The 72,089-nt window shown below is 37.7% G+C and overlaps 2 protein-coding genes, 1 long non-coding RNA gene and 3 pseudogenes across 3 annotated transcripts in view; all 6 read right to left on the bottom strand.

The window, feature by feature from the left end:
• The window catches only part of LOC121268862, a 29,544-nt gene extending 2,995 nt beyond the window's left edge, over positions 1-26,549 (bottom strand). The window contains exons 1-3 of the long non-coding RNA XR_005941270.1: positions 26,361-26,549; positions 17,427-17,432; positions 4,019-4,023 (exon numbers count right to left, since the gene is read on the bottom strand). This is a non-coding gene — a long non-coding RNA (uncharacterized LOC121268862). The remainder of the gene's footprint in view (positions 1-4,018; positions 4,024-17,426; positions 17,433-26,360) is intronic.
• On the bottom strand, positions 7,952-10,616 carry LOC121268821 (annotated as a pseudogene).
• Positions 26,550-27,495: 946 nt separating the features above from the next.
• On the bottom strand, positions 27,496-35,300 carry LOC121268801 (annotated as a pseudogene).
• A 17,430-nt stretch (positions 35,301-52,730) lies between these two features.
• LOC121268699 lies at positions 52,731-53,948 on the bottom strand. The gene is given in 5 exon segments (XM_041173029.1): positions 52,731-52,855; positions 53,033-53,086; positions 53,276-53,385; positions 53,606-53,645; positions 53,648-53,948. Coding segments are annotated over 5 exon segments (630 nt in total).
• Positions 53,949-54,772: 824 nt separating this feature from the next.
• On the bottom strand, positions 54,773-58,122 carry LOC121268831 (probable receptor-like protein kinase At2g23200). Its single transcript, XM_041173100.1, has one exon. It carries the CDS (start codon positions 57,496-57,498, stop codon positions 55,027-55,029), a length of 2,472 nt encoding a protein of 823 aa, XP_041029034.1. The 5' UTR covers positions 57,499-58,122; the 3' UTR covers positions 54,773-55,026.
• A 1,626-nt stretch (positions 58,123-59,748) lies between these two features.
• On the bottom strand, positions 59,749-62,044 carry LOC121268637 (annotated as a pseudogene).
• Between the last annotated feature and the right edge of the window lie 10,045 nt (positions 62,045-72,089).

Genomic DNA, 72,089 nt, shown 5'->3' with positions numbered 1-72,089 from the left:
ATAAATTAAATCACCAATTTCATACCACAATTTTAAAGTTCTATTTATACAACTAGATTCACATACTCATTTTGATGTTTGAGATTCACAATAAAAATTTTATTTTTTTTTTTATCATAGACTCCATTTTTTTCCTACCTTAAAACTATATCTAACATTACTCATTTAAAATTTCTCTTTTACAAAATTGCATTTTTGTTAACTAATTAAGAGTTTCACTCCTTATTTTTCATACTTAATTCATATGTGAGCTTTTTTCTTTTAGGAGATAACATGATCTTGTAGCTTTCAGATTAGTCTTAGGTCTAGTTTGAATAATGAGTTGAAATGAGATGAATTGAAATTATTTGTAAATAATAGTGAAATGATTTGAATTAAAATATTTTATGAAATTTTGAAAAATCATAGAAAAAAGTTAAACAAAATATTATAAAGTTAAAACATTATTAGAATATAATTTCTTAATATTATTTTTATTTTGAAATTTGAAAAAGTTGAATTTTTTTGTGTTTTATTTGAAAGTTTGAGAAAGTTGTAATAATTAAGTAAGTTATATATTTATTTTATAGGTGACGATTAATAATTGTTCAGCATGGTTGAAGAAAATTTCTGAAAGACTAAGAAGTCTAGATAAGTAAGGTACCTACACTAGATTTTGCATAAAAGAAAATGTCTGATGTTGAGTTTGAAAATATGCATGTTTGTTTTTAAAATAAACATGAAAACAACCTCAGATATGTGTTCTGCATGCACATGAAATCTGTATAAGAATGAAGTATTTTCTGTCATGACTGATATAGACATGAGCAATATTTTGACATACTGTTTTCTGAAATATGTAAAAAGAACGAATATAAAATTTTTGAAAATTTGTGCATGTAATGCGAGAATGTTCTCAATCGGTTTTTGAATATGTGAAATGATCTGAATCTGTTTAGTACTCTATTTTGATATGATGTAGCATCTGAAAATCTTAGCATAAATTTCTGATTCTTTATCTGAATATGATTTGTTTCCAATGTTACCTCTGTTCTGTCTCCGTTAAGGCTTCACCATGGGTATAATAGTGGCATACGACCCCGCCACGAGTATAATGGTGGTTTATAACCCTACCACGGAGGTTAAATATAATATCTGTCTCGATGCGATGCTATGTTATATATGATACGAAGATGATGTCTTAGATTTTGATATGCCAAAAGATTTTTAAATAAGAATGTCTTCTAAAAGTTTCGTTATGATATTTTTGAAAACATGTTTTGATTTTACATTTTGAAAACAAATGTTTTGTTTTGCATTTTAAATTCTAAAAATGCTCATGTTTACATATTAGTATATATTCTTTGCTTATTGAGTTGTTGATAACTCACCTCTTATTTTCATAATATTTTTTTAATAATTTAAAAAGTTTAGTTGAGAATCAAGATTATGGAGTATGAGTGAAGTAATTTAATCATAGTTGATTAATTATAGAAGGTTTCTATGAGTATTGATGATTTTTGTTAAGAAATATTGTCGTGTTCTAATGACTTGATATTTTGGAAAGTTCATTATATTGAGGTACGTAATTGGTTGGAAACAATAATTTTTATATGATATTGAGAATTTGGCATCTATATATATATATATGTACTATGAGATATAATTTTAAGTGAAAGGAATTAACTCTCCGTCCCATCCGAAACCGGGGGGTTACAACTTTGCTTTCTTGTATTTTATACAAATAATACAGCATTATTACAATGAAGAGAGAGGCCGCACCACATACGGTACCAACTATAACATAAACCTGACTCCTATTTTCATTACCAGGAACATCGACCTAACTAGACTCCTACATAAACTCCATAATCTCCACCCCATTCAGATAGGCAGTTTTATTTTTAGAATCCTTCCTAGGCCCTACACTAATATCCATGGACCCCGAGTCATCTGATTCAACCACCAAATCGTAGTAAAGTGGAGCAGCCAACAGATTACTAATGTTATTTGTAGAGATCATGTGAGTGAATTTACCATAAAAATAGAGATTGAAGAACACATCACTAGCATTTTTACTGATAATATCGCAAAAGTGCAGCCGAACCAAATGCGTGGCACCCCTACTCACGTCAAAACCCCATGTTATTTTCGAATAATTTGATGACCCTTCGCTGCTATCTAAGTTCAGTTCTCGACATGTCTTGTAGACAAGATCCGATGCAGAATAATTATTTGCTCCATTAACACCATAGTTAAGCGTACCTTCATAAGGAACACAGGTTTTCCCAGATTCTCCTGGGAGTAGATATTCATCATCCGGTATCCAATTCCTCCAGAGTGAGTCGTTATTCTGTGGACCTCCAACATCGACCCTGTGGATTGTAAGTAAAACCTGAGATCGTACACCAGAGTATCTATAATTGCTCAGGCCACTGGGAGTAATTAGATCCAAGTCATCACTGACGAATTCTTGATCTGGCAGAAGAAAGACTTCAATGGCGCTTACAAAAGCAAAAGATTTTCCCCGAGGAGTAAATTGGATGCTGAATTTGGTTGCATTGATAGTGAGTAAGTATTCTTTAATCAAAGGTGAGCTGCTATTGTCTTTAATACGAAAGTCTGACAACAGCGAGACATTAAAGGCTGAAACATCGAAGTGGGCATCGGCCAGATTAGTCCTCCCGGAAGAAAACGGAAAGAAATGGACACGAACATAATAAAACCCAAAATCAGTGATATCAAAATCAAATGAAGATTGGCTTTTGAAAATTCTGGCAGTCTGATAAAGAGATGTATCTGTTGATGAGTTGGTGGTGACAATACTGATAGCAGAACTTCGTCCAACAGAGAAGGAGCCAAAATGCAGGTCACCCACGAATTCCCGACCACTCAAAGATATGTTGGATACTGATCCGCAATTGATAAAGTACTTGGTGGGAAGAGTAGAAGCTGATGAGAGAAGTAGAAGAGAAGGAAATTGGAGAATCAGGAGAGTGAAGAGAACCATGAGAAAATGAAGGTTTTCCATGGAAAAGGGGTAGGAGTTGCTACCCTTTTCTTTTGATCCTCTTTTCAGTGGGTGACGAAAGTTAACCATAGCTTACATACGAGGAGGAAGAAACAATGGCTGACAATAATCAAAATTTAGGACATGGGATTTAGTTGAAAGTTTTGTTAGAAACAAAAAAGATTGAAGCTTTTACACAATAACAGTAGAGAAGATAGATGATGTACGTTTCTGCATCACTTCATTGATCAGCCTATATAAAGGCTATTACATAACTGAAAATAGGCACTACCCAACGTTTAAAAACAGACTCCTATTGAATAGGTAAACAGACTCCTAACTAGGTAAACACAAATAAACTCATTGACAATCCTAAAGACTAGGGCAACCCAAACGTCCAAAACTAATTTCCTCAACAAGTTTATTGTTGAGTTAGATGTCTGAAGGGCATATGTTCCGTACAGGTTAGTGTCTAGCATATAACGCCAAATGTGATGGCTGGCAGCTTAAGAAAAAATAAGATGTTAGAAATCTCTGCATCAACAGTCGTGGGATTGGGGTCAGAGACATTTCAGCGTAAGAAAAGTCTTGCTTGTTTTTTTCTCTGCTTTTGCATCCATCAATCAAAAGGAGAAGGGTAGGAACTTGCGAATAGGAAGGAGTTCAAGGAAATTTGCCTATTCTTGGAGTTCAAGCCCATGCGTGTCGCCCAAAAGCAATCAGGCCGTTGTCTCTTTTCACATCCTGACATAATATTTAGACCTTAGATGTTGAGATCTTCTCTCATTTTTTTTTTCTAACCATCACTTACATATAAATATTTTTTAATTTTTAATTTTTCTAAACTTTTTAAAAAAAATTAACCCTTTCAAATTTTAAAATAAAAATATTATATTCTAAAAATATTTTAAACTTATAATATTTTTATTTAATTTTTTTTATCTTTTTTCAAAATCTAATAAAAAATATTTTAACTCAAAACATTTTATCACTATTTATAAATTTTTCATCTTATTTCAACATCTAAACGAGGCCTTAGTAAAATGTTTCAAATTTATCTAAACAATATACTGTTATATTCTCACTTTCCAATGACCAATGAGAAATTATAGTTATAGTCATAAAATATGTAAGTGTCGCATATTTTTTTTTTAAAATAGATAAATATAAAATCTATATAAATAAATTAATTTTTAATAATAAATTTAACTTTTTTTAAAATATAATTATATCAAACATTACTCGTCGTTAACGAACATACGCGATGACACCTTGTGTCTCTGCACTTTGCTAGACCTCGATACTTAAGACGCTCAAAGAAGAAGACTGATAAAAGTAGAACAATTTTTCCAACTTTGACGGTATCTTGTACAGATGCATCAAAACAAAAATATATTTTGGCAGCTTGACTGCTCTGCAGTGAAGAATCAGTCAAAATTCAGGTGGACCCGCTGAAACTAATAATGTTAAGCTGGTTTGTCATTTTGACAAGAGCTTCATTTTATTTAAACAAACTGGTTTGTCATTTCTGTGAAGTTTTGTTGAGGGGTATGATACCACAATTGGGTTATCTACTTTGGTTGATTCTAGGTGCCAAATAAGATATTTTGCATTTCTAAACCGGTTTACCACAATTAAAGAATCCATCTCTATTTCTATCTTATCCAAACCTTTTTGACAGATTATTCTCACTCCAAGGAGGAGTGCCATGAACTCTGTATAATTGTTTGTACCATGATCTAGTGGAGAAGAGAAGGTAAAAACCATGTTACCTGCAACATCCTGTATGATTTCCCTTGCACCTGCCTTTCTCGGGTTACCTCTACTACTTCCATTCGCATTTAGTTTAAACCAGCCAAGTTGGGGCTGAAGCCAACGAATAATCTGGATCTTCTTCCTGCTTTTAATTTTTGATTCAATGTGCGGTTCTTTTAGTATCTTCTCATCTTGTATTGATAGTGGCTTGATTGCACGAAGCTTCTCATTTAGTTTTACAATCCAGAATTTAATGCATCTCCACGTCGTATACGGGTTTGTTCTCCTAAAATTCTTTGGATGAAATGAGTGTGGCACCCATCTTTGTCGGATAAAATGTCGATTATTATGTGGAAAGCCTGGTATAGTTGTCTTCCAGTTGATGACCCGCGTATAAGGAGAGCTCTTATTTACATGAGATTTTTAAATAGAGGATTCCTAGTGCAGCTGGGATTTTTAAATAGATTAAGGCCGAGATCCAATCATAATTAGTTAAAAAAATATTCTGACCCGAAGGTCGATGAAGTGCTTTTGGGGGTACGTACTGAGCTAAAGAGTAAGGCATAATTGAAGAGAATGGGAGAGAAGAGTAGTAAAGCATGCATTTCCATGGATGTTTGGTGGTAGTTTATATTACTTCCTGATCACTCTAAATGAGAGTCACGTGTAGCTGAGGATTGGAATCTTCAAAGTTGATGACCACCCAAAAGCAACATATAAAGGGATTACGTGAATCTTGAATCACGTATACGCAAATCAAAATGGAAAGAATAATACTACTCTTACCAATGATTTTTACCAATAATTTTTACCGCTATACTTTTTTTATTTTTTTATTATTATTTTTTTAATTTAATGATTAAGTAAGTATTTTTTAATAATATTATGAATTTTTTTTAAAAAAATATTTAAATATGTTAAAAAAATACATAAAAGAAAATACAAAAAAAATAAAAAGTTAAAAACCATTAACGGATGCTGGGAGCGGCGGCTCTAGTGCCACTCGAATGGAAAAAAGATCAATGCTAATGACGGGATAAAGTTGAAGTCGGACAGTAATCTCCACGATTATAATCTCCACTAATCGAGCAATATTCGTACGTTGCGCGCGGAATGCAACTTTCAGCATATCATCCATACAAAACAATAGAAAAATGTAGAAACTCTTATTCCGTACTCCAATATTCTTCATAGTTATAATAGCAGTTTCAGTGTTTTCATTAAAGAATGAAAGAAGATGAGGAGTTTTCTACTTTTAAAATTTTATGAACTTTAAAATTATGGTCATTATGAAAAGACTGAATGGCATGGCTTAATTTATATGAGCAAAATTGTTGATCCATAAATTATACCTAGAGAAAAGAAAATGAGAAAACATGTTAATTTGTTAATAAGTTATATATAGATGACTTACATATATATATATATATATATATATATATATATATAATAGGAAACGGTCCCGGGTGCGTTAGCTCCGGAGTGCACTTGACATAATAATTTAAATAAAAAAAGAAATGAAAAAGTTAGTAATTTATTTGTCTAGAAAAAGAAAATACAAAGATAAAGAAAGACAAAAAAATAAGATTAAAAAAAATATAAATTTCAGCAAAGTATGAGTATTGGTCTGCATCCATATTGGATTGTCTATTTACTCGCTATATAATAATAAAATATTATTAATTTTTTATTTATAAAAATTGAAACAAAAAGAAAGGAAAATGAGTATACTGTCAGAACAAAAATGACATGAAAAATAGATGTCAATTAATGTGCGTCGTAGGGCTATTAAGAACATTTTGGTAAAACATGATTATTCATTAAATTCTACAAGAGAGCTACACGTCAAATGGTTATGGGTCTTAAGGATCTTGGTAAAACAAGATCCTTAATTAAATTCTATAAGAGAGCTATATGTCAAATGGTCAATAATTTTAAGGGACTTTTGGTAAAACAAAACTTAACGGAAAGACAACAAAAATTAATAGAAAAACAACAAAAATTACTATTCACAATTAGATAGTCATTTATTATAATAGAGTATATATACCGGGAGTTACGCTTGGAGGGGCTACTACCTCCCCCCTTTAGATGACACATTGGCATCACAAAGCAGTTCTCTCTTTCAAATGGTTCTCTCTAGTCCCAGCATCTAAACTGTAGAATATATAGGTGTTGTTCTGGTATATTGTCACGTAGCACACTCCACCATCGCTAGAAAGATTTCGGATGAACAACAACGACAACGGAGAATTTGTGGAACAACTACACTAGATCCAAGATATTTCCTATGAGGTAATATCGTTTTCGTTGTATACTTTGATATAATATTTCTAACAATATATATACACTTCGAGTTAATTGGCATAAAAAGTAAAAGATCTAATCATTTTAGCATCATAAGGGGATGTCTCATGTCTAGAGAGGTCAGATCTGTTTGATAATTAATTAGAGGCTAATTTCCACTTATAAAAATAAAATTGAGACTAATTTTCCTGTAAATTTGATTGTCAAAAAATTTTAAATGACAGACAGAAGTCCTAGTATCCATCCTATATATAATTATATAATCATCATAGTTTAGTGGCAATTTCTCCTCCTTTAGAAAATGCAACCTTCAAGTCGTGCCCAAACAATACGGGAAACATTTGATAGTTATTTATTTTTAGAATAAATAAATAAATATATCCAAAGTGATTGAAAATTAACTTGTATCAAGCTAGGTTTGATTTTAACGGTTGTTGCGGTATATGAAATCACGAACAACATGCTCTCTAATTTCCCCGTCAATAATTGATTTCAAATGGAGGGCCACACCATTGCTGAAATATTGGACGGGTTCCAGCTTTATGCAAAAGTAATATGCAAAAAGAAGAGGAAAAAGAAAAAAAAAAAAAAAATCTCTAGCTGTGCTCACTTAGCTTAAAAGAGTCATGTCAATCTTCTCATTTTATTACGTGTAAAGAAATACCTTTCAATAAACATGTCAAATGAGATCGATAGAGATATCAAGCAAACTTTAAAATATTGATTGTTCCTCCACATCAATATATTTGGTGTCCCAATGAAGACATAGGTGGTCGAAAATCTAAGACGGAACCAAAAATACGCTTAGAGAGGAATGAAACTTACTCAAGTGATCAAGGGTCTCGCTGGCTAGTTTTTTTTTTTCAATCAAAATTTCAACCGGAGTTTATCCAGTTTTAAAAAGATTATTAAATATTGCTATGAATTCAGGTGCTAATGCAAACCTGACAATATTTACCCAAACCAGTGAACTTAGACTTCACTAACCTCTATATCAGAACTATCATCCCCTCCAATGGGTGCATCATCATCTTCATGAACAGGAAAGTTCAACACAACTGGAAACTGCAATTCCAATGATGTTATGGTAGTCGTTGTGCTGTCCTCAAATGGCTCTCTGGGCATCCCGGTTTCTTGAAGTCGCAGTGCATAATTTAGGTAATATAACACTTCCTGCATAGTCGGCCTCTCAATACTAAATGCCTTCAAACACTTTTCTGCAGTATCACCAAATATTCTCAATGAACTTGGCTTAATGTTACCAACAAGCACCGGATCAATAATATTCTCGAGTTGGCCTTTCTTTTGCCACAACATCCCCCATTCTGCTAAGTTCCTCTCATCCAACTGAGATGACTGTATGATAGCTGGTCTAGCACAGAGAACTTCAAGAAGTACAACTCCAAAGGAGAATACGTCAGATTTCGCTGTCAACTGTAGGGTTGTAAGGTATTCTGGATCAAGATAACCAAAGCTACCCTTTACACCCATGGTGAAGTTTTCCGGATCGGGAAGGCCAGATTTTGAAAGGCCAAAGTCGGCAACTTTAGCCACATAACGTTCATCGAGAAGAATGTTTGTTGATTTAACGTCACGGTGAATGATTCCTCCAGCTGGACCAGTGTGTAGATAGTGCAGGCCCTTTGCCGCACCAATGCATATTTCTACTCTTTGCTCCCAAGACAATTCAGACCGTGAAGTTGATTTCTCAGATTTGTCATCTGAATGATAGAGGTGATCTCTCAGAGTCCCATTTTCCATGAACTCGTAAACCAGTATCATCTCACGCCGTTCATCGCAATATCCAATCAGAGAAACAAGATGGCGGTGACGAATTTGAGACAACACCATGATCTCCGTTTGGAATTCCTCCAGACCCTGCCCATGTCGTGGATCACTTCGTTTCACAGCGACTTTCCTGCCATCTTTAAGTGTTCCTTTGTAGACTTTCCCGAATCCACCCTCACCAATCAATAACTTTTCATTGAAGTTCTTCGTTGCACGCTGTATTTCAGAAAAAGGTACCCTTAAACTAAGGTTTAGACTAGGAGCAAGGCAAGCATTACGACCTCTTTGAGTCAACCTGCTGTCCGAACTAAACCCTCCATAAAGAGGCACTCCCAAAATCTTATCATGCCCTGGTTTCCTGAATTTCAAACCCAACGCCACCAATATTACCAAAATGAAAAACGCCCCACTACATGCAGGAACAATTTTAGCAGGGGAGAGTTTCTTTTTTCCTAGTTCAATTTCTGGAGGACTGAAACCCGACTCGTTCACTACCTCCAGAATCTCCAGCCCATTCAAAAAGGCATTATGTATCCGAGAGTCCTCCACTCGGCTGATACTAGCATTCACAAATCCCAAACCATCGGAATCAACCACAAAATCGATGTAAAATGGAAAAGGGCCGATCGCGTTAGTTCTGTTGTAAGGATTGATCTCCATACTGAACTTTCTATTGATAGAGAGATTGAACCACAACATATTAGCATATCTACTTACTACGTCGGAGAAATGGAACCGAAGAAAGTTTTTAGAATTCTTATTGACAGGAAAACTCCAAGATATCTTTGGTAAACTGGAGTTGCTGTTACTATCTTTAAATTGTCTGGCTGTCTGATACACAAAAGCTGGGGCAATATACCAGGTGATCCTTTCGGGTACGTAATGAGGCATTTCAGTTTTGTGCTGCTCATCCGTTTCACTTTCGAGGCTCTGTAAATAATGAACATCTGGATCCCAATTCCTCCATAAATCATCGGGCTTGGACGTAGAAGTACTCCCAACGTCGATCCTATGGACTTTATGCAGAACCTTAGAGGTCAAAACATTGTAGTTTCTCTTCTCCTTGAGAAGTGATGTAAGGGGTCTTATCAGAGATCAAGTTCTCGGGGCCAAGAAAAACTTCTATGGCATTCACGAAAGCCGAAGATGTTGGCTCGTAGGGTATGAAGTAGATATTAAATTCACCTTTTGGGATGGTGAGCAAGAATTCCTCAATCTTTGGAGAACTAGTAACGTTTTGGAAACTATAGTTCGTCAAAAGTGAATGCCCAGAAACAGAAACAGAAACATTGAATCGAGCAGCAAACAGATCAGTATCATGTGACGAGAAAACAAAGAAATGGAGGCGTACAAAGTATGTGCCATCCTGGTAGATGTGAAACTTATATGAAGACGGGTGTTTGAAAATTCTTGCCGTTTGATAGAGATCAGGTGAACTGCTTGCTGATGAGTTGCTGTTTTTGACAGGATCTCCATTTCCGACTAAGAAATCCCGGTCGTCAACGAAGACTCGAGTATCGTTGACAGTGGTGTTGGAGTGTGCTCCACAGTTGATGAAGTAATTATCAGGAGGAGACTAAGCTGAAGAGAGAAGCAGAAGTGAGGTGATATGGAGAGATAAGAGAAGACAGAGTCGGAAAAGAAGCTTATGGGAGGAAAGAACTTCCATGGATTTTCTGGTAAGGATTGCTGCTTTTTCAGTGGTTATGGGTATCTGAGAATGGAATAAAAGTGGTGACAATCATGAAATTCATTGATATGCATGTATCGCAGTGGAAACAGAGGAGCCCCCACAAGTGAGAAAAGAAAGGGATACAAGCGATATTGGTGCTATACCATCTGGGGAAAACAATAATTGATACCTAATCTAGAAAACTAAAAGAGCTGTACGTTCTATTCCTGAGTAAAAATTGAACCGAACGTGTAACACCCGGGCTCTAGGCCCAGCCCGTTTGGAGTCAGCCGGGATGCTTGGAGTCCAGCCCACAAGCGCATGATGTGAGACCCGAGCGGCGTCGTTTGGGTGAAGGTTATTTTTTCCCTTTCACGCCGCACTGTTCTTCGTCTTCGCGGTTACAGCCTCTACATTTCATTTTCGTATCTCACTCACCCGTGCGCACCAACCCACGACTCCAGCAGTTGATTTTCATCTCCTTTCACACTCAAGGTTCGGTTTCACTCACTTTTACAGATTTCTCAATCGGGTTCTCTCATTGTTTTTTTTCTTCTTCATCTCTTCACCGTGCGCTCAACTCAAGGTTTTGAAACAACAAATTGTTTTTCCACTGCAGATTTGTTCGACTTCTTGAACAGAGATTGGTAACTCCTCTTTCTTGTTTTATTTTATTTTACTTCTTCGCCTTCCTTCTTCTTCCGGTTTTACTCGTATGGGTCTCCTTACTAATTTCGATTTTGCTCTGTTTTGACCGCACACACGCACGCTGCTTGTTTGGCCGTGCATCACACTTAGTCTTAATTTTTTTTTTTCGTTGCGTAGACCACTAGTTCCTTTCACGCCGCACTGTTCTTCGTCTTCGCGGTTACAGCCTCTACATTTCATTTTCGTATCTCACTCACCCGTGCGCACCAACCCACGACTCCAGCAGTTGATTTTCATCTCCTTTCACACTCAAGGTTCGGTTTCACTCACTTTTACAGATTTCTCAATCGGGTTCTCTCATTGTTTTTTTTCTTCTTCATCTCTTCACCGTGCGCTCAACTCAAGGTTTTGAAACAACAAATTGTTTTTCCACTGCAGATTTGTTCGACTTCTTGAACAGAGATTGGTAACTCCTCTTTCTTGTTTTATTTTATTTTACTTCTTCGCCTTCCTTCTTCTTCCGGTTTTACTCGTATGGGTCTCCTTACTAATTTCGATTTTGCTCTGTTTTGACCGCACACACGCACGCTGCTTGTTTGGCCGTGCATCACACTTAGTCTTAATTTTTTTTTTTCGTTGCGTAGACCACTAGTTCCTTTCACGCCGCACTGTTCTTCGTCTTCGCGGTTACAGCCTCTACATTTCATTTTCGTATCTCACTCACCCGTGCGCACCAACCCACGACTCCAGCAGTTGATTTTCATCTCCTTTCACACTCAAGGTTCGGTTTCACTCACTTTTACAGATTTCTCAATCGGGTTCTCTCATTGTTTTTTTTCTTCTTCATCTCTTCACCGTGCGCTCAACTCAAGGTTTTGAAACAACAAATTGTTTTTCCACTGCAGATTTGTTCGACTTCTTGAACAGAGATTGGTAACTCCTCTTTCTTGTTTTATTTTATTTTACTTCTTCGCCTTCCTTCTTCTTCCGGTTTTACTCGTATGGGTCTCCTTACTAATTTCGATTTTGCTCTGTTTTGACCGCACACACGCACGCTGCTTGTTTGGCCGTGCATCACACTTAGTCTTAATTTTTTTTTTTCGTTGCGTAGACCACTAGTTCCTTTCACGCCGCACTGTTCTTCGTCTTCGCGGTTACAGCCTCTACATTTCATTTTCGTATCTCACTCACCCGTGCGCACCAACCCACGACTCCAGCAGTTGATTTTCATCTCCTTTCACACTCAAGGTTCGGTTTCACTCACTTTTACAGATTTCTCAATCGGGTTCTCTCATTGTTTTTTTTCTTCTTCATCTCTTCACCGTGCGCTCAACTCAAGGTTTTGAAACAACAAATTGTTTTTCCACTGCAGATTTGTTCGACTTCTTGAACAGAGATTGGTAACTCCTCTTTCTTGTTTTATTTTATTTTACTTCTTCGCCTTCCTTCTTCTTCCGGTTTTACTCGTATGGGTCTCCTTACTAATTTCGATTTTGCTCTGTTTTGACCGCACACACGCACGCTGCTTGTTTGGCCGTGCATCACACTTAGTCTTAATTTTTTTTTTTCGTTGCGTAGACCACTAGTTCCTTTCACGCCGCACTGTTCTTCGTCTTCGCGGTTACAGCCTCTACATTTCATTTTCGTATCTCACTCACCCGTGCGCACCAACCCACGACTCCAGCAGTTGATTTTCATCTCCTTTCACACTCAAGGTTTGGTTTCACTCACTTTTACAGATTTCTCAATCGGGTTCTCTCATTGTTTTTTTTCTTCTTCATCTCTTCACCGTGCGCTCAACTCAAGGTTTTGAAACAACAAATTGTTTTTCCACTGCAGATTTGTTCGACTTCTTGAACAGAGATTGGTAACTCCTCTTTCTTGTTTTATTTTATTTTACTTCTTCGCCTTCCTTCTTCTTCCGGTTTTACTCGTATGGGTCTCCTTACTAATTTCGATTTTGCTCTGTTTTGACCGCACACACGCACGCTGCTTGTTTGGCCGTGCATCACACTTAGTCTTAATTTTTTTTTTTCGTTGCGTAGACCACTAGTTCCTTTCACGCCGCACTGTTCTTCGTCTTCGCGGTTACAGCCTCTACATTTCATTTTCGTATCTCACTCACCCGTGCGCACCAACCCACGACTCCAGCAGTTGATTTTCATCTCCTTTCACACTCAAGGTTCGGTTTCACTCACTTTTACAGATTTCTCAATCGGGTTCTCTCATTGTTTTTTTTCTTCTTCATCTCTTCACCGTGCGCTCAACTCAAGGTTTTGAAACAACAAATTGTTTTTCCACTGCAGATTTGTTCGACTTCTTGAACAGAGATTGGTAACTCCTCTTTCTTGTTTTATTTTATTTTACTTCTTCGCCTTCCTTCTTCTTCCGGTTTTACTCGTATGGGTCTCCTTACTAATTTCGATTTTGCTCTGTTTTGACCGCACACACGCACGCTGCTTGTTTGGCCGTGCATCACACTTAGTCTTAATTTTTTTTTTCGTTGCGTAGACCACTAGTTCCTTTCACGCCGCACTGTTCTTCGTCTTCGCGGTTACAGCCTCTACATTTCATTTTCGTATCTCACTCACCCGTGCGCACCAACCCACGACTCCAGCAGTTGATTTTCATCTCCTTTCACACTCAAGGTTCGGTTTCACTCACTTTTACAGATTTCTCAATCGGGTTCTCTCATTGTTTTTTTTCTTCTTCATCTCTTCACCGTGCGCTCAACTCAAGGTTTTGAAACAACAAATTGTTTTTCCACTGCAGATTTGTTCGACTTCTTGAACAGAGATTGGTAACTCCTCTTTCTTGTTTTATTTTATTTTACTTCTTCGCCTTCCTTCTTCTTCCGGTTTTACTCGTATGGGTCTCCTTACTAATTTCGATTTTGCTCTGTTTTGACCGCACACACGCACGCTGCTTGTTTGGCCGTGCATCACACTTAGTCTTAATTTTTTTTTTTCGTTGCGTAGACCACTAGTTCCTTTCACGCCGCACTGTTCTTCGTCTTCGCGGTTACAGCCTCTACATTTCATTTTCGTATCTCACTCACCCGTGCGCACCAACCCACGACTCCAGCAGTTGATTTTCATCTCCTTTCACACTCAAGGTTCGGTTTCACTCACTTTTACAGATTTCTCAATCGGGTTCTCTCATTGTTTTTTTTCTTCTTCATCTCTTCACCGTGCGCTCAACTCAAGGTTTTGAAACAACAAATTGTTTTTCCACTGCAGATTTGTTCGACTTCTTGAACAGAGATTGGTAACTCCTCTTTCTTGTTTTATTTTATTTTACTTCTTCGCCTTCCTTCTACTTCCGGTTTTACTCGTATGGGTCTCCTTACTAATTTCGATTTTGCTCTGTTTTGACCGCACACACGCACGCTGCTTGTTTGGCCGTGCATCACACTTAGTCTTAATTTTTTTTTTTTCCGTTGCGTAGACCACTAGTTCCTTTCAGTAAAGGTTTTGTGAAGTTTATTTTTTTGGGTTGATTGTATTATTTGTGGAGCAGTGGAGTGTGTTGGAATTATGGATGTTGAGGAGTATAGTTTCGGGATGATTAGTGAGACTGTTTTGATTTATTATTTCAGACTCTTTGGGTAAATAATGGATGTTTTGGAACTGGTTGTATTGAATTTTCGTGCAAGTTTTGAATTGTTGAATGATTAGAGTATTGATGCGTGCACTGAAATTGTTTTATTCGAAGGTTGGAAGTGAAGTTTGGGTTGGGTTATGTTTTAATTATTGGAGTTACTGTTGTTGGTTTTGGAAATAATTATAGTTGGTTGGTGTTAATAGAAAGTGGTGGCTGTTTTGGGTTTTAAATGCTAATGACTTGACGAATGACTTGAAGAGAGAGTTGTTCGGGTTTAATTGTTAGATAGTCATGGAGCTGTGAAGGGACTGTTTTGATTTATTACTCAGTAAATAGCAGCCTACTAGATTGGTTATTAAATGTTGGATATATTTTTTTTTTTGTTTAGGTGGTGTTACTATTAGAGTTTCGGCTCAAGGTGTTGATAATACGAAGAAGTCAGGTAAGCGGGGTTCATATACTAGTTTTGCATAAAACAAATAAAATGAGGTTGACTTTGAGAATAAATGTGTTTATTTTTTAAAAGTGATGATCTGAAAACAACCTCAGATGTTTATTCTGCATATGCATAAATTCTACATAAGAGAATGTGTTTTTTTTTTTGTCATGACTGGTGTAGACATGAGCTAGTTTTGTGCACTTTATTTCTGAACTATGTAAAAGAACGAATAAGGAATTCTAAAAGTTTTGTTATGAACAAATGAGAATGTTTTGTTTATGTTTATCTCGAACATGTGAAATGATCTGAAGCTTTTCAGTGTTTTGTTTTGATGTAATGTGTCATCTGAAAACATTGGCATGAAGTTCTGATTCTGTATATGATTGTAATCGAATTTTCGATGAAATCCGTTCTGTTTCTGTTAAGGCCCAGCCACGGGTATAATGGTGGTTTATAACCCTACCACGGGGGTGAAACATGGTATACGGCCCAGCCACGGGTATAATGGTGGTTTATAACCCTACCACGGGGGTGAAACATGGAAAATGGCCCAGCCACGGGTATAATGGTGGTTTATAACTCTACCACGGGGGTGAAACATGGAAAATGGCCCAGCCACGGGTATAATGGTGGTTTATAACTCTACCACGGGGTGAAATATGGAAAATGGCCCAGCCACGGGTATAATGGTGGTTTATAACCTTACCATGGGAGTGAAACATGGAATATGGCCCAGCCACGGGTATAATGGTGGTTTATAACCCTACCACGGGGGTTAAACATGGTATTGTCCCGATGTGATATTAAAAGATGATAAGATTATAATGTTTCAGTTTAGAAATGCCAACGGATGTTCTTTTTGGAATAAGTTTATTTTTCTGAAAATTTCGCTCTAAAGTTTTTGTACAAGTTTTGTTTTTTTTTTTGCATTCTGAAAGTAAATGTTTTGTTCGGCTTATCAAATGTTATAAATGCTCATGTTTACATGCTAGTATATGCTCTCTGCTTACTGAGTTGTTGATAACTCACCCCGTTAATCTTCATAATATTTCAGATGACATCGATGGTTCAGCTGAAGATCAGTATTAGAATCTATGGAGAAGATTTGCATTGATTTGTTGTTGGGTATCTCATGATATTAGTGTTGGTGTTTGAGGTTAATTATCTTTCTTAAGTTTGCTTCGATGGATTTAGACAGTTTATGGAGACAATGTTAATGTTTATAATTTCTAGTTGTTATTTGAGACATGAAGAAAGAGTTGATTTTATTTGGGTTGTTGGATTGAATATTGGATAAATGAGTTTATTTGATTTATTTAATTGAAGTATTTACGTTCGATTTGAGGTTTGAAAAAATGGATATATTCTTGAATTTGGAAGTACTCTAGCCTTGTTAGAGTTGATTATTAGGTTTTATGAGTTAACTCTCCGGACCCTTGGGGTCGGGGCGTTACAGAACGAGTGATTATATGAACTCTGAGGTCGATCAAATATATATAGAGGGAAAAAAAGGAACCGCGGAAAACATCCTACGTACTGAAATGTCAAAATGGATAACCAAAGTGATCATCATCAGAAAGACGGATGCTACAAAACAAACTTGACTTCTACCTTCATTAAGTTGTTGAGGAGGAACTTTTGTGGTTGTTGAAGCAAAATTACCCCTGAGGCGAAAAAACTCTCTCTGCTAGAGTTGGTCACCCCTGAGGAAAATGGCAGCCACCAGTGCCCCCAAGGGCCCGCCGGCAAACTCTAGGTCACGATCCTTCGTGGAGATGGCCTCGCAGACACCACTCCCGCTACCTGAAGTGGTGGTCCCGATGCGTGCCCCAAAAACATTGGAAGGGAAAACGTACATATGGTTTTCGCAGGAGGAACTGGAGCGTTCGGCGCAGCCTTTCAGGTATTCCTTGGTCTTGAAATTTCTTCGACAGCGTCCTTCTTTAGATGTAATTCGTGCTTTCATTCGCACTCGGTGGGGGCTTAGTGCCCAACCTGTTGTTTCGAGTATGAGAACCCCGCGCCATGTTTTTCTAAGATTTGCTAAAGAAGCTGACTACCATAAATCCTATGCTCATGAGGCCTAGGATATCGAAGGTAGTCCTTATCATGTTTTTAAATGGTCGACTGATTTTTTAGAGGATAAGGAACCATCTTTGGTTCCTGTGTGGGTGGTTTTACCTGGTTTACCGCCCAATTTCTACCACGAATCTTACCTCCAGAACCTAGCCCTGCTGATTGGAACTTATTTAATTAAGCGATAATAGCACAAGATGTGCCACTCGAACAGATAGAGCAAGATTTTGTGTTGAGATGGATGCAGCAAAGAAATCGATTGATGGGTTTTGGATTGGGATTCCTCGAGCCCCTTCAAGTCGTTATCAGCCTGTGGTTTACGAGACTCTTTCTGCTTACTGTTGTATGTGCAAGATGCAGGGGCATAATTTCAATACATGCAAAAAGGTATAGAAGAATTCTAGAAATGGTGAAGTGGGAAAGTTGAGATCTGGTCGACACAGGAAGACGGAAAACCCAAAGGAAGGGGAGCCTAATAACATTGAGATATCAGTGCAGGTAGAGGGTGTGCGGAATCTAAAGATGAACACTGAGTTGGAGACACATAATGTGGCTATTACAAGCCATGAGCCAGGAGAGTCCTCTGGGCTTAAGGGCAATGATGTTGTTCAGTAGGATTTAGAGTTGCTAGGAAATAATTTAGGTTTGGATCAGGAAGGTGTGAAAAAGGGTGACCCGTTTTTGTTAAAAGACTTAGAAGAGGGGGAATTAGAAGAAATAGAAAAGGACTTTGAGATGGTTTAGGCCATTCCGCCGGGTGGAGATAATCATGTAGAAAAGAATTGTCTAGGGGCGGAGGCGGCTTGCCCTATTTTGATACAGGATGAGCTTGTATCTACCGTGCCAATGACTTTGGATGACATTCAGGCTTCTCGGATCCGAGAGGTGGGAGAGTCGCAGGATGTGGATGGTGAAGATTTGGAAGTACATGCAGCTAACCAGGTGGGAGGTTTGTCGCCTGAGGTGGCATCAAAATCCCTCTCTAACTCCGAATGTGGGTATGATTTAGTGCATCTTCAGAAAACCCGGGAAATTAACTCAGACACTGAGAGGCCTAGAGAAAGTAGTGAAGGAGACTTAGTTTCTAAAAAGAGGAATTCTATTAGGGTCAAGAGTAGACCATCAAAATTAGATTTATGAATCCTTTTCTATATTGGAATTTAAGGGGCCTCGGTACCTCTAAAGAGCAGTTGTTAAAAATGGTTAGAAAGTATAAAGTGAATGTGGTAGCAATTGCGGAACCTTTTGTTGGTGAGCATTGTATGTCTCGGCTTCAGAACAGAATGAACTTTGGGGGATGTATTTCTAATGAGGGTGCTGGAGGTAAGCTATGGGTGTTGTGGAACTCTAATGTGAATGTTACTGTAAAGTCCAGAAAGGGTCAAAGTATTTATCTTTTGGTTGAAGAAAAGGATAAACAAATTCTTATCACTGTTGTTTATGCTAAATGTTCGTACCTGGATCGCAGAAGGCTTTGGGAGGATTTGAGTAGTTTGAGCACTGGTAACACTCCTTGGATCATCATGGGTGATTTTAACATTATCCGAAACGATGATGAGAGGATTGGAGGAAGACCTAGACCAGCCATTGCTATGAGAGAATTTAATGATTTTATTGATGCGGTGGAGATGTTTGAAGCAAACTTTGAAGGAAATATGATGTCGTGGTGTAATGGACAGCAAGGAAGAGCTCGTAGTTGGGCAAGACTGGATCAATCTTTGATAAACTTGACTCTGATGCTTGAATTTTCGGGTGTGCTAATGAACTACTTGTCGAGACAAAGCTCAAATCACTCACCGCTAGTGGTGACCATGGAGCAAAGTAACCTACCGTATGGGTCATTTCCTTTCAAATTCCAGTATATGTGGACCTCTCATGAGCTTTTCCATGACTGTGTGTGCGTTGCTTGGGATAAGGAACAGGTTGAACATGGTATGGTTAAACTGGCTAAAAATTAAAGGCTTTAAAATGGGTGCTGAGGAGATGGAATAAAGAGGTGTTCGGTTGGACAAGTTCTCATATTCAACGCCTTGAGGAAAGGATCTCTAAGTTGGAAGAACAACTTCAGCTAGGGTTCTCTGAAGATGTTGAAATGGATTTATTGGCCTCGAAGGCTGAGTTGCATACGTGGATGAGTAGGGAAGAGACTCGTCTTGCCCAACAAGCTAAGCAAAGATGGCTTGATAAGGGGAAAGGTAATTCTCATTTCTTCCGTGCTTTGTCTTCCAAATCTCATAGGGTGGTGAGGGAGATGAAAATAAGTGAGAATAGGTGGTTGAAGTCCCCAGAAGAGGTCCATTTGGGTGCTGTTGATTTCTGTCAGAGTTTTTTGACAGACTCCCAGTCTCGGGCCGTCCCTGATTTGTCTAGTCTAGTTGACCCCGTGGTGAGTTCATTGGATAATCAGTGTATTCTGGAGCTTCCTTCAATTCAAGATATTAAAGCTGCTGTTTTCTCCATCCCCATTGATAGTAGTCCGGGGCCAGATGGTTTTGGTTAGGATTCTATAAAACCTGTTGGGAGATTGTTGCTGAAGATGTTGTCTCTGCTGTCCACGACTTCTTTAGAGGTACTCCACTCCCCAAAATGTTCTCATCTTCTCATTTGGTGTTGATTCCGAAATTGAAAATCCGAAAGGATTTGATAAATTCCGTCCCATAAGTCTTTGTTCAGTTTTTTATAAAATTTGTTCAAAGCTCTTAGTGGGCCGATTGGCCCCTTTGTTACCTCGGATTGTCTCCCAAGAACAAGGAGCTTTTATTCCAAGAAGAAGCATTTTTTATAATATTAGCTTAACGCAAGAGATGGTTCAGTCCATTAATAAAAAAGTAAGAGGTGGGAATGTTGTTCTGAAAATTGACATGGCTAAGGCGTATGATACTGTAGACTGGAATTTCCTCATTCAGGTCTTGGCAGCTTTTGGGTTTTCTGAACAGGTATGCAGCCTTGTTTGGCAGTGCATATCCTCCCCTTGGTTTTCAGTGGTTATGAATGGTACTCCAAAAGGCTTCTTTCAAGGGGCCTATGGGCTGAGACAGGGTGACCCTATCTCCCCCTATCTCTTTATTATTGCGGAGGAAATTCTATCAAGGTTACTTAAGAAGAAGTTTCAAGAAGGCAAAATTAAACCGTTCTCCCATGTAAGGGAGGCTCCTATAATCTCTCATCTATTGTACGCGGATGATATTGTGATATTCTCGAATGGTAGTAAAAGATCCCTTCGGTCTATTTCTGAGGTATTGGCAGTGTATGAAGCTTGGTCTGGCCAGAGGGTGAATAAAGAAAAATCTGCAATAATCTTTGCTAACTACATTTCCTTTTCAAGGCGTAGGACTCTTTTGGATTCCATGGGTTTCTCAAAGGGTACTCTGCCCTTCAAGTATCTGGGGGTTCCTATAATTACTGGTAGACTAAAGGCTATTCACTTGGAAGATTTGGTTGGGAAGATTTGAGAGAAAGTTGGAGGATAGTCGGCTAGATTGTTGTCTAGTGGAGCAAGATTGTTGCTTATCCGGCATGTACTTAGTAGTATCCTGGTACATCTTCTATCTGTCTTGCAAGTTCCTAAGTCTGTCCTATCCAACATCACTAAATGTTTTTCTGATTTTTTCTGGGGATATAAGGATGGGAAGCCCAAAAAGCATTGGAAATCTTGGGAAAAAATGTGTAAACCGGAAGGGGAAGGTGGTATTGGGGTTCGGGATTTACATGAAACTCAGAAGGCACTACATATGAAATTTGCATGGAGATTATTAACAGGAAAACCTCTATGGGCCATTTTTTTTAAGGCAAAATATGTGAAAAATGATCATGTATCCTTACTAAATCCGAACAAAGGAAGTCGGTTCTGGAAGTTGGTGATAAGGAGCATTCCATTCATTTTAGAAAATTCAAAGTGGAGACTGAGAAAGGGTTCGATCTCTTTTTGGTTTGATAAGTGGATGGGAGTAGAGACACTTGGGGAGAGGTTGCCAATCTCTAGGTGTCCAGGCCTGAAGGTAAAAGAGTGTAAGCTGAATGGGGTCTGGAACATGGAGCTTCTGATAAGTCTGGTTGGAGTTCAAAAAGCTGGGGAAATCTTTCATTTCTTGAGTCACCAAAAAGAGGGTGAGGACCTGCTAGTGTGGATGGCTAAGGAAGATGGGATTTTTACAACAAAAAGTGCATGGAAGGTGGTGAGAATAAAATCTCCTAAGTTTAATTGGGCCCAATGGATTTGGCATCCAAGCCTCCCTAAAAATATTGTTGTAACTATGTGGAGAAGTGCCAACAACGCTTTAAGTGTGGATGATCGTGTTCGTCGTAACTCAGCTGCTGATTTGTTGGCTCGTTTGGGATCTCAGGGAGTCAATAATATTTGGGATTCCTGGGACTTGATACCCCATTTATTGAGAGGTGTACTGCATACTGATAGGTTGGGTTTGCCTCAGATTCGGCGTTGACTCTGGGGTGTCTCAGGTTCCTAGTTTTTTTTCTTTTACTTTTATTTGTGAACAATGTTGTTTGGTTCTGGCTTTAAGTTTTTTTTTTTCCTAGTAGAGTCAATAGTTGATTTGCTTGGGTTGGATTGTTGTAAACACTAAGTACTAAGTTGTATCAATGGTTTCCCTCCGCCTGAAGTGAGGTTTCATTTATAAAACTGGGAAGAGGTCACCCAGACAAGTGGCCCCGACTCTTTATAAAATATATATATATATATATATATATATAGGGACTCAAAAAGTATCTAACGATAAGCTGAAAGTCCTTACTAAACTCTCAGGACAGAATGACAGACCGACCCTTCCCCTTCGCTACCGACGGTTTAGGCAAGCCGGATAAACTCACAATTTTCACATATCATATGAACTCCCTTTACATGTCAGTCTTCGGTTTTGCACAAAATCTTATCAGTGAAAAATGAAGATAAATTACTTCAATGTTTCGAGTAGATAAGCATGACAGTTTCGATTTTTCTCAAACTTTCTTGTTTCTCAACAGATAAACACGACAGTAATCAGCCTTTTTCTCTAGTCTCTAACGTTTATTGTCTCTCAGCTACAATTTGCACTCTTTGCCCATTGAAAGTAACCGAATTGAATCATAAACATAAGTTTAACTGCACCGCATCCTTTACACTAATATCAAACAAAGCAACACATCAAAATACAGTTGAAAAGGGCTGCGGAAGAAAATGAATAAAATTGTTTACTATAATTATTCTTTAAATTATTATAATCTGATATTAAATTAAATGGTGGAAAACTATTTACAATGTTTTATTTATTTATTAAATATTTAATGCCACGTCTGATGATGATTTAAGTATCATGATAAAAAGAATAATGAGAACTATATTTTTTTGAGAAATAATAGTTGCAGTCGTGAGTGTACAAGTACCACGCAATCATTTAAAAAAAATAAATACGGGACTCGACCCATATGAAAAAATTAATTTTTTTAATAGTAGACCCCACTATTTTTCAAAGCGATTACACGACGCTTGCACACCCCACGATTATATATAGCATTACTCTATTTTTTTATCCCAAAATATCTAGTCAAACGTTAAGAGTGCCATTTCAGTTTAAAAATGCAGTAAATGTTATAAATAACATTACAAAAATGGCATTGAATTGTTAGCTGTGAATTAAATTTTAGATAATTATATACATACAAACATACATACATACATACATACATATGAACTCTGATTCAAGCAAATAACCACAAAATTGACATATCAAACTGAGCCCAAAATCAAGATGCAGAATAGCAAAGCGGCAAAAGAAGTAAACTCGTGAGGAGAGAGTCCCCATCGCCGACTTAGTCCGGCAAGTGGCTGCTCACTGTAGGCATAGACTTCTTCGTCGGGCTCAGGCGACTGCACCGAGGGTCTTCCGGCATCTTAGGATCCAATCTGCTCCAAGATCGTCTGTCTTTGGGAGGCGGCCTTTGTTGTTGACGGAGGGTCGCCACAGCCTCGTGAGGACAGACTCACTGAGAAGATCTGTAACGCCGTTGGGATCTGCTCCCCTAACTAAGCCTTGACCGAGTCTTGTGGGGGCTCTTAGACAGATCAAATCAGAGACCTCGTGTGCTAAGGTACGTCATTTCTCTAGAGCTAGTGTTTCTTGAAAGGGCTTGATTCTTGGCCCTTCCTATACGAGAGGCCCTCCGGTGACCCTGTAGCCGGTGGGATGTTTTCTGCTGGGGGTCAGTCGGGTGGAAAAGATGGGGGTGCTTTGGTTCGTACGGTGGAGGGGGTGTGTGGGTTGGATAGAAGGTCCTTTGTGGAAGCTCTAAAGCGTCCCCTGCCCCAGCCTAAGTATAGGTTGCTGCTGCGTAAACCGAAGCTAATTCAAGGTGAGTTGGGTTTTGTATTCACAGATGCCGAAATGGAAAGAGTTGTGGACGACCTGAAGTTTACGTTGGTCTTGAAATTTGCTTCGAGCCGACCATCTATTGACGTATTGAGGTTGCAAATTATTAAAAATTGGGGTTTCTCAGAGGTTCCTATGGTGAGCTTCATGGATGACCACCATGTCTTGTTGCATCTTGCTAATGAGAAGGACTACCTTCACACGTGGGAGAGAGAAGGGAGAGTTGTGGCGGGTTGCTCCTTTCGATTGTTCAATTGGACGGTGGATTTTGACACTGCTACGGAACCATCTGTTGCGCCACAATGGATTTTCATGTTGGGTCTTCCACTCCATCTCTATCGGGTGGAATGCCTCCAAAGCTTTGCTTCTAGATATGGGAGATATTTGGGCACTGATAACGCTACTTTATACCTCACCAGGGCCACGGGGGCTCGACTCTGCGTTGAGACTGATTTAAAGGAGGTGCCTGTTAAGGGGTTTCCCTTGGTGGTCAGTTAGCACCATTGTTGGCAAGAGGTTGTCTACGAGAAGCCTGGTTTTTACTGCAAGAAGTGTTCTCGGCAGGGTCATATAGAAGTGGTGTGTTGTGCAGGGGAGAGAGGGATCCGAAAAGTCATCAGGGGTGAGCGTGTGGTGAAGAGAATGAGGCAGGACAAGGCTTGGAAGGAGGTCGGGAGGAAGAAGATTCTGATTGTGGATGATGTTGATCTAGAGTGTCCTGTTGTGGTGGAGTCGGATGGGGGTGTGGTCTGTGACAATGGTAAGTAGAAAATGGTTGCTGTCTCAGATGCTTCCACTGGTGCAAAAGGTGGAGAGGATTCGGGGGATTGTGGTGGGCAATACGTTGTGACTGAAATTGAAGATGGGGAGGTGAGGGAACCAGTTTGGAGTGCAGATGGGGATGGCGCTCTAAAGTGTCCTATGTTGTTTGAATTTACATCGTTAGAGGGTGCACCTAGGGCCCTATCGGTTGGAAACAGATTTGAGGTCTTGTTGAACAGCACCGATAACATGGAGTTGGATAAAGGAAAAGACTTTGATTCTGATTCTGGTACTTGCTTGGATGTACAGGGAGCCAAAAAACTAAGAGAAGGTATGGTTCGAAGGTCCCAAAGGGCGAAAGCCCTTCCCCAAAAATAAATTTATGATTAACAACTTCTTGGTTTGGAATGTCCATGGCCTAGGGACCTCCAAAAGGAGGCTAAGGAAGTTAGTGCGAAAATATTGTATTTCGATTTTGGTTATTTCTGAATTATTCCAGGCTACAGATAATTTGCAGAGATGGGCATTATCTCTTGAGTTTCCTTTCGTTTATTCTAATGCTGATCTGGGAGGAAATGTTTGGGTTTGCTAGAAAGATGGGATTGATATGGAGGTTGTGGGTGTTTCGAATCAGTGTGTCACGACCCTGTATTCTGATTCAAATGGGTCCATCCTTGCTTCCTTCGTCTATGCAAAGTGTGCTCAGATGGAAAGAAGGGAGCTATGGAACCATCTGTGTGGCGTGTCTTGTGCAGGCATCCCATGGGTCGTGATGGGTGACTTTAACATCATCCGATTGAATGAGGAAAAGGTTAAGGGTAATCTGAGATTGAGATCCTCTATGGAGGAGTTTAATAATTGTATTCATTCTTGTGGTTTAATTGATTGGAGAATGAAGGGGAAACAACTTTCTTGGTGCAATGGACAACATGGTCTGGTTCGAAGTTGGGCTAAACTTGATAGGGTGCTTGCTAATAATGGTTTCGTATCTAAGTTTGGAGATGCTACTGCTCGGTTTTTGAATAGAAGACCTCAGACCATTCATCGAGTGGTAAACTGATTTTTGCTTATTCTAAGTCATTTGGTGTTTTTTCTAACAATGAAGCGGAGCTTCATGCGGTATTGGAGGGCATTATTAGGTGCAAGGAGTTGGGTTTATTTTTTATTGATATTGAATGTGATTATTTGGTGGTGGTTAATTGGATACTGGCTAAAGCTTGTACAGTTTGGTACCTTTGGGATTTTTGAGACAAGTTGATGATTTTACTTGAGGACTTTGATTACAATATTAGTCATTGTTTTAGAAAAAGTAATCAAGTTGCAGACTGCCTTGCTCGTGAGGGAGCTTGCAAGATGAACAATATGGTTAGAGAGACGCCTCAGTTAGGCCGTGAGGCCAGAGGGTTGTATAGGCTGGACTGGGTGGGTTTGGCTAACATTCATTTCTCTTGAAATTTTTTGGTCTCGGTTTTTTTGGCTCTTAGGCTTGTCTTGTTCTTTTAATGGATGGAGTTTTTGTGCTTGGTTGGTTTGTATTTGGGTGGTCTTTTTTGTACACCCCCAGATGCTTGGCTTGTAAATCGTAGTTTTCCTTCGCCACAAGTGATGATTATTAATATAATTGGGACGGGGCCACTCCTTGGAGCTTCCGGCTCTTAATTAAAAAAAAAACCACAAAATTGATGTATATATTAAATATTTTTCTCTAAACTGGTGTCTTTAAGATGGAAATCCAATTTTTATAAAAAATTATTATATTCTTAAATTGTAAACCATACAACCCACATCATTATAACTCGATCTCAATCTATTTTTTGGTTAAAAATATTTCCTCCACAAAAAAAGGACTGATTAATAAAAATGGAGTGGGATTACCTTTTTTTTTTTTTTTTAAATACAAGCTTCTAACAAATCCTAATCTTGTTATCATAGAAGGACATTAGAGGATTAGCACTCAACAAAGTTTGACCAAAATTTAGCTAGAAAATTCACTTTTCTAAATTTAGCTAGCCACTTTTTAACAACACTAAATAACAGACTCTCCAAATATATCACTATTCTATTAAAATATTAATTTTGACATTTTCATTTATTTTAACTCTAATTGTAATTTGAATATTTATTCGTTATTAAAGAAGTACACATTAATTTTCTAACGTTGGTATTAGATTTTAAAAGAAAAAATTAGCATCAACCAATAATAATATTACAAAACTAGAACTTGAAGCACTCTAGCAAGATGATGCCACATCATTGAAACGATGACTGATGGAGACTGGCCGCCTTCTGTGGTTGAGTTTGGGATTTGGGCGGTTCATGCTTTTGAAAAATTTATTTTTCAAACTAATGTTAATGCTCTAAGTTAGAAGTTGGGGTAATTAAGAACAAGAAATCCAAGTGATTGACATACTTATATTAAGGTTTAATTTTAGTGGTTGTTGAATTTACGACGGTCCAAATGAACCAGCTTAATGAGGGGGTGAGGCATGCAAGATTTGAACAACTTCCTCTCCGTCAATAATTGATGATTTCAAATGGGAGGCCACACTAATGCTAAATTATTGGACGGAAAATTTAGTGTAAAGGTAAGCATCCCATTCCAAAAGCAAAAAGTAAGAAGACGAGATATGACCCCATTGCATAGAAGAGAGACCCAAGTCTCATCTTTTCATATTACTTTCTCATAAAATATATTTTTAAAAGAAAAATTTTACTCATCATTTTTACACCATACACCAAATATAATTTTTTTTTTTTTACTAAATATGTGATGTATGGATGATGAGTAAAAGAATTCAATTAGTTTAGAAAGAATAAAACTAAAAAAATTAAAAATATAAATAAATATAGTGTATGGTGTGTGAGATGATAAATAGCAAAACTCTTTTTAGAAGGCTTCAGAAACTTTCAATTACATCTTACATCCACAACTTCCCAAACTATAATTTTCCAAACAATTAAGCCAGAAATGTAATGCATGCAAACTGACAAATAATTGGATTTAGACATCACCTGTCTCTATATAAGAACTATCATCCTCTCCAATGAGTCCATCATCATCTTCATCGGCGGAAAAATTCAAAGCAACTGGAAACTACAACTCCAATGAACTGTTAATCGTCGTGCTATCCTCAAACGGCTCTCTAGGCATCCCAGTTTCTTGAAGCCACAGTGCATAATTTAAGTAATGTAGCACATTATGCATAGTTGGCCTCTCAGTACCATTTGCCTTCAAACACTTCTAGTTGGCCTTTGCTTTGCCATTGCATCCCCCATTCAGCCAAGTTCACCTCATCCTGTTGATCATGTGACTTCTTTGTCAGCTATAGAGTGGTGAGGTCTTTTGGATCAAGATAACCAAAGCTACCCTTTACACCCGTGGGGACGTCATCCGGATTGGGAAGGCCAAAGTTGGCAACTTTAGCCACATAACGTTCATTGAGAAGATTTTTTTTTTTTTAAAGAGCCTGTAGCCACACACATAGCAGCTCTGCCCCAAGTTTATTGATATGCCCTCACTTATGAGGGAGGAATACCGTAGTTATAAGCGAAGCATTTGGGAGATTACAAATAAGCAAATAAAACCCTCCCAAATACAAACCAACAAAGATAAAGTAGGTACACAAACTAAACAAGCCTATAATAAAAGCAAGACTAAACATGCCTATATAATAAAACCAATAACCTCTAAACAAGCCTAAAAAACCACAATCAAAGAACAAAATCAAAAAGAGCAACCAACCAAGATAAAACCGACCAAAATTAATGTCTAATAACTGGCAATCTCGACTTATCAATTCGAACACTACCTTGTAATAATCTTGGCAACTCTTGGAAAACTTCATAAATAACATTACTGCCACTTTCGCTTAGCTTAGCCAAGAATTATGCCGCTTGGTTCCCCTCACGAAATTGATGAACAATCCGAACATTCATCCCTTGCATCTCTTTAATACATTCATCCCAAAAGTCTCATAAATACCATAAAGTGCATTTGCCTGCTCGAAACCAGTCCACAACAATTTTGAAGTCACTCTCAATAATTACATTAAAGTAAGATAACCTCTTGCATAGCCGAATTTCATCAATCAAAGCCTTTAATTCTACTCTATTGTTAGTGCCAACACCGTAGTGACTCGTGAATGCTCCTAGGAAATTACCATTAGCATCCCTCAAAATACCACCACCCCTTGGAGAACCTGGATTATTGCGAGCACTCCCATCACAATTAATTTTAACCCATCCACAAGGAGGTTTAATCCACCCCACTAACATGCAATTCCAGACAGCAAGGCTGGGTGCCTCCAAGTCAAGTTCATTCAACAGGTGAGTGTCTCGAGAAGTCAACTTTTTATGCACTTTCAGTTCTGTTGCTAGAATTTTAAGCCACGTTTTAACCGACCTCCACACTTGCTCTGTATTAGCTTTCAACCCCTCCATTCTAGCTTTGCATCTGCGGTTCCATAAACACCAAGTAATGATGCACGAAAGCATAACAGTTACATTACCAAATAAAGAAACCTTCTTAGCCGAAATCATCCATGCTGAGATTCTTGCCTTCCAAGTATCAAATAACAAACATGACACATTCAATAATCTACTCGCACGTTCCCATATCTGAGTTACAATATAAACCGTGACTAAGACATGATCAATGGACTCCTTGACTTGCGAACTACAACAATCACACGCAAACACAAGTGATATACCCTTATTTTGCACTCTTTCGTCCACCGCAAGGCTATTGAACCAAGCTCTCCAATTACATGTAGATATTTTTTTAGTAAAATCCTATTCCAGAACTAGTCATGCCACAAAATTATATCCTGTTTTTTTCGAAAAACCTCCCAAGCGGAAGCTGTAGTAAAATTACCATCGGGAGATGGCTTCCATACATGAACATCCGAACCACCACACCCACTGATTCTAGTCTAGATAATTTCTTCCATGACCTCATCCCCACAAGATCCTTCAAAATCTCAATATTCCAGGCTTTATCCACCCAACAGTATTTAATGCGAAGTTTCTTTTTAGGAATATCAGTAATCCTAACTGAGAGCAGTCCTAATGCCAACCATCTATCATGCCAAAAGTATGAATTCCCACCCCTCAACAGAACCTGGACATTCTCCATGACTTTCGAAACACAAGCCACAATTGATCTCCAAAAACGTGAATTAAAAGGCTTCATAGTACAGGACATAAGATGGGCCGTCTCTTAGATACTTGGATTTAAAAAAATCTACCCACAAGCCTTCAGATGTCAGAAGCATGTATGCAAATTTCATGTGGAGAGATTTTTGTACTTCTTGTAAATCTCTCAATCCCAAACCTCCTTCCTTAGTAGGCTTACAAATTTTCGACCAAGCTCGCCAATGCAATTTCCTCTTTCCCTCCCCTTCACCCTAGAAAAAATTAGACAGAATAGAGTTATATGATCTATAATGACCCACGAGACATTAACCAAAGAGAATGTGAATAGGCATACTAGATAAAACATGCCGCAATAATATCATTCAAGCACCCTGGGAAAGCAAACTACATTTCCAGCCCGCTACCTTTTTCCTTATCTTCTCAACAAGTGGCTTAACAATACGAGATAACAATCTGCCAGAAACCAGAGGTGCACCCGAGTAAGTCACCAGAAATTTTCCTTCCTTAAAACCTGTACTTCTCAACAACTCACGTTTTCGAGACGGATTAATAAATTTAGCAGGAAATAAAGTCGATTTTTTCTTACTAATTTTCTAACCCGACCATCTTTCATATGTTGCAAGAGTGTCAACAAGTCCCTTCATAAAATTTTTCCAATCATTAGCAAAAATCAAAAGATCATTAGCATATAGTAAATGAGAGATCAAAGGCGCCCCCATCAGATGAGTAAATTTTCCAATCCGACCTACTTCAAAATTTTTTTCTAAGTAACCTTGTCAATACTTCTTCCATAAAAATGAACAGCTAAGGCGATAAAGGGTACCCTTGCCGCAAACCTCGGGCTGATTGGCAAAAATATTTAAAAGTCTCATTCATTATCACAAAAAACTATAGAGACTTAACACATTGACTTATCAAATTATAGAACCGATTAGAAAAGACAAATGTATGTAAAACCTCCAAAAGGAAACCCCAATGTACTCTATCATACACCTTGGCCAAATCTATTTTCACCATCACTTTACCACCCACAGTTTTCCTATCCAAGGAATGAACCATTTCTTGTGCAAGCATTATATTTTCAAAAATGCTTCGTCCTGGAACAAAGGCACCTTGTTCATTCGAGACCAACTTATGAATCACTCGATTCAAGCGAGTTACAATGATTTTTGAAAAAATCTTGTAAGCCACATAACACAAATTGATAGGCCGAAATTTATCAAAAGTAGATGGATTAGGCACTTTTGGAATTAAAACAATGAAGGAAGACGAGTAAAACCTGGGTAACGGCGACCCCCAGAAAAAACCTTTGGCAGCCTCAATAACATCTTCTTTAATGAAATCCCAATAATTCATATAAAAGTCTGAGTCGAATCCGTCTGGTCCCGGACTACTTTGCTTGGGAATAAAAGACATTGCTTCTTTAACTTCCATCTCAGTCAGCTCTAGGCAAAGCATTTTATTATCATCTTCCATAATAACATGATCAAGAATAGAAGCTAAATTACCTTGCTCCACTTCGACGGATGTTGTAAGAAATTCTCAAAAATACTGTGCAACGCCTAGGTGCACTTCTTTAGCATTATCAAGAATCATTCCATCATCAAGAACCATCCGAGAAATCTGACTCTTCCTTCGCCTCTGGTTTACTACTAAATGGAAGAATTTCGTATTTTGATCACCTTCAATCATCCACTTCTTCTTAGCTATTTGACCAAAACAAATTGCCTCTATTTTTTCCTAGACATTAATTTCAAGTTTGGTCACCAAGTAATCCTCTTCCACATCTTCGGCATAACCCAACTGTAGCTGATTCTCTAAATTTTCCAGCCTCTCTTTAGGAGCTTTTAAGTTACTATCAACACGTCCAAACACATTCTTATTCCAAGCTCGTAAAGCAAGTTTGGTTCTCTTAAGTCTAATAGCTAATTTTAACATCCCGTATCCCGGGTCTGGTCGATGCCAAGCTTCCTGAACACAAGACAAAAAGTTCTCATGTAGACACCACATATTCTAAAAATGAAAAGGGGCCATACCATAAGATAAAAATGGCCTCTCCAAATTCACAATCATGGGACAATGGTCTTAAGTTTTGCGACTCAAATACGTGAAATGAGCCAACGTATATTGACAAGAAAAAACATTATTGATGACCACTCTATCCAACTTCGCCCAACTCCTAGCCACCCTTTCATGTGCATTACACCAAGACATAACTTGTCCATTACTCGAGAGATAAAAAAGCCCACACTTGTCTAAGCAGTCATTGAATTTAGACATAGAAATTAATGGTCTCGGCTAACCACCAATTCTTTCAGAATCCATACAAACAGCATTAAAATCACCCAACACCATCCAAGGGCAATCATTCATCTGTCTATGTTCCAAATCAGCCCATAGTGCCATTCTTTTAGTATAAGTACATTTGGCGTAAACAAAGGTAAGAAGCAGCCTTTGATTAGCCAACACCAGCCATCCAGTAATCATTTGGACAATGCAAAACAACATTTGAAAAACCTTCGGATCCTTCCAAAAAATCCAAAGCTTACCCCCAACAATTTCGTTCGAGCAAAAGTAATTAAAAGTAAAAAAATTACCCATTGCAGCCATACGATTCTCTCCAGCAAAGGGTTTAGCAATCACACAAATGGATACATTATTCTTAATGAGTAATGACTTCAATCTCTTCTTCGAACTCCCCAACCCTCTAACATTCCAATAGAAAAAGGTGTCTATCATAAATTTAATTTCTAAGATCGGGTGTGAACCCGTTGAGACTTCCTCACTGTTCTATCTCCATTATTTTTTTTTTCAAAATCCGAAGGAGCAACTCCATCAGAATCATAAGCCTTTTCTTCACCCTTCAATCATGTAATTTCTTTTTCCTCCTGATCCGAAGAGAAACCCAAAGCTAGTTCCCTTTTCTATTTTCCGGTGTAATCATCAGTTTTTGGTTTAGAAATCGGAGTCCCAAATAACACTGTTTTCAGAACCACTTCCAATTCCTCATCACACCAAACTTCCTCACATTCTCCACCACTATCTTCCTTTTGATTATCTGCAAAATTTTGTAAACCTTGATTAGACTCTTTTTCGATCATGGCACCATCAGGAATAGGGACTTCATCACTGCTTCCTTCAATCACAACATTATTCTGCTTTTCGTTACTGTCCTCTAGAATGATCGGCAATTTTCCATTAGATAAAACAGTATTCACCTTTATGTCCAGCCCAACTTTAGACCCCGATGCATCCCCCTTATTTTAGTGTTTTTCTTCTACCAAAATTTTGTCTTTTCTTTCGGTTTCCCTTCAACTTTACGTCCCTCCCCGACTTTACAAACAACTGTAGTATGTCCTTGTCAATGACACTTCATACAATAAAATCCTGGCTTCTCATATCTTGCCTCTTGCCAAATTCATTTTGTCAGAGAAACCACAATGGGGAAACCTTTCACTGGTTCCATAGTCAAATTCACTTCCACACTAATTCTTGCACCCGTCGCTCTCGTTTGATTCAATGTTGCATTATCTATCCCAAGATACATGCCGAAACAACTTGCAAAAATTTGTAGACAATCACGTCGATAAAGATACATTGGTAAACCAAGTAAAAAGATCCATTGAGGGGCCAATGGAGATTCTCTATGTAAATTGAATTTCTTAGTCCATTTAAACAACCGAAATAAATTTCTTAGTTCATTTTTCATCTGGATTAAGACATGATAATCATCCATAAAATTGATCGTTGGAATTTCCAGCAAACCCCATTTTTTACCACGTTCAACCGAATGTTGTCAATCGAAGGTCAGACACGCATGAACTGAATGACAATGGCAAATTTATAATCTTCCACCGCTTTAGCCATTTCCAGTTCCGAAAAAATGAACCCCAATTTACCGTTAATATCCACCTGAAATCGCATTGGCATTTTAAAAGAAGGATTGTCCATGAGCTTAGCAACCACATGTGCATAGGATTGCACCAAGGAATTGCCATTTCTGGCATTCCCCGTTGATGACAAAGCCATCAAAGGGGCGAAGGATGTTGTAAGAGGCCAACCCTAGCTGTCAAAATCACAGAAACCACCCAGAAAAGGAAACCGTAAATCACGAATTTCCAAAACATACCCAAAAATTTAAAACGGCAAAAATCACCCAATTGTATTCAAACCTTAGACTTGGAAGTATATAACTAAAACATTTACCAAGAAGAATGTCTGTTCACTTAACATCATGATGAATGATTCCTCCAGGGGAACTAGCGTATAGATAGTGCAGGCCCTTTGCCGCACCAATGCAAGTTTCTAGTCTTTGCTTCCAACACAATTCAAACCGTGAAGTTGATTTCTCAGAGTTGTTATCTGAATGATAGAGGTGATCTCTAAGAGTCTCCTTTTCCATGAATTCATAAACCATCATCATCTCACGCTGTTCATCTCAATATCCAATCAAAGAAACAAGATGGCGGTAGCGGATTTGAGATAACACCATGATCTCCGTTCAGAACTCCTCTAGAGCCTGCCTATTCCTGGTTCACTTCGTTTCACAACCACTTTCCTGCCATCTTTAAGTGTTCCTTCATAGACTTTCCCAAATCCACCCTCACCAATCAGTAGCTTTGCATTGAAGTTCTTAGTTGCATGTTGTAATTTAGCAAAAGGTACTCGTAAACTGGGGTTTAGACTAGGAGCAAGAGAAGCATTAGCGCCTCTTGGAGTGAACCTGTTATTTGAATTAAACCCTCCATAAAGAAGCACTCCCAAAAGGGAGTTAGGCCCTGGTTTTCTATATTTTAAAGCCAATGTCACGATCATTATCAAAATGAAAAATGACCCACTACAAAGAGGACCAATTACAACAAGGGAGAGTTGCTTCTTCTCTACTTCACTCTCCTAATGTGGAATGAAATGATCTGATTCCTTCACGACCTCCATAATCTCCAGCCCACTCAAAAAGGCATCAGGAACCGTAGAGTTCTTCACTGGGCCGATACTAGCATTCATAGATCCCAAACCATCCAAATCAACTACAAAATCCACGTAAAATGGAACTCCACCAGATTTATCTCAAGTTAGATTGTAAGGATTGATCTCCTGACTAAGATTGCTATTGATATAAAGATTGAACCACAAGATATTAGGTGTTGTACTTATTATATCGGAGAAATGGGCCCGAAGAAACTATTTAGAATTCTTATTAACAGGAAAACTCCAAGTTACCTTAAGTGAATTACTATGCGCTCTAATCAACTTTTTTGCCATATTACAGACAAAAACTGGGGAGATAAATGGATATGTGCTCTGTCTTGGCTGGTGATCATCTTTGGGAACATCCGTTGCATCTTTTGGGTTGAGTAAGTATTCATTATCTGGATCCCAATTCTTCTGTAACTCATCAAGCTTGGACGTAGAACCCCCAACATCAATCCTATGGACTTTATGCAGAACCTTGGAGCTCAAACCACTGTAGTTACTCTTAGCTCCTTGAGAAGTAATGTAAGGGGCCTTATAAGGGATGAAGCTCTAAGGGCCAAGAAAAACTTCTATGGCATTCAAAAAAGCCAAAGATGGTGGCTTGTAGGGTATAAAGTAGATTTTAAATTCACCTTTTGGGATGGTGAGCAAGAATTCCTCAATCTTTGGAGAACTAGTAACGTTTTGGAAGCTATAGTTCGTCAAAAGCAAAAACCGAGAAAACAAAACATTGAACTGAGGAACAGGCAGATCATCAGTATACAGTGACATGCAAATAAGGAAATGGAGGTGTATCGATCGTGGAGGGCAAACTGAAGGTCAGAAAATTTGATGCACTAATTTTGAACATTGACAAGAAACTAGTAGGGTGGAAGAGTAGGCTCCTATCTCAAGGGGGACGCCTAATCCTAGTGAGACATGTACTCTCTAGTATGCCTTTTTACCTGCTTTTGGCTCTGCATGTGCCTATCCAAAAAATCCATAGCATGTTAGCAAATTTTTTTTCTGGGGTGAGTAGGGAGGTAAAGCTAAAACAAAATGGAGAGCTTGAAGGAAACTTTGTGTTCCCGTGGAGGAAGGAGGCATAGGGGTGCGAGATATTTCAGAAGTGCAGAGTTCTCTTTTTATGAAATTTGGTTGGCATTTCTAACTCAAGATTCCTTGTGGGCAAGCTTCTTCGAAGCCAAGTATGTAAAAAACGGGCATATCATAAATAGCTTAGATAACAGATCGGGGTCGATGTTCTGGAAAAAAGTTGCGGAGGGGCTTACAGAAATAGTGTCTAACTCAAGATGGAAGGTGCAAGAAGCAAACATCTTGCTTTGGTATGATAATTTCCTAAGTACTGGCCCTTTGTTTGAATCGGTCGTAGAGGTGGAAGAGCCAAACATTACACTAAAAGAACTTGCTGCCAATGACATATGGAAGCTGAAAGGATACAGAGATCGATGGGCAGATAGGCAGCTAGCGAAGTAATAGAGCTTATAGGAATTCTTAATAATAATAAGGATATTCTGGTTTGGTTACCTGAGAAGAGTGGGGTTTTTTCCACAAAGTCGGCATGGGAGGTTGTGAGAGTGAAGAGGCCGATTTTTGAATGATAGCCATATGCATGTGAAGGGCAGTGTTTAATTGCCTAAGTGTAGATGAACAAATCCAGAAAATAGGAATCCCTCTTGTCTCGGGCTGCAATTGTTTCAAGGAAAGACAAAGTGAAGACTTAGAACATGTATTTGGCAAAGGGGAATTTGCAGCAACTGTGTGGAGGAAGGTATCGGCAGAGGTGGGAGTTCCCTATTTTTACTGGGTCTAATTCCTTGTATTGTAATTTGGAGACTATGGAGGAGGAGGTGCACAGCTAGAATGGAGAGGAGAACCGAAAGCTCAATAGAGGTATGAGGATCTATAAAATTCTGGGTAGGCTCTATTGCAGCTAGAATAAACAGTGTCCACAAATTAAACAGCTAGGAAGCATGTTTGTTGAGGAAAATAGAGATCCAAATATTGAAGGTTAAGAAAACAAAAGTGCAAGTGATTAGATGGAAGAAACCGAAGAATGGTCGTTTGAAGCTAAATTCAGACGGAAGCAGTTTCGGTAACCCAGGTCACGCTGAAGGGGGGAATACTACGGGATGAGAGGAGTCACATAGTGTTTGGCTTTTCAAAATTTTTTGGGTCTTGTTCAAGCACAGAAGCTGAGCTAAGGGGGTGTTAGAAGGAGTAAAACTCTGTAAGCAATTTGGCTACTCGGAAATAGACATAGAGTGTGATTCCTTAGTGGTAGTAAATTGGTTCCTCACCCACAAATGTACAGTATGGTACCTTTGGGAATACTGGGATCGATTAGAGATTTTATTATAGGATTTTGATTACTCCATAGCACATTAATACAGAGAAGGAAACCAAGTGGCAGATTTGTTGGCGAGATGGGGGGCATTGGGTGAGACCAAAATCTGCTTGGATTGGTCACAGCTTCCAAGGTTGACTAGAGGTTTAGTGAGATTGGATATAATGTGCACAACATATGTTAGAAGCATACGATAGTTTTTTTGTATAGTTTTGGCTAGGTTTTTGAAATATTGGAATATTGTAGGCAGGAAAAGATAGTTTTTTTAGTTGTGTTTGACGGTTTTCCTCTGCCATAAGTAAGGGTTTCTATATAGTATTCGAAGGTTCCGCCCTCTTTTTATTTTTTTTAAAAAAAGAAGGAAATGGAGGCATACAATATATGAACCAGTCTGGTTGATGTCAAACTTTTATGAAGATGGGTATTTGAAAATTCTTGATGTTTGGTAGGGCTGAGCAAAAATCCGACAATCTGACTCCGAATCCGACTCCGACTCCGCTCCGATCCGACTCCGACCCTCCGCCTCCGCCTCCAACTTGGCCCTCCGACTCCGCCTCCGCCTCCGATTTTATACATATTTTATAAAAAAAAAATGTGTTTTTCTATATATTAATCATTTAAATTTTATACAACTATATCTTATATAGTTAGTTAAACTCAATAATATACTAGTTAAATAATATATTTATACTATAATATATAGACTAAATTGACTAATAATAGTTTAGTATATGAGTATATGTAAATATCATACTATTACAAATTTACAATATTACTAATTTACTACCATGTAACACTAAATTACTAATGTATAAATATAATAGCATGTAATACTAATGTATATATAATATACTATAAACACTAAGATGCATAATAACATCAACATGTAATACTACTGGATAAACACTAATCTATAAATTTATAATAACATTTAATACTAATGTATAAACTATAATAACTAAAGTATTATTCATATAAATTTTATATAACAATATCTTGTATTAATTATATTTTTTGACCTAATAAAGTCTCAATATATTTATTTTGATAAATATATTAGTAATACTATATTAGTAATACTAATACACACTATACATTAGTATAATAATTAGATTTATGGCCTAATACTAATACTATTAGTAATCCACTTTAAGTCTATATATAAATTACTATATAAATCACTATAGTATTAATTACTAATACTATATTACTATATGATACTATTAACTATAGTGAATCAGTGATATACTAGTATTAGACTACTAGTATACTAATACTATCAGTGATATAGTTAGTATAATATTTATTCTAATACTATTATATAGTTATACTAAATTAAAATCACTATAGCAAATACTAATATATAGTTATGCTAATCACTATAACTAATACTAATACTAATATAGACTATAGTTATAACTTATAGTATTATATCTATATTAAATCACTATAACTTATACTAATATATTATATTAAATTTATATAGTTATACTAAATCACTATAACTATATATAGTATTAATATCACTATTAGTATAATATATAATATTAATATATATTACTTGTTTTATTTAGTTGTATTTTTTGTTATAATCAAAAGTTTAATAAGTTTAGATTGTAATTTTGAGAAAATTGAAATTTGAAAGCCCACAATTTTTTTTTTTAAAAAAAAGTGGGTCAAATATGAAGTTAGAAAAGACAAAAAAAAAAAAAAAGTCCAAAAATCCGACTCTGCTCCGACAAGTCGGAGTTGTAGTCGGAGCGGATTCGGCACAGTTCGGAGTCGGAGTTGGAGGTCGGATTCGACCTCCGACACAGTCGGAGTCGGAGTCGGAGGATGGGCCCTCCGACTCCGAAAGGGTCGGTGCTCATCCCTAGGTATAGATCAATACGTGAGGCACTTGCTAATGGGTTGTTGTTTCCGACAGTTTCTCCCTTTTCGACTAAGAAACCCCGGTTGCCAACATAGACTCGGGAGTCGACGTAGATTTCAGAGTTTGTTCCACAGTTGATGAAGTATTTATCAGGAGGAGAGTAAGCTAAATAGAGAAGCAGAAGAGAAGTGAAATGGAGAGGTAAGAGAAGACAGAGTTGTGAAAGAAGCTTATGGGAGAGGGAAGAACTTCCATGGATTTTTCGGTAAAGATTGCTACTTTTTCAGTGGTTATGGGTATATAAGAATGGAATAAATTAAGGTGGTGACGATCATGCATGAAACTCATCATGTATATATATGCATGCATCTTAGTGGAGTTCTTAAAGAAAGACTATAGACTTGGAAATATATCATTATTCCACCAAATTCAAAAAGAAAGGCAGTGATACTGTCTTAGTATAAGGATATACACAACTCCTCTCATGTAACGCCCCGGTCCTATACGGGTCAGAGAGTTACTTCCTATCACTTAAACTCACATTTCAAAAATATAATTATAGACTCAAAATTTCCAATATCATTTAAAAATTTCAATTCAATCTAATTTCCTCAATATAACCAATTTTTCAAAATGCCAAGTCATTAATACACAATAAAATTTCTTAATAAAAAAGTCAATACTCATAAAAATTTTCTATTCTTAATCTACTATACTTAAAATCACCTCACCTATACTCCATAATCTTGATCCTCAACTGAAACTTTCAAATCATTTGAAAAATATTATGGAGATAATATGTGAGTTATCAATAACTCAGTAAGCAGATAACATATACTAGTATGTAAACATGACATTTACAGAATTTGGAATGCAGAACAAAACATTTTCTTTCAGAATGTAGAATCATAATATTTATTTTCAGAATGCGTAATCAAAACATGTTATCAAAAATATCAAAGCGAAAATTTCACAAAACTTTCTTACTCAAAAATCATTTGCCATATCAAAATCTGAAACACCATCTTCATATCATATCAGACATCGGGACAGATACCATGTTTAACCCCCATGGTAAGGTTATAAACCACCATTATACTCTTGGTTGTGCCATATACCATGTTTAAACCCCATGGTAGGGTTATAAACCACCATTATACCCGTAGCTGGGCCGTATACCATGTTTCACTGCCGTTGTAGGGTTATAAACCATCATTATACTTGTGGCTAGGCCGTATGCCATTATTATACCCTGGCGGGGCCGTAACGAAAACTGAACAGAACATCATCTGAACCAGATCATATTCAGAAACAGAATCAGAATTCAGAATCTCATTCCAAAATTTTCAGATGCCATATGATATCAAAACCAAGTACTGAACAGTTTCAAATCATTTCACATATTCAAGAACAACAGAAGCAAAACTTCTTCATTTAATCAAAGAAAAACTTTTTTGATCTCATATTTGCTCTTTTTACATAGATTAAAAACAAAATATACAAAATTAGCCTATATTTACATCAGTCATGATAAAAAATACTTTCTCTTATATAGAATTTATGCATATGCGGAACAAACATTTGAGGTCGTTTATAGATTTCTTTTAAAAAACAAACGTGCATATTTTCAAAGTCAACCTCATTTCATTTCTTTTATGCAAAGCAAGTATATAAACGTCGCTTACCTGAACTTCTTAATTTTTCAAGAATTTTCCTCAACAAAATCGAACAATTATAAATCATCACATATAAAATAATCACGTAATTTTCACAAATTTTCAGTTGAACACGTTTTTCAATATTTAAACTTGAAATGCTAAGATTAACCTATTTTAATTCATCAATACCTAAAATTCTAAAAACCCTAAAATACCGTCATTTTCCCAATCATCAATATCCACTTAAATACTTACTGTAAAAATAAAGCTTCTAGACTATTTTGAAATAACACTGAGCGCGCTTAAAACATAAACTCCAGTATGTAAACCAAACAACCCAAGCCCAAATGTAATTATAAGGGCATAAACGTAATTATAAGTTCAAAACTCCCCCTTACGAGAGACAGAAAATATTTATATTTTGTAAACCAAACTTCATTGAGGAGAGAGGTGCATGGATCCTTACCATGAGGCTATGTGTGGTGGCTGTCTGGATGGATCTCGACAGTGGCGCGGCTGGGTTCAATAGTGGTGGGACTTCTAAGAGGGAGAGAGAGAGAGAGCGGAGAACACAGTGAGAGGGATAAGCACCATGCACGACAGGATGTTATGGACTGGGGTAGTGGCATCATCCAGGGCAGTGTCCGAAGATGGAGGCTTGTCCTTCAGCATCTTCTGTTTTCAGTGGTGTCACTTGTGGTTGCGGCAACTGGTGGGGCGATGGCTTACGAGCGGTGGGTTGGTTGAGAAAAAAATACTCTATTTTCAGAGAGCAAAAATAAGGGTGTTCCCACTGCGGCTTTTCGATGAGAAAGGGATGGTGGTACACGGTGGAAATGGTTTGCACTACGGAGGAGGAAGTGCTCAATTTGCTTCATGGACAAGTTTGGTAGCAGTGCATCCGAGGCTGTGTTGGACGGCTGAGGGTTGTTGTCGCTGGCTGAGGAAGAACAAGCAGGATGGCTCGTGTGGAGAAGTTTTGCAGTGGGCTATCTTTCGGTCGTGGTCGTGGTTTATGGTGAAGGGAGTGTGGCTCATAGTTCTACTTGGTGCAGAGATGGCTTGTGGGGGCTAAAACATACGAGGTTGGTTACGACTTCGTCTGGGTTGGTTGTGGCGTCGGATTTACGTGGAGATGGACGCTGGGGGCTTTCAATGCAGCAACAGTGCGCATTGATCCCCTACGACGGTGGCTGCGTGGTACAGGGACAGTGACAGACAATGGTTGGCAACTGTCTCAACGATTGTGTAACGTGCATGAGTTCGGTCAAAGTTTCGGTGATGGTGGTCTTGCGAGAATTGGAGGGGTTTGCGTCATGTGGTGGTGGGAAGAAAAGAAAAGAAAAATTGGTGGTCTTGTTGCATGGGCTTAAGGAGAAAAGGCTGTGACTAGTAGCAAAACTGCTGCGATTGGTAGCAAAGGAAACCGATAGGTAGTTTGGTAGAGGTGTACGACAACCCTAGATTGTGAAAAATGAGGTTTTGATGAACGTCCAAACTCATGAGTTTGTGTGTGTGCATATATATATATATATATATATATATATATATATATTTATTTAGATATATATACCAACTGCCGTAACCCCTAACGGGATAGAGACGTGCATGCATGGGCTACGGGAGTGGTGCGAAGTGGGGGCTGGGGATGTTTAAAAAAATACAAAATTATCTAAACATGGTGAGGGTCAACTAAAACTAACTAGAATTTTTTTAAAAAATAATCTCCCCACAAATACGAAGCTGCAAAATACATATATCTAAATAAATATATATATATGTGTGTGTATATATATATATATATATAACATGGGTTCTAGAATTTTAATGGAAAAGGAAATCTAGAGTTCGTTTGAAAAAAAAAACATTTAAAAAAAAATAAAACATACGTTGGATTCTTGAAAAATAAATTAGACCCGTAATCTATATTTAAAAAATACTCGAAAACTCAACTAGTCTTTTCATACATATAAGTTCAAAAATATTTAGAAATCGGATTTGGCTGGGTCCGGGTGTTACATCTTAAACTCATTCCATCTTATCTTATCTAATCATTATAACTTTCTTAAATTTTTACACAAAATAAAATAAACAATTTAACTTTTTCAAATTCTAAAATAAAAATAATATTAAAAATATATATTTCAACAATATTTTATTCAACTTTTAACTTTAATCTAAATTCATCTCATCTCATCTCATCTCATCTCATCTCGTCTGTGAAAACAAGCGAGGCCAGATTATCATTCTATTTAAATACACGCATATTGATATTAAAATATATGTGTTTAAATAAAATATCAAAAATGATAATTCACATATTGGTATGCGGTATCAAGATAATAAGTAGCATTTATCTTTTGAAATAGTTGGCTTGTGAAAGCAATTAAAACATGGTATATCAATCCATGCGAATGAATATAAGAAATATCGTGCAATATGTGGAATTGCATGTGGACATTTCCGTCAATCTCTGTGAGAACTTCAAAAAAGTTACAATCTAAGATCCAAGATGTTGATGAAAATCATATGATCCATCTCCTCTTGCGAAAACCTGCTGATCTGGGCACGTTGAAAGGAAATGCGGATGCATGGGATCAGCTATTTTCAAGGATTTCAGTAAGTCTAGTGTGGGGTTGTTCTACGGGATGATAAGGGTGCGTGGTATTCTTATAAGTACTTTAAAAATGGATAGCAAGAAGTGGACAGCAAGAGGCCTACACTGACCTGTCGTATGGGTACACCAAATAAATAAAATTATTTTTTAAAGTGATTGATCTAAGACTGTAGTTGAGATCGTTGAGTAGCTGAAAATGCCCAATATTAGTTCGTCGGATTGGTTTGGTGGCATTTCATACTAAATAAAGTATTACTGTTATAACAGATTTCACACAAATTGGTATGATATTATAACGTGATATGTTATATTTATTTTATAATAAAATAAATAATTATATAACATGTATCACTTTATAATATTTATCTACCAAATATAAAAATGTTTGCAAAAATGCTACATCCACGGAATGTTTGGTCCCGGCAATTTTTTTTTTATTTTTTGTTTTACTTAGTGATTAAAAAAATATTTTTTAATGTTATTGTAATTTTTTTAAAATAATGTTTAAGAATATAAAAAATAATAAAAAAAATTAAAAAAATATATATTTTTTATTATCGGAACGGGTCTCGTGCTCCATCATCAGAGCACTGCTCAAATGTTTGGGTTACAACATCTTTTATTTTTTATTTTTATTCATATTCATAAGACGTACATGATCTGGTGCACAAGGAATGAGGCACGTACTGCAAGGCCGGAACAAGTATACATTGTAACAAAAACCCTTAACGCTTTCAAGTTTGCAAAGATTGACCATTAGTTTTCCTCTCCGAGTGACTAGTATTCCACATGCGTCACTGTCGATGCATCGGGCACTGTTCATTCGTTTTGATTTTCTATTTCTTTGTTATTCTATTCCAGTATTTTGTTGCGTTTGTTTTTCTATTTTTCTGTTCTTTTGTTAACTCAAGTGAGGTGTTGAGTCTTTAGATCAGACACAATCTGGAGCAAGAGGTATTCGAGAGTGGGGGGCGATGTCACGACCGGTGATATCCTAGGAGCAGTACTTGCGCGTAAGTGCTATCTGCGTAGTGGAGGCTGTTGTGTCCGTGCGTGAGCTGGGTGCTCGTGCCGTCAAGGCTCGAGATGCCGATGCTTGCGGTGGGTGTGACATCCAGATCACACCGAGGCTTGTGGTTTTGTAGTTTAGTTGTTAGTTGTTAATGTGTTTTTTTTTTTTTTTTGTTATTTTAGTGTTTAATAAAATAGAAATAGTCTATTGGATTTAGTGTCCATAGTAGTGTCACATACGTTTCCTCTCTAGAAGGATAGAGGGGCATTCAAGTTCTGTTTACAGAACGTTTTCTTTGTTAGGAGAGAGTTTATTGAGAAATTAAGACAATATCTTCTACAAAGGAATTTGTGTGTGGGGAAGCCATAAAACTTATGCGTAATTTAGCTTATAATCTGAATTTTTTCATATATCAATAAGTTACAGTTGTAACTTTAATTCATTAATAAAATGAGATTATTTTCATCCAAAAAAAAAAAAATCCCAAAGAGGATTCCTACAGTTGGGATTTTTAAATAGATTAAGGTGGCCGAGATCCAATCATAATTAGTTAAAAAAAAGAAATGTTCAAGTGCGACCCGAAGGTCGATGAAGTGCTTTTGAGAGTACGAACAGAGAGTAGGGCATAATTGAAGAGAATGGGAGAGACGAGTCATGTGGAAAGAATCTTATATATAGCTAGGAGTAGTAGTGAATTAAGCATGCATTTCCATGGATGTTTGGTGGTACTTATTACTTCCTGATCACTCTAAATGAGACTCACGTATAGCTGAGGAGTGGAATCTTTAAAGTTGATGACCACCCAAAAGCAACATATAAAGGGATTACATGCATGAATCTTGAATCACGTATAAGCAAATCAAAATGGAAAAAAGATCAATGCTAAATACACGGGATAAAGATGGAATCTTCAAAGTTGATGCAGCAGAAGTCTTAGGGCTGCATTTAAATGTTAAATTGAGTTGAATTAAGTTGAGATGATAAAATATTGTTAAAATATTATTTTTTAATATTAATATTATTTTTAAATTTAAAAAAATTAAATTATTTATTATATTTTGTGTTAAAATTTAAAAAAATTATAATGATGAGTTGAGATTAATTTGATAACTAAACGTACGTTGAGGTCGTGCCCAAACAATACGGGAAGCATTTGTTAGTTATTTATTTTTAGAATAAATAAATATATCCAAAGTTATTGAAAATTAACTTGTATCAAGTTAGGTTTGATTTTACTGTTGTTGAGGTATATGAAATCATGAACAACGTGCTCTCCAATTTCCCCGTCAATAATTGATTTCAAATGGAGGGCCACACCATTGCTGAAATAAGCTTTATTGAAAAAGTAATATGCGAAAAAAATAAGAAAAAGAAAAAGTAAGAAGAGCAATTCTCTAAAAATAATCTGTACCTCTCCTCACTTATCTTAAAAGAGTCATGTCAATCTTTTTTAAGGGTATCCTAATTTTATTACTTATCTTTACACGTGGCAAAAAAATACTCTCATTTATGTCCGTCTTTTTTCTCATATCTTTTAATATAAGATAATATTACATATAATTATAAAGTGTGTAAGCATCATATAATCATTTAAAAAAAAGTAATTTATTATTAAAAAATAATTTCTTTTCATATAGATATCGTATTTATTCATTTTTTTCAAAATGATTATATAGTATTTACACACTCACGATTGCAAATATCATTTCTCTTCAATAAATTTGACACATGAGATACATTGAGATATAAAGTAAACTTTAAAATATTGAATACTGTTCCTCCATGTCAATACGCTTAGAGCTGGGATATCAGGAATGAAACTTACTTAAGTGATCAACGGTCTCGCTGCCTAGTTTTTTTTTTTTGGTAATAAAACCTCATCTTTCATTCATATATCATTATCTACGATGCAATTATTTCTCTGTAAAATATCCGATATGAAAGCTGGTATATTTTCTATCAAAATCTTTTCTAATCCTACATGTATTACTTCTTTAGCTAGATTGTGTGCTATCGTGTTTTTGTTTCTATGCGTATACTTCACTGTCCAGTTAGGCCACTCCTTTAACAGAACCTTCAAGTCTTCAATGATGCTGCCAAAGTAAGATAGATCATCAATCTGACCATTCATTGCATTAATAACAACCTGAGCATCCCCTTCTAAAATCACTATGTTAAAACTTAGATCTTTGTATAATCTCATAGCTTTCCTCAATGCCCATCCTTTAGCTATAGTAGGTTGTTTCACATAACTTTTCAAATCGCAACAAGCTATCATCACCTCCCCCTTATCATTCCTGATTATCACTCCTAAACCCACCCTCCTTAACTTCACATCTAAAGCTACATCACAATTGGCCTTTAAACAATCCACAGTCGGTGGTTTCCATTTATGATCCAACCCTCCTGCTCTACTTTTATTTTCTGTCATCTGCACATTAACTGTCTGATACTCTTCCAAACTATTTCTTACTACTCTAATAACATTGTTATGGCTTAGTAATTCATTTTCAAATATAAAGGTGTTCCTCCTAAACCACAACCCTCTCATTATTGCAGCAGTTTCCTCCATCTCAGACTATGTGAGTTTCTCTACCAGCTCTTCGGCCAGTAACCCAAGTAGATCCCCTTCTACTTGTTGTGAAAAACGATAACAATAAAGTAAATTCAAACACGGGAAAACAAGCAATCACACAAAACACAGTATTTACGTGGTTCGGCAAATTGCCTACGTCCACAGGAGCTGCAGAAGATTTTTATTACTTGAGGAATCACAATACAATATGTGTAGGACGGCTACTGTTCACTCTGATACAGTATAAGTCAAATAATATCATATATATATATATATATGTTATGCAGCGGAAACCTTAAATTTAGCAGAATTAGTGATGTTCGCTCGAGCGGCGTGTCGAGCCCGCATCGAGCGAACATGTTTCCCGCAATTGCTCGAGCCATGTGTCGAGCGGCTCCTCAAGCGAAGCTCTCTGAATTCCCTCCGCTAGAGCTGTGTGTCGAGCGGTGTCGAGCGAAGCTCTCTAACTTGCCTTTGCTCGAGCAGTCTGTCGAGCTATCTTTGAGCGAAGCTCTCTAACTTCTATTCGCTCGAGCGGCTAGACGCTCTGCTCGAGCGGCGTGGACCAGACTCCAAATACTCAACAATTCTCCCACTTGGAGACTGGTACACCCACAGTATCACCCTCTGCCTCAAACATGATATCCTCCACCTCTGCAACTCACAGCTCCTGTCTTCATGCAAGAAGACTAACTGAAGTTGCGCACAACTTCAGTTTCTCAAGTGTAACACCCTTTGTCAACATATCAGCAGGGTTCTTACTTCCACAAATTTTCTCAAGTAGCAACTGTCCATCATCTAACAATGATCGTATAAAATGATACCTGATCTGAATGTGTTTAGTCCTGGAATGAAATGCTGGGTTCTTGGCAAGGAATATGGCACTCTGACTGTCACTGTAGAGAGTGCCCTTCTGATTCTTTTTACCCAATTCCTCCAAGAAGCCCTGTATCCAAACCATCTCTTTTGCAGCTTCTGAAATTGCAATATACTCAGCTTCTGTAGTAGACAAAGAAACTGTCTTCTCTAGATTGGAATCCCATGAAACTGCATTACCACCCAGAGTGTAAACAAACCCTATGGTACATTTTCTCCTATCAGTATCTCCAGCTAAATCGACATCAACATAGCCCTGCACCTCTAAGTCATCTCCTGAGAAACACAAGCACGTTTCTGATGAGCCTTTTAGGTACCTCAAAATCCACTTCACTGCTTCCCAATGTTGTTTTCCAGGGTTACTCATGTTTCTACTCACAACTCCCACTGCATGGGCAATATCTAGCCTGGTGCAAACCATAGCATACATAAGTGAACCAATAGCTGAGGCATAAGGAACCTTACTCATATAGTCTTGTTCCTCTTCTGACTTTGGTGCCTGATCCTTGCTGAGTCTGAAGTGACTACCCAAGGGTGTGCCAACTGACTTGGCCTTGTCCATATTGAACCGGTTGAGTACCTTTTTCACATACTCAGCCTGTGAGAGTCTCAACGTGCCTCTGACTCTGTCTCTGACAATTCTCACGCCAAGGATTTGCTTCGCAGCTCCTAAATCCTTCATTGCAAAACGCTCTGACATCTGCTTCTTCAGATTATTGATCTCATCAATATTTGGTCCTGCAATAAGCATGTCATCCACATATAGCAACAAAATAATGTAAGAATTGTCAAACTGCCTAACATAGCAGCAGTGATCTGCCTGACATCTGATGTAACGCCCCAACCCCGAGAGTCCGAAGAGTTAACTCATAAAACCTGATAATCAGCTCTAACAAGGCTAGAGTACTTCCAAATTCAAGAATATATCCATTTTTCAAACCTCAAATCGAACGTAAATACTTCAATTAAATAAATCAAATAAACTCATTTATCCAATATTCAATCCAATAACCCAAATTAAATCAACTCTTCTTCATGTCTCAAATAACAACTAGAAATAATAAAACATTAACATAGTTTCCATAAACCGTCTAAATCCATTGAAGCAAACTTAAGAAAGATAATTAACCTCCAACACCAACACTAATATTATGAGATACCCAACAACAAATCAATACTAATCTTCTCCATAGACTCTAGTACTGATCTTCAGCTGAGCCATAGATGTCATCTGAAATATTATGAAGACTAACGAGGTGAGTTATCAACAACTCAGCAACTAGAGAGCATATACTAGCATATAAACATGAGCATTTATAACATTTGATAAGCTGAACAAAACATTTACTTTCAGAATGCAGAAACAAAACTTGTACAAAAACATTAGAGCGAAATTTTTCAGAAAAATATACTTATTCCAAAAAGAGAATCCGTTAGCATTTCTAAACTGAAACATTATAATCTTATCATCGTTTAATATCACATCGGGACAATACCATGTTTAACCCCCGTGGTAGGGTTATAAACCACCATTATACCCGTGGCTGGGCCATTTTCCATGTTTCACCCCCGTGGTAGAGTTATAAACCACCATTATACCCGTGGCATTTTCTATGTTTCACCCCCGTGGTAGGGTTATAAACCACCATTATACCCGTGGCTGGGCCGTATACCATGTTTTACCCCCGTGGTAGGGTTATAAACCACCATTATACCCGTGGCTGGGCCTTAACAGAAACAGAACGGATTTTATCGAAAATCCGATTACAATCATATACAGAATCAGAACTTCATGCCAATGTTTTCAGATGACACATCACATCAAAACAAAACACTGAAAAGCTTCAGATCATTTCACATGTTCGAGATAAACATAAACAAAACATTCTCATTTGTTCATAACAAAACTTTTAGAATTCCTTATTCGCTCTTTTACATAGTTTAGAAATAAAGTGCACAAAACTAGCTCATGTCTACACCAGTCATGACAGAAAAACACTTTCTCTTATGTAGAATTTATGCATATGCAGAATAAACATCTGAGGTTGTTTTCAGATCATCTCTTTTCAAAAAAAATAAACACATTTATTCTCAAAGTCAACCTCATTTTATTTGTTTTATGCAAAACTAGTATATGAACCCTGCTTACCTGGGCAACTTAGCTTTTCAGAAATTTCCTCAAAAATGTCGAGTCGACTATAAATCGTCACCTATAAAAATAATCACACAATTTCCGTAAGTTTTCAATCAATCACGGATTTCTATATTTAAGCCTAAGTTTCTAAAATAATCTATCTTAATTTCTCAAAACTTAAAACCCTCATAATCCCAAAATATATCACCACTTTCTAAAAAAATCACCAATATCCACCATGACCAACGTCAAACTCAAAACACCAATATTTAAATCCGAAACAGCTAACAAATTTCATAGCATAAACCAATCACACAAACAACTTCATCATCCAATCCAACCGACCCCTTTACTCCTCGAACTCAGTCCGGCACAAACACAAATTCACAGTAAATATAAATTAGCGCAAAAATACATTTAAATCTCAAAAGTTCTTCGAGAAAAGTACTTACAATGCTATAATATAATTTTTGAAAGATCACGGAGGTGCTAGAAGCGACAACGCAGCAACAAAACAGTGTCAAATGCATTATGGCCGTGGGTCTCAAAAACTCACTTTTGAACGGGTGCAAACGAAGACCCGAGATTGATAGGGTAGGGCTTAGGGATGTCGGTGAAGCTAATGGTGGTGGTGGTTGGCCGTGGGTGGCGGCGCAATAGGCGGTAGAAGACCAAAATACTCAAATCGGAAATGTTGATGAATGTGCTTCACCGGTGACGGATCGGAGGTGGGGTTGGGTCCAATCGGTTGGTAAGAGGTCGAGGATGATGTGGTGAGAAGATGGTGGCCGGAGGTGGAGCGACGGTGGCGCAGCGGCGCAAGGAGTGCCGCGGCTTGGTGTGGTGCATGGGGGCTAACGGCGGCGCGAGGAGGGCTGAAATTGAAGGGGTGAGGTCGCCGGCCGGTGGGGAGCACGATGCTGTGGGCAGTATCGCGCACGGCGGCGCGACGGCGGCGGGCTGGGTGAGGAACGGTTGCACGGCGAGAGAGAGAGAGAGAGAGAGACGTCCGCGCGGGAAGGGAAACGAGGGGAGAAGAAAAAAAAAAGGGAAGAAAAGAAGAAAAAGAAAAAGGAAGAAAAGCAAAAGAAGAAGGAGAAAAATGTAGGGAAAGAAATGAGGTACAATCCTCACATCTTGGGTCACAAAAATGATTCAACGGAAACGATTTTAAAACAGCAAGTGAAATAAAATAATTCAAACGCAGTGATTAAAATGAAAATAAATAATTAAACCCAACAACAAGTTAATTTAATTCGAGAAGAAATTTAAACACATAACAATAATTAATTTAAAGAAAGCACTTCAAAAATAAATTTCACAAAATCAAAATCATAAAAAAATAAACCCACTAAAAATCCAACAATTTTAAAACAAGAGAATAAATTTTTAAATTAATAACAAATAATCTTTCAATTAAAAATACACTAAAATATAGGGTGTTACATCTGATGTACCCTGCACTACACATGAAACTGTCAAATTTCTTGTACCACTGTCTAGAAGCTTGTTTCAGGCCATACAAGCTCTTCTTTAGTCTGCAAACTGAACCTTACTTTCCCTGTACCACAAACCCCTCAGGTTGGTGCATGTAGATGTCTTCTTCAAGATCTTCATGAAGAAAAGCTGCCTTCACATCTAGCTGCTCAAGAAATAGATCTTCAGTAGCAACCATAGCCAAAACTAACCTGATGGTTGTGATTTTTACCACAGGTGAAAAGATCTCAAAGTAATCAATACCCTGTTTCTGCTGAAAGCCTTTTACAACAAGTCTGGCCTTGTATCTCTTACTACCATCATGCTCAGTTTTTACCCGGTACACCCATTTGTTGTGTAATGCCTTCTTTTCCGATGGAAGTTCTGTCAACTCCCATGTCTTATTCCCTAATAAGGAATCTATCTCATCCTTCATGGCCAACTCCCACTTGCTAGAATTTTCATCTTGCAAGGTTTCTTGGTAACTCTGCGGTTCTCCACCATCCGTCAATAAAATATAATTCAAAGCAGGTAAGAAACGCTGTGGAGGACAAATAGTCCTAACTGACCTGTGAACTGCAGCTGTAGGAGTGGACGGCTCTGGATCTGACTGCAGAATAATAGGAATGGGTGCACTGGGCCCACTCTCCCTGTCACTCATTTCTCTACACTGCACTGTGACCTCTGGTAGATCATCCAAACTCACAAAGTCAGACTCCTGAGGAACTGCTTCAGCAATTGTACTAGACTTGTCCTTGTACACAATCTTCTCATTGAAGATCACATTCCTGCTTCTTATAATCTTCCGACCCTGATCATCCCAGAAACGATAGCCAAATTCCTCGTCTCCATAGCCAATGAAATAAAATTTCCTTGACTTAGCCTCAAGCTTACTACGAGCATCAGAATCAATAAAAACATAAGAAAGACAGCCAAAGATTTTAAGATGAGAAAATTTGACCTCTTTCCCACTCCAAGCCTCCTCAGGCAATCCACAATCCAACGGAACCGATGGCCCTCTGTTTATCAAGTATACTGCAGTGCTAACTGCATCTGCCCAGAAAGTAGGTGGTAGCCCAGCATGCAGCCTCATGCTTCTAGCACGCTCATTTATGGTTCTGTTCATGCGCTCAGCAACTCCATTTTGCTGTGGTGTCCCAGAAATGGTCTTCTTCATTCTGATACCCTGAGTTGCACAATACTCCTTGAACCCACCATCAATATACTCACCACCATTATCAGACCTCAAGCATTTCAACTTCAAGTATGTCTCTGTCTCAACTATGGTTTTCCAAATTTTGAACACATTAAATACATCAGATTTGTGTTTCAAAAAATAGACTCATACTTTCCTACTGTGGTCATCAATGAATATAACGTAGTAACGAGAACCTCCAAGAGATGCTACTGGGGAAGGTCCCCACACATCAGTGTGCACAAGATCTAGTCTCTCTAACTTTAGTGTTCTGCTACTCTTCAAGAAACTGACCTTCTTCTGTTTCCCCATAATGTAACTCTCACACATACTGAGATCAACTGACTTCAGATCTGGTAGCTTGCCTCTAGACAGAAGTTCTTTCATGCCCTTCTGACTCGTATGGCCAAGCCTGCAATGCCACAAATCTGTTGTGCTCTATGCAACGGTAGTAGCAATAGTGTTATCCAAACCAGTAGTCATATAAAGTGTACCAATTTTCTTACCCCGAGCCAGTACCAATGCCCCTTTGATGACCTTCCAAGTGCTATTTGAAAGCACCACTGAATGTCCACAATCATCAAGCTGACCAACAGAAATGAGATTCTTCTTTAACTCAGGAATGTGTCTGACCTTTTGTAAGGTCCATTTGTTCTTGTTAGGAAGAGCAATATCAATATCTCTCATCCCTACAAGATTCAAAATCTCTCCATCAGCCAAATACACATTTCCAAAATTACCTGCAACATAATTCTGAATTATCTCCCGATGGAAAGATGTATGGAAGGAAGCCCCTGAATCAAGTATCCAGTCATCAACTGGACTATGAACTGCAAGTAATAGTGCATCGTGTACTTCTTCAGTTACCACATTAGCACTATCATTCTCGGTCTTCTTGGGATTTCTGCAATTCTTCTTTATGTGGCCAGCTTTGCCACAATTCCAACAAGTTGTCTGCTGGCCAGGCCTTGACTTGCTCTTACCCCTATTCTTTGATTTTGATCTGCCTCTGTTTGAGTTCCTATCTTGTGCTCTCCCCTGAGAGTCAACATTCAATGCTGAACTCGAATCTGAGGTCTCGCCTGAATCTTTCCTGCGCACCTCCTCAGCCAAAATCAAATCACGAATATCATCATATTTCAACTTTGACTTACCGGCAGAATTACTAACAGCCATTCTCATGACTTCCCAACTATTTGGCAGTGATGCCAATAGTATCAGTGCACGTATCTCACCATCAAATTCAATTTCAACAGACGACAATTGATTTGTGATATTATTAAAATCATTCAGATGTTGTGCAACAGACGTACCATCTACCATCTTCATATTAAATAACTTTTTTATCAGATGTACCTTGTTATTTGCTGAAAGCTTTTCATACATACCTGACAAAGCCGCTATGAGATCCGCAGTCGTCTTCTCCGTGATGACGTTGTGTGCAACGGATCTCGACAGGGTTAATCGAATAACCCCCAGGACCTGTCTATCCAACAAGGTCCAATCAGCAACTGACATGCTGTCCTGCTTCTTCCCTAACAATGGAAGATGAAGTTTCTTCTCATAGAGGTAGTCCTCTATCTGCATCCTCCAATATCCATAATCCGTGCCATCAAACTTATCGATCCCCGATACCTTCACTTCCTCTCCAGCCATCGTTTTTTCTCAGACCCGAACCTTGGCTCTTGATACCAATTGTTGTGAAAAACGATGACAATAAAGTAAATTCAAATACTGAAAAACAAGCAATCACACACGACACAGTATTTACGTGGTTCGGCAAATTGCCTGACCACGGGAGCTGCAGAGGATTTTTATTACTTGAGGAATCACAATACAATGTGTGTAGGACGGCTACTGTTCACTTTGATACAGTACAAGTCAAATAATATCATATATATATGTTATGCGGCGGAAACCCTAAATTCAGCAGAATTAGTGATGTTCGCTTGAGCGATGTGTCGAGCCCGCATCGAGCGAACCTGTTTCCCGCAATTACTCTAGCCATGTGTCGAGCGTCTCCTCAAGCAAAGTTCTCTGACTTCCCTCCGCTCAAGCTGTGTGTCGAGCGGTGTCGAGTGAAACTCTCTGACTTGCCTTTGCTCAGCAGTCTGTCGAGCTCTCTTTGAGCGAAGCTCTCTGACTTGTATTCGCTCGAGCGGCTAGACGCTCCGCTCGAGCAGCGTGGACCAGACTCCAAATACTCAACACTACTCTCCATTTCTGAACTGACTTAACAGCCTCTGACCATACATCATTCGCAGCAGGGCATTGCCACATACATGCATAATTGTTTCTTCCTCTCGTAAACAAATAAGGCACCAAGCATCTAAGAGGATTGTTGAAAATTCTAGGTCTCGCTAGCTAGTTCTGATCTACTTTTACATTGATTTTTTTTATTTTTTATTTTTATCCAAATTTCAACCGGAGTTTATCCCATTTTACTACAATTCAATTAGACTAACTTTTGACATCAAAGAGACCAACAAAAAGAGGTTCACATTATAAAATAGTGGTATCGATACAGAATTTAAGCACAAAGCCACAAACTAAAGCCTATTACAAATTTCATGGCGATAAGAATTCAAGTCATGCGAGGAACACTGCATCTGACAACACTATTAATTAAAGTTTTTTTTTATTAAATACCTGAATTCTTTAAAAAGATTATTAAATATTGCTATGAATTCAGGTGCTAATGCAAACCAGATAGTACTTACCCAAACTAGTTGACTTAGACTTCACTAACCTCTATATCAGAACTATCATCCCCAACAATGGGTGCATCATCATCTTCATGAACCGGAAAGTTCAACACAACTGGAAACTGCAGCTCCAATGAAGTTATGGTAGTCGTTGTGCTGTCCTCAAATGGCTCTCTAGGCATCCCAGTTTCTTGAAGCCGCAGTGCATAACTTAGGTAATATAACACATCCTGCATAGTCGGCCTCTCAATACTAAATGCCTTCAAACACTTTTCTGCAGTATCACCAAATATTCTCAATGAACTTGGCTTAATGTTACCAACAAGCACAGGATCAATAATCTTCTCAAGTTGGCCTCTCTTTCGCCACAGCATCCCCCATTCTGCTAAGTTCACCTCATCCAGCTGAGATGATTGTATGATAGCCGGCCTAGCACAGAGAACTTCAAGCAGTACAACTCCAAAGGAGTATACATCAGATTTCTCTGTCAACTGTAAGGTTGTAAGGTATTCTGGATCAAGATAACCAAAGCTACCCTTTACGCCCATGGTGATGTTGTCCGGATCAGGAAGACCGGATTTGGAAAGGCCGAAGTCGGCAACTTTAGCCACATAATTTTCATCGAGCAGAATGTTTGTTGACTTCACGTCACGGTGAATGATTCCTCCAGCCGGACCAGTGTGTAGATAGTGTAGGCCCTTTGCTGCAGCGATGCAGATTTCTAGTCTTTGCTCCCAAGATAATTCAGACACTGAAGTTGATCTCTCATAATTGTCATCTGAATGATAGAGGTGATCTCTCAAAGTCCCCTTTTCCATGAACTCGTAAACCAGTATCATCTCACGCCGTTCATCGCAATATCCCACCAAAGAAACAAGATGGCGGTAACGAATATGAGACAACACCGTGATCTCCGTTTGAAATTCCTCCAGACCCTGTCCATGTCGTGGATCACTTCGTTTCACTGCCACTTTCCTGCCATTAAGTGTTCCTTTGTAGACTTTCCCGAATCCACCCTCACCAATCAATAGCTTTTCATTGAAGTTCTTCGTTGCACGCTTTATTTCAGAAAAAGGTACCCTTAAACTAAGGTTTAGACTAGGAGCAAGGCAAGCATTACGACCTCTTTGAGTCGACCTGCTGTCCGAACTAAACCCTCCATAAAGAGGCACTCCCAAAATCTTATCATGCCCTGGTTTCCTGAATTTCAAACCCAACGCCACCAATATTACCAAAATGAAAAACGCCCCACTACATGCAGGAACAATTTTAGCAGGGGAGAGTTTCTTTTTTCCTAGTTCAATTTCTGGAGGACTGAAACCCGACTCGTTCACTACCTCCAGAATCTCCAGCCCATTCAAAAAGGCATTATGTATCCGAGAGTCCTCCACTCGGCTGATACTAGCATTCACAAATCCCAAACCATCGGAATCAACCACAAAATCGATGTAAAATGGAACAGCGCCCATCCTCTCAGCTATACTGTAAGGATTGATCTCCTTACTGAAATTTCTATTGATATAGAGATTGAACCACAAGTCATTAGGTGTTGGACTTACTACGTCGGAGAAATGGACCCGAAGAAAGTTGTTAGAATTCTTATTGACACGAAAACTCCAAGTTATCTTTGGTAAACTGGAGTTGCTGTTACTATCTTTAAATTGTCTGGCTGTCTGATACACAAAAGCTGGGGCAATATACTCGTTGATCCGTTCGGGTTCATAATAAGGCGTTCCACCTTTGTACTGATCATACGTTTCACTTTCTGGGCTCTGTAAGTAATCATCATCTGGATCCCAATTCCTCCATAACTCATCGAGCTTGGACGTAGAACCCCCAACGTCGATCCTATGGACTTTATGCAGAACCTTGGAGTTGGAGCTCAAACCACTGTAGTTTCTCTTAGCTCCTTGAGAAGTAATGTGAAGGGCCTTATCAGGGATGAAGCTCTCGGGGCCAAGAAAGACTTCTATGGCATTCACGAAAGCCGTAGATGTCTCGTAGGGCATGAAGTAGATTTTAAATTCACCTTTTAGGATGGTGACCAAGAATTCCTCAATCTTTGGAGAACTTATAGTAACGTTTCGGAAGCTATAGTTCGTCAAAAGTGAAAGCCCAAAAACAGAAACATTGAACCGAGCAACAGACAGATCAGTATGTGACAAGAAAACAAAGAAATGGAGGCGTACAATGTATGTGCCATCCTGGTTGATGTCAAACCTATATAAAGAGGGGTGTTTGAAAATTTTTGCCGTTTGATAGAGAGGTGAACTGCTTGCTGATGAGTTGCTGTTTTTGACTGTTTCTCCCTTTCCGACTAAGAAACCCCGGTCGGCAACGAAGACTCGGGTATCGACAGTGGTGTTGGAGTGTGCTCCACAGTTGATGAAGTAATTATCAGGAGGAGAGTAAGCTGAAGAGAGAAGCAGAAGTGAGGTGATACGGAGAGGTAAGAGAAGACAGAGTCGGAAAAGAAGCTTATGGGAAGAAAGAACTTCCATGGATTTTCTGGTAAGGATTGCTGCTTTTTCGGTGGTTATGGGTATCTGAGAATGGAATAAAGGTGGTGACAATCATGAAATTCATGGATATGCATGTATCGCAGTGGAAATCTTAAAGAAAGACCATGACTTGAACATAATTATTCCACCTACTTCATAAAGAAAGGCATTGTTAGTAGAAAGGCGGAGTCAAGAGGCCCACAGAAAAGAAGAAGAAAAATAGGTGGGAAACAGAGGAGCCCCCACAAGAGAGTAAAGAAAGGGCTAAAAGCGATATCGGTGCTATAGCATCTGGGGAAAACAATAATTGATACCTAATCTAGAAAATCGTTCTATTCCTGAGTAATGATTGAACCGAGCCATGGGTGGGTATTAAGCGGTTAGCCGAACGAGTGATGGTGGCAAATTGGGTTCAAGGATTTAGCATAAAGAGATGCAGCCTCACGAACTCTGAGGTCGCTGAAATATATATGAAAAACTCTATGGATCGTTGTTGCTGATCCCATACACACGTCAGGTTTTATTTATTTTTCTTCTCTTTCCTCTCACAAAACTTGAGGAGAGATAGGTTGGAGAGAGAAGCCGAGGAGAGTTTGAGAAGAGAGAGGTCTAAGAGAGAGAGAGAGAGCTTGAGTAGAGAGAGAGGTCAAGGAGAGAGAGAGCTTGAGGAAGAAGAGAGAGAGGACGTCGGACAGAGAGATTGAGGGGAGAGAGAGGTTGAAAGTGATGCTGGATTGCCCATTGAAAGAAACCGAATTGAAGGATAAACATAAGCTTAACTGCACGGCATCCTTTACACTAATATACATAAAAAAAACAGTTGATGTGGAGGAAGAAAAGGAATAAAACTATTTACTATAATTATTGTTTAAATTATTATAATCTGATATGAAATTAAATGGTGGAAAAACTATTTACTATGTTTTATTTATTTATTAAATATTTGATGCCACGTCTGATGATGATTTAAGGATAATGATAAAAGGAATAATGAGAACTATTATCTTTTTACCCCCAAACATGCAGTCCAATGTTAAAGAGTGCTATTTCAGTTTAAAAACGCAGTAAATGTTTTAAATAACATTACAAAAATGGCATTGAATTGTTAGTTGTGAATTCATTATATACATACATATAATGAATTAATTATGAAATTTAGACAGTGAATTAATCTTTGGCAATAAATATTGTTCATTTGTTGAGTGTATTAATTGTACGTTAAAATTTCAATTTGTTGAGCTCACTACGAGTGCTCCTAGATAATTAGGTTCATGAAAAATTAATTATGAAATAATAATTTAAATAAAAATAAAATTATTAATTAACATATAATTAGCATTAGAAAAAAAATTAAATAATATTATTAAAAATTAATATTATATTATTATTTTAATTAATTCAATATGGGATACGTTATGGCTTGAATGATTTTAGATTTATGAAAAATATGTACTTTTAGCTAAATTTTGGATATGATTTTGATAAAACTAATGTTAATGCTCTAAGTTAGAAGATGGGGTAATTAAGAACATATGGGGTCATATGATTGACAGACTTATATTAAGGTTTAATTTTAGCGGTTGTTGAATTTACGACGGTCCAAATGTACCAGCTTAATGAGGGAGTGAGGCATGCAAGATTTGAACAACTTTCTCTCCCTCAATAATTGATGATTTCAAATGGAGGGCCACACAAATGCTAAATTATTGGACGGATAATTTAGTGAAAAGGTAAGCATCCCATTCCAAAAGCAAAAAGTAATAAGAAGAGATATGACCCCATTGCATAGAAGAGAGACCCAAGTCTCAATCTTTTCATATTACTTTTCTATAAAATATATTTTTAAAAGAAAAATTCTATTCATCATCTTTATATTACACATTAAATATAATTTTTTATTTTTTTTTCTTATTAAATATGTGATGTATTGATGATAGGTAAAAGAATTCAATTAATTTAGAAATAATAAAACTAAAAAAAAATTAAAAAAATATAAATAAATATGGTGAATGGTGTGTGAAATGATGAATAACAAAGCACCTTTTAGAAGGCTTCATAAACTTTCAATACCATCATACATCCACAACTTCCCAAACAATAATTTTCCAAACAATTAAGCCAGAAATGTAATGCATGCAAACTGACAAATAATTGGATTTAGACATCAATTGCCTCTATATAAGAACTATCATCCTCTCCAATAAGTCCATCATCATCTTCATTGGCAGAAAAATTCAAAACGATTGGAAACTACAACTCCAATGAACTATTAATCGTCATGTTGTCCTCAAATGGCTCTCTGGGCATCCCAGTTTCTTGAAGCCTCAGCTCATAATTTAAGTAATATAGCACATTATGCTTAGTTGGTGTCTCAATACTATTTGCCTTCAAACACTTCTCTGCAGTATCACCAAATATTCTCAATGAACTTGGCTTGATTTTACCAACAAGCATTGGATCGATAATTCTCTCTAGTTGGCCTTTGCTTTGCCATTACATCTCCCGTTCAGCCAAGTTCACCTCATCCTGTTGATCATGTGACTTCTTTGTCAACTGTAGAGTGGTGAGGTATTCTGGATCAATATAATCAAAGGTACCCTTTACACCCGTGGGGACATCATCCGGATCGACAAGGCTGAAGTCGGCAACTTTAGCCACATAACATTCACAGAGGAGAATGTTTGTTGACTTAACGTCACGATGAATGATTCCTCCAAGGGGACTAGTGTGTAGATAGTGCAGGCCCTTTGCCACACCAATGCAAATTTCTAGTCTTTGCTTCCAAGACAATTCAGACCGTGAAGCTGATTTCTTAGAGTTGTTATCTGAATGACATTAGTGATCTCTAGTAGTCCCTTTTTCCATGAATTCATAAATCAGTATCATCTCACGCCGTTCATCACAATATCCAATCAGAGAAACAAGATGGCGGTAGCGGATTTGAGATAACACCATGATCTTCGTTCGGAACTCCTCTAGACCCTGCCCATGTCCTGGTTCACTTCGTTTCAAAGCCACTTTCCTGCCATCTTTAAGTGTTCATTCATAAAATTTCCCAAATCCACCCTCACCAATCAGTAGCTTTGCATTGAAGTTCTCAGTTGCATGCTGTTATTTAGCAAAATGTACCCATAAATTGAGGTTTAGACTAGGAGCAAGAGAAGCATTACTACCCCTTGGAGTCAACCTGTTATATGAACTAAACCCTCCATAAAGAAGCACTGCCAAAATTGGGTCAACCCTGGTTTTCTGTATTTTAAAGCCAATGCCACGATCATTATCAAAATTAAAAGTGTCCCACTACATAGAGGACCAATTACAACAGGGGAGAGTTTCCTCTTCTATGCTTCACTCTCCCAATGTGAAAGGAAATGATCTGATTCCTTGATGACCTCCATAATCTCTAGCCCACTCAAAAAGGCATCAAGAATCGTAGAGTTCTTCATTGGGCCGATACTAACATTCGTAGATCTCAAACCATCCGAATCAACCACAAAATCCACGTAAAATGGAACTCCACCAGGTTGATCTCCAAATAGATTGTAAGGATTGATCTCCTGACTAAAATTGCAATTGATATAGAGATTGAACCACAAGATATTAGGTGATGTACTTACTATGTCGAAGAAATGGGCCTGAAGAAAGTATTTAGAATTCTTATCGACAGGAAAACTCCAAGTTACCTTTGATGAATTACTATCTGCTCTAATCAACTCTTTTGCTGTATTACAGACAAAATCTGGGGAGATAAATCGATATGTGCTCTGTCTTGGCATGTAATCATCTTTGAAAAAATATGTTGCATCTTTATGATTTGGTAAGTATTCCTTATCTGGATTCCATTTCCTCCACAAATAATCGAGCTTGGATGTAGAACCTCCAACGTCGACCCTATAGATTAATTTATGCAGAACCTTAGAGGTCAAACCACTGTAGTCACTCTTAGCTCCTTTAGAAATAATGTGAGGGGTCTTATCAGGGATGAAGCTCCTGGGGCCAAGAAAGACTTCTATGGCATTCACGAAAGCCGAAGATGTCTCATAGGGTATGAAGTAGATTTTCAATTCACCTTTTGGGATGGTGAGCAAGAATTCCTCAATCTTTGGAGAACTAGTAACATTTCGGAAGTAATATCGTCAAAAGTGAAAATCGAGAAAACGAAACATTGAACTGTGCACCAGACAGATCAGTATGTGACATGAAAACAAATAAGTGGAGGCGTACAATGTATGTACCAGTCTAGTTGATGTCAAACTTATATGAAGACGGGTATCTGAAAATTTTTGTTGTTTGGTACAAATCAATATGTGAGGTGCTTGCTGATGGGTTGTTGTTTCTAACAGTTTCACCCTTTCGAGCTAAGAAATCTCGGCCGCGCAACAAAGACTCGGGGCTCGACGTGGATTTTGGAGTTTGTTCCACAGTTAATGAAGTATTTATCAATTGGAGAGTAAGCTGAAGAGAGAAGCAGAAGGGAAGTGAAATGGAGAAGTAAGAGAAGACAGAGTCGAGAAAGAAGCTTATGGGAGGGAATTGGAACTTCCATGGATTTTCTGGTAAAGATTGTTGCTTTTTCAATGGTTATGGGTATCTGAGAATGGAATAAATTAAGGTGGTGATGATCATGCATGAAACTCTTTCATGGATATGCATGCATGTTAGTGGAGATTTTAAAGAAAGACTATAGACTTGGAAATATATCATCATTCCACCAATTTCATAGAGAAAGGCAGTAATACAGTATTAGTATAAGGATATACACAAAAGAGTTAGATTCCCAAGCTATAGTAGTTGAAATATTATATTTTAGAAAAATTCTACTTATCATCCTTATAGATCACACACCACATTTTTTTTAATTTATTTTTTAATTTATATTTCTTAAATTTATTGAATTCTTCTACTCGTCATTCATATATATACCACACATTTTGTAAGAGAAAAAAATAAAAATAAATAAATAAAAAAGTATGGTGCATGTGTAGTGTACGGAGATGATGAATAGAATTTGTTTAAAACATATTTTATCAATCCATGCAAATGAAGATAAGAAATATCGTGCAATATGCGGAAATGTGGACATTTCCATCAATCTTGTTGAAAACTTTAAAAAAGTTACAATCTCAGATCCAAGATGTTGATGCAGATTATATGATCCATCTCCTCTTGCGAAAACCTGCTCTGGGCACTTTGAAAGTAAATGCGGATGCATGGGATCAGCTATTTTCAAGGATTTCAATAAGTCAAAGTGTGGGGTTGTTCTTAGAGTTGATAAGGGTAGTATTCTTATAGCAACGTGAAAGTACTTTAAAAATGGACAGCAATAAGTGGATTATATATAGAGAAAGTCTACTATGCCATCTCAAGTTAATACTTCTATTTGATCGCTGGTCAAAATTAATTTTTTTTTATTTAGTAATTAAAGTAGTAATTTTAAATGTATTGATAAATTTTTTTTATTTTTTAAATGTATTTAAATATATTAAAAAAATATAAAAAAAAATAATTTATGCTAGACGGTATATCCCCGGTCAAGATGAGGCGGCATAATAGCCGCACCATATACGTTAAGAAACCTTGGGCATGCTAAGAGGCCTACACTGAACTGTCATGGGTATACCAAATAAAAAAATTATTTTTTAAAGTGACTGATCTAAAACTGTAGTTGAGACTCTTGAGTAGCTGAAAATGCCCAATCTGAGCCTGTTGTCTGTTACAGCAAGGAGCTTCCGATGGTCACAATCTTCTAAAATGCTTTGGTAGTTTTGAATATAATCATTCTGGGAGAGAGAGTTTTGAAGCCAGATTGGTTTGGTGGCATTCCATACTAAACAGAAGAGTCCAACGACTATAGGGATTTCACACAAATTGATATGATTTTGTGTGATATGTTAAATTATTTTATAACAAAATAGGTAATTAACAATTTGATATTTCACATAAAATCACATTAATTTATGAAAAAAAAACTCTATTTGCACTCGAGAGGGGTAATCCCCTCGTACACGGGCCTCCATGTGGACGCCAAAAACGATGCGTTCCATTTACAGCCCTCAACTTGTCACATGCAAGCATATAGACTCCCAACGTCGTGTTTCATTTGCAGCCCTCAACTAATAGACTCCCCTTCGTCACAGACACCACCAAGCAAGAGCATCCCCACCCACGAAGAGCTTCACCACAGCGAGACATCTCTGCTTCCCATCTTCTTCACCACGAAAACATGTTAGTATTCTCAACTTCATCTTCTTCGTTTTTCATCTTCGCTGTTGTGGATCCAACCGTGCCCTGCCATCATCTTCCCCCTTCCCAAGAAGCCTAAAACCCTAACCCATGAAGGGCTTCGTTTTGGTGAAATGAAGCTCATTCGACAAAATGAAGCTTGAACATAAGATATCTCGTTAGTCTGAACATAAGATACCTCGTTCGAACGATTAAACAAAGAAAATAAATTTAAATTGTTTAATTAATTATATAATTTTATGATTATTTTGTATATTATATTTTGTAACTAATATTTTTAATTTTATTATTTAAATTTCAGGTTGAAATGTCTGCTAGGGGAAGGTCAAAGCGTGCCAGACCAAGACAACAAGGTTCTTCTAGTAGTACGGTCAATACATTTTTAGGCCATAAAGTTTTATTAGAGCGTCAGGTGAAGATCGACGATTTTCAGGATCTTCTTTTTTAGGGCCGCTCCTGGACATCGGTGTTCGCGAAGCTCAGTTGGTCACCGATTCTGGACCACAGGGACAAGGCGTTCCAGTTCATGGCATATATTGATCTCGTCACCGACTTTTATAGAGGGCTTGGTGCCTCCAGTTTGGATGCTAATAGTAAATATAGTATCAGCATACAAGGTATTTCATTCCCGTTCTCGACAGACATACTTGCCGATTTTATCAACATCGCACGTTTGGAGACTACATATCCAAACATGGTGCCTAGGGAGTCTACAGCTGATGAGGAGACAACTGAGGACAAGGGCACTAATCCTAATGGACTAGATGGCATCTCGGATGCTGAGGTGAGGCAGTTGGTTGTTGGTCCAAATGCTCCTCCTTATAATGGGATGAAGAGCATCAAACGGGTTCATTTATCAGATTTTTTCAAGATTATGAACTTAATCATCTCCCACAACATTGACACTCAGCAGCACAAAACGGAAGTCGGCATGGATAGGGTGAGATTTATGATACGTGTCGCATGTATGATGCCTATCAACCTAGGGGATATTATATGTTCACGGGATGCGATCAGAGGTTTCATATGTTATAATAGATATTTTACTGTTCAGCCTCCTGATCACATGATTTCTATTGTCAGTTGGGGTTTTACCTGATGTTGCTGAGCGTATTCGGGAGCCGATTGAACCAATCAACACCTCCACCCTGTCACGAAGCACGGGGCACTCGAGACTTCGTCTTCGTGCTCTTACTATAGAGTCGGTCGATACTCAAGCCAGAGATATAATACCCGATTGATCATGGGGTATCGGCCGATAAGACATCCACGCAGGCTGAGGCATCACACACTCTTACTACTAATTAGATTGTTGATATAGTGCGTACAGAGATCCATATTGCCTTTTCTGGCTTACGCACAGAGACCACGAGTGCCATTGATCACGTGTCTCGGACTCAAGAGATGATCTCTACTCGAGTAACACAAATAGAGGTAAAAATAGATGCAATCGAGGATGTCCTCAAAGAGTTGGGGATATAATATTTTATCTATTTTATTTGTATTTTGTTTTATTTTTGGTATAGACAATATTTGATGTTTTGAAGTTTAATTAATTATGCATTATATCTTTTTTTATAAATTAATTGTTTATTACTATTATTATTTCGTTAATTGATTACATGTTTTATTAAATTAGTGTCACCGTTCGAACACATTATTACCTTTCAAACGTTATTTGACCTTTCGAAAATTAGTGATCTACATGTTCAAACGGTGTAGATGGATGTTCGAATGGTATATTAGTTTCTCGCGCTTAACTCGCCAATTTTTTTCCCAATTGCAAATAATTATTTTACAGGGGATGAAATTTATCGTCCCTAAGTCTCCCATTCGAACGTGTTCAAAATGGATGCATGTTTCAATATTTTTTTAGAACGAAATCAAAATTTTGTACTTAGATCTTACGTTTTGGGACAATTTCATTTCGTTTCAAAGAAAAATCATCCCAATAGCTCAAAATTGTTGTAGTGGCACAAGAAATGAGGCATGTACCACAAGGCCAGAAAAGTATACATTGTAAGTAAAACTTAGTTTGGGTACTAAGAATGATATATTCTCAAAATATCTGTGAGAATATTTCACTACTATTTATTATTTTTTTTTTATTTTTTACTTAGTTTGTACTATTATTCACTATTATTCAATATTCTATCATTAATTTTTTATTACTAGTCATAGAATATCTAAAAGTACATCACTGCCTAAACGCAACCTATAATCCTTAACGCTTTCAAGATCTCAAACTTAGAAGATTCCTGCAGCTGGGATTTTTAAATAGATTAAGGCCGAGATCCAATCATGAGTAAAAAAAAAAAAATGTTCTTGTGGAAGTTCTTTTCAGGGTACGTACTGAGCTAAAGAGTACTAAGGCATAATTGAATTGAATGGGAGAGAAGAGGGTGGATCGAGAGAATCTTATATATAGCTAGGAGTAGTAGTGAATTAAGCATGCATTTCCATGGATGTTTGGTGGTACTTATTAATTACTTCCTGATCACTCTAAATGAGACTCACGTATAGCTGGGGAGTGGAATCTTCAAAGTTGATGACCACCCAAAAGCAACATATAAAGGGATTACGTGCATGAATCTTGAATCACGTATACGCAAATCAAAATGGAAAAAAGATCAATGCTAAATACACGGGATAAAGTTGATGTCGAACAGTATTAATCTCCACTAATCGTGCAATATTCTTAAGTTGCGCGGAACACAACTTTCAGCATAGAAAAATATAGAAACTCTTATTCCTTCCAATATTCTTCATAGATATAATAGCAGTTTCAATGTTTTCATTAAAGAATGAAAGAAGACGAAGAGTTTTCTACTTTTGAAATTTTATGAACTTTAAAATTATGGTCATTTATGAAAAGACTGAATGGCATGGCTTAATCTATATGGGCAAAATTGTTGATCCATAAATTATACCTAGCGAAAAGAAAATGAGAAAACATGTTAATTTGGAAATAAGTTATATATAGATGGCTTATAAATATCCGAGGCAAGACTGATATATATATATGCGTGCGCGCGTATGTGTGTGTAAGATAGGGGCACCTATAGTGGGCATCAATTTCCCTTTTCTTAGGAGAGCCACTTTATGAGACTTGATGGCTGGCTCTTAATGGCCAGCCGAGGGTTACGCTTAGAGGGGTTACTACCTCCCTCCTTTGGATGACACACTGGCATCACAAATAAGTTCTCTCTCAAATGATTCTTTCTAGTCCTGACATTTAGGTTGTAGAATATGTAGGTGTTGCTTTAGTATATTGTCACGTAGCACACTCCACCATCGCTGAGAGGATTTTGGATGAACAACGACAACAGAGAATTTGTGGAACAACTACACTAAATTCAAGATATTTCCTATGAGGTAATATCGCTTCTGCTATATACTTTGATCTAATATTTCTAACCATATATATACACTTCAAGTTAATTGGCATAAAAATTAAAAGATCTAATCATCTTAGCATCATAAGGGGATGTCTCATATCTAGAGAGGTCAGATATGTCTGATAATTAATTAGAGCCTAATTTCTACTTATAAAAAAAATAAAAAATTAGAGTCTAATTTTCCTATAAATTTGATTATCAAAAAATTTCAAATGGCAGCCAGAAGTCCATCCTATATATAATTATATAATCATCAGAGTTTAGTGGTAATTCCTCCTCCTTTAGAAAATGCAACCTTCAAGTCGTGCAACCTTCAAGTCGTGCCCAAACAATACGGGAAACATTTGTTAGTTATTTATTTTTAGAATAAATAAATAAATATATCCAAAGTGATTGAAAATTAACTTGTATCATGCGAGGTTTGATTTTAACGGTTGTTGAGCGAGGAATATGAAACCATGAACAGCATGCTCTCTAATTTCCCCGTCAATAATTGATTTGAAATGGAGGGCCACACCATTATTGCTGAAATATTGGACGGGCTCCAGCTTTTTGAAAAAGTAATATGCAAAAAACAGAAGAAAAAGAAAAGGTAAGAATAGCAATTCTCTAAAAATAATCTCCAGCTGTCCTCAACTTAAAGAGTATCCTAATTTTATTACTTACCCTTACACGTGGTAAAGGAATACCCTCATTTATGTCGGTCTTTTCTCTCATATCTTTCAATAAATTTGTAGACAGAGATATAAAGTAAAATGTTGAAAACTGTTCTTCCACATCAATACGCTTAGGGGGTATCCTAATTTTACTACAATTCAATTAGACTGACTTTTGACATCGAAGAGGCCAAAAGATATTCAAGAAGATGTTCAAGAAGATGGGAGTGGATGGAAAATTTGTTTGAGGGTTCAAGTTCTCTTGGACCTGACTAAACCTATTGCAAGAGGGAGAACTCTAACAGTGAGAGGGAGTAGTTTATGGGTACCTTTCAATTATGAGAAGTTGCCAAATATTTGCTTCTCATGTGGATGTATGGTTCATGGAGTGAATGGGTGTGGTGGAGTTCAAGGGAACAATGAGGGGAACTTTGAGCAATACGGCTCTTGGTTAAGAGCAAAACAGATCACTAGATCAAAAAGTAACAATGGTTTTAATTGGTGGAAGGAGAAGGGCAGTAACTGGAGAAGTGAAGGTGAAAATATGGAAAATTATGAGAGCAATGAAGGATTAAAAAAAGGAAAAAAGGTCTTTGAGAGTGATAGGGAGGAGGGTCAAAAAGGGGAGAGGGAGAAAGGAAGGGAAGGATATGGGGGAGGGCAAGAATCAGAGGGTGACAGTGGGGGTAGAGAATGGATGGGGGTAAAAAAAGGGATGGACAGGAGTATGGATGAAGGGGTGAAACAAAGGGGAGAAGAGAGAATGGAGTTTAGACCTATTGAAGCAGTAAGGGTTCTAGGGGTTTTGATGGATAAGGCCTTAGAGGAAGTTTCTGAAAATTTTATAGAAGTGGCCTCAGAAAATAGGGTGGAAGTTTCAGTAGAAGGTGGAGTGAGTTTGGGGAGAAAGGAAAGTCCGAGAAAAAAAGGGGAATGGAAGCGGAGAGCAAGAGCTAAAGGGAAGCAAGTGACTGCTGACTGTGTTAATGCCAAAATAAGGAAAAGAGGATGTGAAGAACAAGAAGAAGGTGAGATAGGTAATGTGAAGAAGAGAGGGAAGGGGAACAGTGAGGTTTTTGGAGATTTTGGTACTGAATTAGTGGCGGAGGCTGAATCCCAGCCCCGCCAAACATTATGAAAATCCTCAGTTGGAACTGCCGAGGGTTGGGGAACTCTCGGACAGTTCAAGATCTCTACAATATGGTAGAGAAGAATAAACCCAGCTTAGTTTTCGTGATGGAAACTAAGATCTTAAACAGAAGGTTCGATAGTCTGAAAAGAATGTTACATTGTGAAGGCTGTTTTGTGGTTGAAGCAGTTGGGAAAGGAGGAGGTTTAGTTCTGTTTTGGAATTCAAGTGTGAGGGTTGAAATTGTTAATTATTCTCAACGCCATGTTAATGTGTGGATAGAAGATGAAGGGAAGAAAAGATGGTTGCTTACCTGTTTCTATGGGCAACCAGATACTAATAGAAGAAAGGAATCATGGTCTTTGTTGAAATCCTTGAAACCTGAAGCTGGCATTGGTTGGTGCATAGTGGGGGATTTCAATGAAATCCTAACAAATGATGAAAAATGGGGAGGAAAAGTAAGACCTGAATGGCAAATGAATTTATTCAGGGAGGTTATGAATGAGAGCAACATTTATGACCTTGGATGGAAGGGTGATAAATTTACTTGGAGTAATTCACATGGGGATGAATCTTTTACTAAAGAAAGATTAGATAGGGCTGTGGCAACTCCTGAGTGGATGAATACTTATAGAGATACATGGGTGGAAGTATTGGTGACTAGTACTTCAGACCACAAACCCATAATGGTGCATGTACTGAAGGAAAAGAGAAAAAACTGGGGCAGGCAGAGAGTCTTTAAATATGAGGCTAGTTGGGCACTTGAAGAGGAGTGTGAAAAGGTTTTAAAGGAGGCTTGGAAGGTAAAAGAGAATGTTGGAAGTCAAGTTAGTGCTCTATTGCAAAAGAGTGGGTTTGCGTTGCAAAGATGGAGTAAGAAGAGGAGATTGGGGGGTTTTAAAGAGATAGAAGTAATGACTAAAAAATTACAAAGACTACAAGCAGTAGAGAGTAGCAACAATATTGGAGAGATAAGGTTGTTAAAAAGAGAACTGAACTTGCTTCTAGAAATGGAAAATCTTAAATGGAAACAAAGAGCAAAATGCAATTGGTATAAGGGAGGAGATAGGAACTCAAAATATTTCCATGCCTGTGCTAATCAAAGAAGAAGGAATAACTACATTAGAGAGGTTGAAGATGAAAATGGTAGAAGGGCTGAGGGACAAAAGGAAATTGAAGATACTTTTTCAGATTATTTTAAGAAACTTTTCCAGTCTTCAAATCCAGAAAGTGAAGATTTTGAGCAGTGTTTGGTGGGTATGGACAGAAAGGTCACTCCTGAGATGAATGAAGCTTTGAGTAGAGTTTTTACTAAGATGGAGGTGGAGGAGGCTTTGAAACAAATGGCTCCTCTTAAAGCCCCGGGACCAGATGGCTTTGGGCCTTGTTTTTTCCAAAATCATTGGGAGGTTGTTGCAGATGAGGTGTGTAAAGCTGCTCTCTCGGTGTTAAATGGTGACCCGTTGGAACCTTCACTAAACTACACTTACATAGCCCTGATTCCTAAGTGTAAAGAGCCTAAGAAGTTAGTGAATATAGGCCCATAAGCCTATGCAATGTTATGTACAAAATAGTGTCAAAAACCATCTCAAATAGATTGAAAAAAGTCCTTGCTAGAATTATTTCTCCAACTCAAAGTGCATTTTTGCCTGGTAGGCTGATCAATGACAATATAATGGTGGCTTTTGAGTTACTTCATTCTATGAAAACTAGGAAAAGGGGAAAGGTGGGAAGTATGGCCATAAAACTAGACATGTCTAAAGCTTACGATCGGGTAGAGTGGGATTTCTTAGAAGTTGTGATGAAAAGACTTGGTTTCAATGAGAAATGGGTGTTGCTAATCATGAAATGTGTCGAGACTGTTTCTTACTCAGTTTTGGTAAATGGGATACCAGGGAATATTTTCTGGCCCAAAAGAGGATTGAGACAAAGTGACCCCCTATCACCCTATCTATTCATCATCTGTGCTGAAGGTTTAAGTACTTTATTGAATTTCTATGAACGTCAAAAGTTTATAAGAGGAGTGCAAGTGGCCAAGAGGGGTACTAGTATTAATCATCTGCTTTTTGCAGATGATTGTATTCTTTTTGGAAAGGCAAAGTTGGAAGAATGGAATAGGATTCAGGAGGTGCTAAAAACTTATGAGAAAGCTTCGGGGCAGGTTTTAAATAAGAACAAGACATCAGTTTTTTTCAACAGCAATACAAAGGAAGGAGAAAAGAAGATGATTATGGAAGTCAGCAACTCAATAGCTTGTGGTAGCTATGAAAGGTACCTAGGCCTTCCTGCTTTTGTTGGAAGATCAAAGTTCAACACCTTTAGAAGCTGGAAGGAGAAAATATGGCAGAAAATCACAAGTTGGAAAAACATCTTCTTATCACAAGCTGGTAAAGAAATTCTGATTAAAGCGGTGTTACAAGCTATACCCACTTTTACTATGTCTGTTTTTAAGCTCCCTAAGAAGCTGTGCCAAGAGATTAATGGACTTTTGTCGAAATTTTGGTGGGGTAAACAGCAGGAAGGAAAGGGCATCTGCTGGAAAAGATGGGAAAATTTGGGCATACAAAAAGGGAAGGGTGGTTTAGGTTTCAGGGATCTGGAAAGCTTCAATTTGGCTCTCCTAACAAAGCAAGGATGGAAACTGCTTAAGAATCATGAGTCTTTGGCTGCCACAATTTTCAAAGAGAAGTACAATAGGCATTCCAGTCAATGTTTTGAATACCGGACGCCGTACCGGTCAAGGCACTGGAACGAAATATTTCGGTACCGGTACCGTTTCGGGATAGCGTTTCGGGATAACGTTTCGGGATAGTCGATATATGAATAAATTATATATAAAAATTATATTCCAAAATAATAGTCTATATATAAATAAATTATATATAAATACATATATATATAAATTATAAATAGTCTAGTCTAAATTAGGGGTTAAAAAATAAGTTTGTAGTTTGAAAAAATGAAAAAAAAAAAAGAGGCCGAAATATCGGCCAGTACAGGCCGAAATATAGGCCGATACAGGCCGAAATTCAGGCCGGTACGACCGGTACCGGCCGGACGGCCGAAACGAAAAATTTCGGCCGTACCGGCCGGTACGGTACTAAATTTAAAACACTGATTCCAGTTATTTGGATGCATGTTTAAGCTCACGGCCATCACTAATGT

Source organism: Juglans microcarpa x Juglans regia, chromosome 1D (assembly GCF_004785595.1).
Source record: "Juglans microcarpa x Juglans regia isolate MS1-56 chromosome 1D, Jm3101_v1.0, whole genome shotgun sequence".
NCBI classification, from domain to species: Eukaryota; Viridiplantae; Streptophyta; class Magnoliopsida; order Fagales; family Juglandaceae; genus Juglans; species Juglans microcarpa x Juglans regia.
The sequence above is the reverse complement of the archived record's forward strand: the minus strand, read 5'-3'. Positions and strand labels throughout refer to the sequence as shown.

Excerpts from the sequence above, each read along its gene's own strand:
- LOC121268831 (XM_041173100.1), bottom strand. The coding sequence starts at position 57,498 with ATGGAAGTTCTTTCTTCCCATAAGCTTCTTTTCCGACTCTGTCTTCTC.